The sequence below is a fragment of the Malania oleifera genome, chromosome 7, assembly GCF_029873635.1.
Source record: "Malania oleifera isolate guangnan ecotype guangnan chromosome 7, ASM2987363v1, whole genome shotgun sequence".
Classification (NCBI taxonomy): Eukaryota; Viridiplantae; Streptophyta; class Magnoliopsida; order Santalales; family Ximeniaceae; genus Malania; species Malania oleifera.
In genome coordinates this window covers 46,915,582-46,987,670 of record NC_080423.1, presented here as the reverse complement: position 1 = coordinate 46,987,670, position 72,089 = coordinate 46,915,582, and the positions used below count along the sequence as shown (strand labels likewise).

At 36.0% G+C, this 72,089-nt stretch overlaps 1 protein-coding gene across 1 annotated transcript; it reads right to left on the bottom strand.

Annotated features, from left to right (window-relative positions):
* Nucleotides 1-16,077: 16,077 nt before the first annotated feature.
* On the bottom strand, nt 16,078-16,578 carry LOC131160830 (uncharacterized). The gene is made up of 2 exons (XM_058116710.1): nt 16,390-16,578; nt 16,078-16,260 (listed from the first exon to the last, which is right to left on the bottom strand). The coding sequence occupies exons 1-2, from the start codon at nt 16,576-16,578 to the stop codon at nt 16,078-16,080; spliced, it is 372 nt and encodes a 123-aa protein (XP_057972693.1).
* Nucleotides 16,579-72,089: the final 55,511 nt, after the last annotated feature.

The following is a 72,089-nucleotide window of genomic DNA, read 5'->3' as shown; positions in this document are numbered from 1 at the left end:
AGCGTACGGTAATTCGTTGTCACTAGCTAATTTATAAATACCTGGAACAAATACATACAACTATACAGTCCACACTTATTTGGTTTACAGCAAATCATATCATTTTCCATTTCCAGTATACAGTTTATGCAAATATGGATAACAGTCATCTCAATAATACAATTTAAACAAAGTAGACATTTTTCCAAACAAAGTAGAGATGGTACCCGAAATCCTCAAATTTTCCCGAAAACTGTAACCAAAAAATCCTATATTTTACCCGATAGATTTCCCTAAATAAGTTACCAAAGCATACATACGATTGTAGCCTACAAGCTTACCAATCCTAATTTCAAAAATAAACTGATATAAACTGAATCTCTTTACCATAACCCGAATTTCAACTACGAACTCTACGGTCCACAAAACTATGAATCGAGACTCCAAAACCTACAAACCATAGTACAATACATGCTTACAATTAGAACAATACATGCTTACAATTCGTACTAGACATATTCTAAGTTAGAAACGAAAACTGAGCCTTACCTCGATTTTTGCCCGAAACCCTAAAAGGCTCAAAACAAGATTCTGATCAGCTAGAAATGTAGAGAATCCTTCCTCGATCTTCGCAGTAACGTTGGATTTATGATTCAAGTGACGAACGACGAAGAAATCAAGAAGAGAGAGTTCTTCAAGTTCTAGAGAGAGAGGGAGAGGATATTTTGAGATTACTTAACTTAGAAGCAATGGAAACAGATATTTATAGCCCTTGACTCAGCTGCCCTCATCGACGAATTGGCGTCCTCGCCAATGAGTTTGCCATTGCCTTCGTCGACAAATTGGTGGCCTCGTCGACAAGCCTGAGATCCCCGGTTTCCCGAAATCTCTCAGCTTCTCCTTATCAACGAGCCTCTGAACTTCGTCGACGAGTCTTACATGGTCTTCGTCGACGAACTCTCGCTTCGTCGAAAAAGCTTGCCCAAATTACCACTTTACCCTTCTTTTACATAATTGATCCATATATCACAGTTCGGGTTTTTACAACCTCCCCTCCTTACAAAAATTTCGTCCTCAAAATTTGCAATCTCTTATTATGAACACATTCATACTACTATATACATACACACTCTGAGGTGAAATGACAGCCATTTATACGCAGCCCCTCTATGATACATACATACTCTAAAGAAAACGGTGACCATTTATACACAACCCCATCATGATACATACATACATACTCAAGAGAAAACAGCGGCCATTTATACGCAGCTCCGTCATGATACATACATACATACTCTAGAGAAAATGACGACCATTTGTACGCAGCCCCGATACAATACATACATACCTACTACATTCCCTCACTTATGACAGAGGAATACTGTGGTCATATACATACATGGTCTCGGGAGCTCACAATACTACAAGACTCTCCCAGAGACTAACCACACAATACTAATACGATAACAAAGTATTGCATACATACATACCCATACCATCCCGCTATCCAACTACTACTCAGAAGAACTGCAGATTCTTCTGACGTATTTATGTTTCCAAATCCCAAGAAGCTTCCTCAACCGCGTGATTCCGCCACAATACCTTTACTAGCGGTATTTCCTTGGTACGCAACATCTGAACCTTCTAGTCTAGAATTTGAGTAGGCACTTCCTGATATGCTAAAGTATCCTCAATTCTAAAGACTTGTAACTGATAACATGTGAAGAATCCGACATGTACCTCCTCAACATGGATACGTGAAATACATCATGGATCCTCGAGAGTGCTGGGGGTAGTGCAACTCTATAGGCTACCAGACCCACTTACTCAATAACCTCGAATGGTTCGATGTTCCTCAAGCTCAACTTGCCCTTCCTTCCGAATCTTATCACTCCCTTCATTGGAGTGATTCTAAGGAATACCTTACCCCCCACCTCGAACTCGAACTCTAACTCATGGCGGCGAACATCTGCGTAACTCTTCTACCAACTCTGAGCCGATCTAATCCTCTCTTGGATCAAACCTACCTTCTTAGATGCCCGCTGTATGAGTTCAAGTCCTAAAACCTAACGTTCACCGACCTCATCCCAATACAAACGAGATCGACACCTCCGACCATACAAAGCCTGGAACGGTGCCATTTTTGATACTAGCTTGGAAGTTGTTGTTATAGGAAAACTCCACTAGTGGCAAAAACTGAATCTAACTACCATCGAAGTCCAATATACAAGCTCGTAACATATCCTCCAAGATCTGTATCATCCTCTCCGACTGTCCATCAGTCTGGGGGTGGAACGCTATACTGAAAGTAAGCTTCGTCCCTAGTGCTTCCTACAAGCTCCTCCAGAATCGAGAAGTAAACCTTGGATCTCAATCTAAAACAATGGACACCGGTACTCCGTGCATCCTTACTATCTTATGCACATATAGGTCTGCAGCCTACTTAAAGGGTAGCTAACCTTCGTTGGTACAAAGTGAGCAAATTTCTTCAACCTGTCCATGATTACCCAAATAACATTCTGCCCGTGAAGCATTGGCGGCAATCCGGTAACAAAGTCCATGGAAATATGCTCCCATTTCCACACCGGAATAGGCAAAGGCTACAATGGCCCTGCCGGCCTCTGATGTTTAGCTTTCACCTGCTGACATGTCAGACACTGCTCCACGAATCGGGCAATATCCCTCTTTATACCACTCCACCAGAAGGACTCGCGCAAATCCCAATACATCTTCATACTGCCCAGATGTACCGTATACAAGGAACAATGCACTTCCTCCAGAATCTTCCTTCTGATCTCATCGTCGTTTGGAACACACAGCTTGGTCCCAAATCTCAACACACCTCTATCAGAAATGTTAAAATCCACAGTTAAACCCTGCTGTACCTTCTCCACAACCTTAGCTAACTCTGCATCACTAGCCTGCGCGGCTTTAATACGCTCAAACAAAGTTGGCTGGATTACCAAGCTAGCAACGAAATCATAATGATCACCAGAAACCAACTCCACGCCAAGGCTTTCCAGATCCCTTTTGACATGATGTTGAGCTACAACTGTAGATACTACTACATGTTCTGACTTCCAACTTAATGCATCCGCTACCACATTGGCCTTCCCCGGGTAATAACTAATCGTGCAATCGTAGTCCTTGATCAACTCTAGCCACCTCCTCTGCCTCATATTCAGCTCTTTCTGTGTGAAAAAGTACCTGCGACTTTTGTGGTCAGTGAAATCTCACACTGAACACCATACAGGCAGTGTCGCCAGATCTTTAGGGCATAAAGTACAGCATCCAATTCTAGATCATAGGTAGGGTAATTCTTTTCATACTCCTTAAGTTGCCGAGAAGCATATGCTACTACCTTACCCTGTTACATAAGCACACGTCCTAAACCCTTTAGGGACGCGTCGCTATAAATCACAAATCTGCCATCCCTCAAAGGAATGGTCAACACTGGAGCAGTAACCAGCCGGTGCTTCAACTCGAGAAAGCACTGCTGCAATCACTAGTCCAGTCAAACTTCACCCCCTTCTTAGTCAATCATGTCAGAGGTCCAGACAAATTAGAGAAACCCTCTATGAACTGACAATAGTAACCTTCCAGTCCCAGAAAACTCCAAACCTCCTGCACACTCTTCGATCTTGCCTAGTCGACTACAACTTCAATCTTGCTAGGATCAATTGAGATACTGCCCTTAGACACCACATGGCCTAAGAACGCGACCTGATTCAACCAGAACTCATACTTCTTCAGCTTAGCATACAACTTCCTCTCTCGCAGAATCTGTAGCACCCACCTCAGATGATTCTTTTGCTCTTTTGGACTCCTCAAGTATACTTGAATGTCATTGATGAACACCACTACAAAGTGATCCAAGTACTCATGAAACACCCAGTTTATTAGATCCATGAATACTGTCAGTGCATTGATCAACCCGAATGGCATAACCAAGAACTCACAGTGGTCGTGTCTGGTTCAGAAAGCAGTCTTTGCTACGTCCTCAGATTTAACCCTCACCTGAGGATACCCTGACCGTAGGTCCATCTTTGAAAATACCTGTGTTCCCTGCAATTGGTCAAAGAGATCATATACTAGGCAAAGGGTAACGATTCTTCACCGTCACCTTGTTAATCTCACGGTAATCAATGCACATACGCATCGTCCTATCCTTCTTTTTCACAAACAAAACTGGAGCTCCCCAGGGTGAAACACTCGGTCGAATAAAACCCTGGTTCGGTAGTTCCTGCAACCACTCCTTCAACTCTCGAAGTTCTGTTAGAGTCATCCAATATGGGGCTTTAGAGATCGGTGCCATACTAGGTAGCAACTTTATCGAAAAGTCCACCTCACGATCCGGAGGTAAACTGGGTAAATCATCAGGAAACACATCTGGAAACTCGTTGACTACCCGAATATCCTTGAGTCTCACCTCATCTCGTGGTGGTTCCTTCACACAAGCTAGGTATCCCTGACACCCGTCCAAGAGTAGCCTCTTTTCCTGTAATGCCGATAGAACCTGTGGCCTCTAAGCACACACGATCCTATGAACTCGTACTCCTGCTCCCCAGGAGGTTTGAACACTACTACCTTCCTATGACAATCAATCACTACAAAACTAGAGAATAGCTAATCCATGCCCAGTATAACGTCAAAACCATACATGTCGTATACTACAAGGTTCGCTCGTAGCAGCCTCCCCTAGATTTCCACTGGGCTATTCCCTAACAACTTACTCCAGATCGTTACACTCCTAGTCGGCATAGTCACAGACAACATCTCATTCATCACACATGTTTCAGCCATACACAACTTCACAAAACTAGTAGATATAAACGAATGGGTTGCCCCCGAATCAAATAAAACAACAATTCTATTCGAAAGCAATAGCATGGTACCTGTCACCACATTTCTAGCGTGTTCTGCATCTGCTGGAGTCAGTGAATATACCTTCACTGAAGTCGTGGTTGCCTAGTAGTTCCTCCGATGCATCTGATTACTCCCACGGTTCTGGCTGTGTGCAGGCATATCTCTCCTTGGTGCCTGACAGCTCCGTGACATGTGGCCTTGCTTGCCATAGTTGTAGCAGCTTCACTAGAATGGCTGACATTCATCATTATGCCTTTTACGGCACCTGGCACATGGTGTGGGGGACGGATCCCCCTGATAACTCTACCGCTCGGTGTTCTACTGACAACCGAAACTCTAGCTCTTCTTCTCCTTTCATTGCCCCTGCCAAGGGCCACCCTGAGGACTGGAAGATACTGGCCTCTTCCCTAGATTCTGCACTACCTCATCTCCCCGAAGGTGGGTCTCAACTATGGTGGCTTTATCCACCAGGACAGAGAACTCACGTATCTGTAGCATCCCCACAAGACGGCGGATGTCTTTCCTCATACCCCTCTCAAACCTCTGAGCCCTCTCGTGCTCATTAGGAACCAAGTACACCACAAATCGAGACAACTCGATAAACTTGGCAGCATACCTCTGTACCGTCAAAGTTCCCCGCGTTAGGCCCGAGAACTCATTAGCCTTCACATCTCGAGTGGAGACCGGAAAGTATCTCTCAAAAAATACCTCTTTAAAGTGGCCCCATGCCATACCAGATGGACCAGCTCTCTGCCTCTTAAGCAGACTCACCGCAGTCCACCAACGTCCTGCCTCCCCAATCAGTCAGAAGGTAGCGTACAAGACCTTACGCTTCTCAGTGCAGTGGAGGACTTCCAAAATCCTCTCAGTCTTCTTGACGCAGTCCTCAGCCACTATCGGATCAGGTCCTCCTGTAAATGTTGGAGGGTGCATGTGTGTGAACCTCTTGATGGTACACCCCACATCGGTAGGAGAGCTCTCGCGTCTCCTAACACTCCACCCAATCTCTCAGATCACCTGTCTCGCCAAACCATACGACACAAAAGGAGACTTATCGTTTGCCATCTCCTCAGAGCCACTCTCTAAATTATTATCCTTGGGCTCCATTCTGAAAATAGAAGAGGAATTAGTTAGAATTCCTATATCGTACATAGTTAACACAATCATGGACCTAATAATGTCAACTATTGCTCTCACAGGTCTAAACCTGCCCTGCCACACTGACACGAATCCATCAATGGTTTGCCCTGCCTTTACGGGAATCATCATCCCAGGAAAAACACGGAATACCACCAACAAATTCCGGTCTAGAAACAATACAACCCTCAACCAACACTACCAATTTCCTACATCTTATACTTTGGTATGTACACATCAATACTCCCAACCAAGTCTACAAGACCTAACAACTAGGTTAGCTTTGATACCAAGCTGTCACGCCTCAAACCCGCTGATGGGTCCTAGGTGTGAATATAGTAACCTAACCTGTCTTTGTATCAATTCAAACATACATGATACAATACAATAAACGGGTCCGACTCCGTAAGGTACACAGATACCCTATACACATACATACTCATCAGTTATGCAACAGAAAATGCTTCATCTAGCTATATAACATACCATACTAGAGTCTGTACAAAACTAGGATACACAAACCCATACAATACTAAGGTATACAATCCCACAAATATCGTACATACTCCGGGTGTCTACAAAAACCATCAAGACAACCCAGTTACAAAATCTCGTACCTAATCAGGCACTAACAGAAGCTAACGACACCCCCGCTTCCGATTGCTAGGATGCTAATTACAGCTACTTGATGGACCTGAAAACATTGTACATATATTCGGGGTGAGACACCTCTTAGTAAGGAAGAAAGTAGGTTATATCAATGTGTGGCATACCAGTGTTATTATACGCAAAATATAACATTATACAATACGATACAGTTTGAAAACATTTCCATATAGTTCCATACAGTTCCAGTATTTTCACAAATGCATTCCAATACATACGATACCTAAAACATACGGTCAGTGTCATCACACTAATACGCAACTATGCTATGAAACCCAAAGGTCCAAACGATTACATTACTAGTATGATGTAGCTCACACTAATATGCAACTACTCCATGAGCCTAAAGTTCCACAGTGATTACATTGACAACACACAACTACTCCATGAAACCCAAAACTTCACAGTGATTACATTGCCATACGTAGCTCACACCCCACGGTGACCAGCTGGGATACGTAGTGATATTTCACACCCTCAGATATAGAGCCAGACACTCTCGCCCATGATTTTCACACTGGTACATGGCGCAGCCTACGATAATTAGCCACCACATAGCTGTTTCGGCGTACGGTAATTAGCCGCCACTAGCTGTTTTACAAATACTTGGAACAAATACATACAACCATACATTCCACACTTATTTGGTTTATGGAAAATCATATCATTTTCCATTTCAAGTATACAATTTATGAAAATATGGATAACAGTCATCTCAACAATACAGTTTAAAAAAAACAGATAGTTTTCCAAACAAAGTAGAGATGGTACCCGAAATCCCCAAATTTTTTTGAAAACTGTAACCCAAAAATCCTGTATTTTACCCTATAGATTTCCCCAAATAAGTTACCAAAACATACTTACGATTGTAGCCTACAAGCTTACCGATCTTATTTTCAAAAATAAATTGATATAAACTGAATCCCCTTATCCTAACTTGAATTCCAACTATGAACTCTACGGTCCCCAAAACTATGAACTGAGACTCCAAAACCTACAAACCACAGTACAATACATGCTTACAATTCATACTACTGCACATATTCTGAGTTAGAAATGAAAACTGAGCCTTACCTCGATTTTTTCCCGAAACTCAAAAACGTTCAAAACGAGATTCCGATCTGCTAGAAACGTAAAGAATCCTTCCTCGATCCTCGTAGTAACATTGGATTTATGATTCAGGTGACGAACGTCGAATAAATTAAGGGAGAGAGAGTTCTTCAAGTTCTAAAGAGAGAGGAAGAGGATCTTTTGAGATTACATAGCTTAGAAGCAATGGAAACTGATATTTATAGCCCTTGACTCAGCCTCCCTCATCGACGAATTGGCGTCCTCATTGACGACTCTGCCATTGCCTTCGTTGATGAATCGATGGCCTTGTCGACAAGCCTATGATGCCCGGTTTCCCGAAATCTCTTGGCTTCTCCTCGTCGACGAGCCTCTGAACTTCATCGATGAGACTTACATGGGTTTCGTCGATGGACTTCGTCGACGAACTCTGGCTTCGTCGGCGAAGCTTGCCAAAATTACCACTTTACCCTTCTTTCACATAATTGATCCATATATCACAGTTCGGGTTCTTACAGTGAATGTGAGATAGGATTTTTAGAGATGTTGATTGCACTAGTATTATCACATTTGATCGGTACTGTATCGTAGTGCAACCCAAAATCCGTAAGTTGTTGTTTAATATAAAGAGTTTGGGCACAACAACTTCCACCCGCGATATATTTTGCTTCGGCTGTAGATAGGGCAACTGAGTTTTGCTTCTTGGGGAACCAATATACTAGAGATTGTCCTAAATAGTGACAAGTGCCGCTAGTACTCTTCCTATCAACCTTACTACCGACAAAGTCAGCATCAGTATAACTCACAATCTCAACGGTAGTATGCTTAGGGTACCATAAACCTAACTCTATAGTTCCAACTGGGTACCTAAGGATTCGTTTATCTACTAATAGATAAGATTCCTTAGGAGTGGCCTAAAACCTAGCACACATGCATACACTAAACATAATATCAGGTCTACTAGCAATGAGATATAGAAGACTCCCAATCATTCCACGATACAATTTCACATTAATAGGAATCCCTTGCTTATCTTTATCAAGTTTGATGGAAGAACTCATAGGAGTACCAAGAATTTTACACTCTTTTATATTAAATTTCTTTAGCAAGTCCCTGACATATTTAGATTGGCATACGAAAGTTCCATATTCAACTTGTTTAATTTGCAGTCCTAAAAAGAAACTAAGCTCACCCACCATGCTCATCTCAAATTCACTTTGCATGCATTTGACAAACTCATTACACAACTCATCATTAGTTGCTCCAAAAATGATATCATCAACATAAATTTAAACTAGGAGCATATCATCATTTTTGGATTTGATGAAGAGTATAGTGTCAATCTTGCCACGGGTAAACCCATTTTCTAGGAGAAAATCACTAAGTCTCTTATACCAAGCTTTAGGAGCTTGTTTCAATCCATACAAGGCCTTAGACAACCGATAAACATGGTCTTGATATTTACGATCTTCAAATCCGTGCGGTTGTTCTATATATACTTCCTCATTAATATAGCCATTTATAAAAGCACTTTTAACATCTATTTGAAAAAAATTTAAATTTTTTAAAAGCGGCATAAGCAAGTAGCATACGAATGACTTCCAACTTAGCAATAGGAGCATATGTTTCATCAAAGTCTATCCCCTCTTCCTAATCATAACCTTGGGCAACTAGTCTAGCCTTATTCCTAATTACTACCCCATTCTCATCTTTCTTATTTCTATATACCCATTTAGTTCCAATAATTGTATGATTATCAGGCCTAGGAACTAGGGTCCACACTTTGTTTCTTTCAAATTGATTAAGTTCTTCTTGCATGGACATCACCTAAGACTCATCCTCTATGACTTCTTTAATATTTTTAGGTTCTTCTTGGGACAAGAAAGCAGAATGACTCACTAGGTTCTTCAAGGAAGATCATGTTACTACACCACGGGATGGTTCACCTATGATTTGGTCTATAAGATGGTTCCTAGTGAATTTCCAATCTCTAAGTAACTCATGAACTTCATTTTCATTGTCATTATCTTCATATGATTTATCATTTACTTCTGAATTTTCACTTGTATATTTTTCAATAGATAACTTGTCTAAGCATTTTCTAATGTCAATGTCATCTTCATCATCTTTCTTAAAAAATGGATTAGATTCATCAAATACGACATGGATAGATTCAATGATAGTCAATGTTCTTTTATTGAAAACTCTATATGCTTTACTATTAAGAGTATAGTCTAGGAAAATGCCTTCATCAGATCTAGAATCAAATTTTTCTAGATGTTCATTATCCCCAAGCATTTACAACCAAAAATATGAAAATATGAAATATTAGGTTTATGATTGTTCCAAAATTCATAAGGGGTTTTATTAAGTGACGATTTAATCAATGCCCTATTCATGACATAACAAGTAGTATTTATGGCCTCGGCCCAAAAATATTTAGGTAACTTATGTTCATTCAACATAGTTCTACCCATTTCTTGTAATGAATTCTTTCTTTCTACCACGCCATTTTGTTGAGGGGTCCTAGGTGCAGAAAAGTTATCTGATATGGCCTCTAGATCACAAAAAATTTCTATGCCTTCATTTTTAAATTCCGTGCCTCTATCACTTCTTATCTGAGTTATCTTATGGCCTTTTTCATTTTTGAATTATCCTGCAAAGCTTAGTAAACTGTTCACATGATTCATTTTTATGTGAGAGAAATAACACCCATGTGAACCTAGAAAATTCATCAACAATAACAAAAGCATAAGGTTTACCACCAAGAATTTGTACAAAATTAGGACCAAACAAATCTAAGTGAAGCATTTCAAGTGGTCTAGTGGTAGATATAAATTTATTTTTCTTAAAACTTGATTTTGTTTGCTTACCCATTTGAAATGCACCACAGATTTTATCTTTCACAAATGATGTTTTAGGCAAACTTTTTACTAAATCTTTTTTTACTAGTTTTGACAATAAGTCCATGCTAGTGTATCCTAAGCGCCTATGCTATAACCAACTAGTTTCATTTATTGTAGAAAAATAAGTTACTTGTTGTGAAGCTAAGTTATCAAAAGTAGTAGTGTATACATTTTAATGGCGATCTACAATAAAAAGAACTTTGTTATCTATTTTACTTTCAACTATGCATTTATCATTTTCAAATGATACCTTATATCCTTTATCACACAACTGACTTATGCTCAATAAGTTATGCTTCAACCCATCAACTAATAGAACATTATCAATAACCAGGGAAGGATCCTTACCAATGTTCCCTACGTTGATGATGCGTCCCTTTGCATTGTCGCCGAATGTCACATACCCTCCATGCTTGGGAATGATTGACACAAATTTTGCCTTGTTGTCGGTCATGTGCCATGAGCACACGCTGTCTAGGTACCACCTGTCCTTGGAGGACGAAGGTCTCAAACACACCCATAAAATAGACAAAGTAACTGATACTGGTCCTCAAATTTTGTTGGGTCCATAGGGGTTAGTAACTGGATCACCCTTAACTACCCACACTTTGCTAATTTTCCCATGCTTATTCCTAAGTGGACAATCAAATTGAATATGGCCAATTTGTTTGCATTTAAAACATTTCATTCTACACTTAGGATCTTTACGTGGGACTTGAGATTTTGATTCGCATGTGAAATGTCCGAAGTAAAGATTAGGTCGTATAATATTTTCAATGCCATTAAAACCTATACCCTCTAAACTTAGGAAATTTCTTTGGGCACCGAGCAATTTTTCAAAATTGTGTTCGCCCTCGGTGAATTTAAAAACAATTTTGGAGGTATCCTCCAATTTCCTCTCAAACTCAGCAATAGTCATATATTTTCTTTCAAAATCGAAGCATGAGAGGTTTTTGCAATTCCAAATAATTTTGAAAAATTTTCACATTTTATTTTCAAATCATCATTTTCTTTCGTCATTTTATTCAATAGTTTAAATACTCGAATATATTCAAATTGTAATTCTCTAAACGTAGGCATGCAATCAGAATCACAATCATTAAATGAATAATATAAAGATAGAGAGGAAGAAGACGATACCTCATCATCATGTGCCATCAAGCATAGATTAGCAACCTCTGAGTTGTTGCGATAAGAGTTTGAGTCATTGCTACTTAATTTATCCCCTGAAGTGCCTGCTTTCATGGCTTTCTTCTTTTTCCTAGCATCTTTTTTCAGTAGTGGGTAGTCCGACTTGATGTGCCCAACTTTGTTGCAATTGTAACACATGGGAGCATTGGATTTTTCTTTTATTTTACTAGACTCTCCCTTCTCAGATGCAGACTTCCTATATCTCTTGTATGACTTTCTATTCTTCCTGAAGAATCTACTGAATTTTCTAGTAAGCATGCCATATCATCCTCAAAGTCAGGTTCGCTACATTCACTAGATGTATTAGTGGAGGTTTTCAATGCAGTCACCTTTTTTCGTCCTATTATGTTCATTGAGTCTCTCATTTATAGCTAATTCATAGGTAATCAGGGAACCTATCAATTCATCTAGAGTCATGGCCTTAACGTCTCTACTCTCAGAAATGGCCTTAGCCTTACCTTCCTAAATAGGAGGCAAGCCTCTAAGGATCTTCCTAATCATCTCATATGTAGGATAGGTCTTACCTAATGCATGTAGTGAGTTTATAATGTGTGTGAATCTAGTGTACATGCTCTGAATGGACTCACTTACATTCATCCTAAAGGCCTTATATTCACTAGTTAGCATATCTATCCTACTATCTTTCACATCCCTAGTACCTTCATATGTGACTTCTAACTTATCCCAGATTTTTTTTGTAGTAGCACATGTCATTACTCTATTAAACTCATTCACATCAAGAACACAATACAAATTATTCATAGCAATAGCATTCAAACTAATAGCTTTCATATCATCATCAGTATATTCTTCCCTAGTTTTAGGAACTCTAGTTGTACCTTTTGTTTTCATAGGAACATAATTTCCCTTAAAGAAGATCCTCCACACCTTCCAATCTATATTTTGAAGGTAGATGTGCATCCTCTATTTCCAGAAGGTGTAATTAAGACCACTAAAAATCGGAGGTTGTGTGGAAGATGGTCCCTCAGCGAAAGGGATTACGGTGCTATGAGCCATCTAAGATCTTTTGCATAATAACAATGAGTTTATGCTACGTGGCTCTGATACCAATTGTTAGCTTTACCGTGATCCCAAGAGAGGGGTTGAATTGGTATTTTAATATTGATGCCCTAGGTAAATATCCTAACAGCAGTATTTTCACAACCCTAAAGTCAATCTAGTGCAAGTAAAATAAATCAACTGCAATATGTAGTAGAAATTAAATAGCACAATTTAATCAACCAAACATGCATTAGGAAGCAGTAAAAAGTAAGTGACACCCAGAAGTGTTATCAAGGTTCGGAAAATTTCCTATGTCCCCACCTTGGCTAACAAGCACAATGATTACCACTATAGTGCTCACTTAAGCGGGTGGAGCGGCACCTAAACATCCAGGTCAATTAGCACAGGGCTGACCTCGACCTTTACACACAATCCTTATCGGGTTGGATTACCGCCTCCTCAAGCGACACCTAGAATACAACGGTATTTTTCTCAATTAGTCTGGTACAGTGATTATGCTTTCATGTAAAGCAGATATATACCCAATATACGCAATCACATACACATGAACAGTATGGATATAGTGTAAGCTCAGTGATGTAAATTGTTGTGCAAACAACACTCAATAGGGTATGATCAATGGAATGCTCAAGAGTGTTCAATACAAGCAATGTCTTTGAAACTAGGTAAAACAAATTTTAATAGCTAATCAAGATTCCAAAGATATTAATCAAATATTCAAACTAGCTCAAGAAAATTTTCTTCGATGAGATAAGCACACTACTAGTTTGAAAAATGTTTTGGCTTGTTGAAAATAATTTTGCACAACAAAAATCAAAGCTATGAGAGTCTTGCAACAACTATGCAAAGACCCTTGAGCTTGCTAGTCTATCCCAACAAAAATTTATAATATGAAATCAGTGGGATAAAACTTAGCCAAACTCCCCAAAAATAATATCAATAATCAAACAAGCAAGTGGGAGTTTTAGCACTATCTAGCAATTACAATCACACTCACTAAGCTCTTACAATACCAAGATGTATCAAAGGAATGAGTATTTAAGGGTATTTGAGCAAAGTAGTATTTTTTAGTAGAGACGATTTTTGGCTAATGATTTTTGCTAATTAATTTCTAATCCTCACAAATGAGCCTATATTTATAGGCAAGGTAAAAAATATAACCGTTTGGGACCTTCAGGGTATTATTAGAAAAGTTCCAAAATGCTTAAGCACTATTAACCCACATTAACTCAATTTTACCTCAATTAAAATAACTTGAACCCAACAAGCTATGGGTGGTTTAATCGAGGTTCGGTCTCCCGAGCAGACACATTTTTAAAAGGTTTTTAAAATAGTTCAGCAGCCCGAGTGTAGGTTTGGTAGCCCAAAAAAAAGTCAGAAACATTTCTTTGTAGGTTTGGGTGACCGATCCTAGGTTCGGTAGCCCCAACGCACGTGTTTGGTCGGCCGGGGCTTAATTTGAACTAAATTCCTTGGTAGCCTGAGTTGGTGAGGGGTCCATTTTAGAGGGTTCAGTCACCTGTGGAAGATATGCACAAAAATGGTTTGGTCGCTCGAGAGCTAGGTCAACTGTTGACTTCTCAATAGTTCGGGCGCCCGAGGAGTTTTGAACTCCCGGGGTTCAGTCGCCCGAGCTCTCTCAAATTTCCATGTATTATTCAATTTTATTCATTTTTAACACTCCTCAATCTTGTATGATATATGTGCATGAGTGTTGAAACCTAGAGTCATACTAGGGTTTTACTAAGCTTACCATATATCCTATATGCATGACATGCAGGTAATTATTACAGACCATATACCTAGTTACTATTACATATCCATATTGCATTAATTGAATTTACAATATGAAATAGAATCTTCAAGGTCTTTATATCTTGCTTCAAGTTCTATTCTTTGAAATGCTCATATAGACCTGCACATACACTTGAAAACCATCAAATACCTAACTATTTGTAATTGTCAAAACTGGGTGTGACTTATGAGGTCAACTTCATCGATTATGGGAAGAGGATATTTATTATTTATCATCCCTCTGTTTATTTTTATGTAATCAATGCACATCCTCATGGTCTCATCTCTCTTCTTTACGAATAAAACCGATGCTCCCCAAAGCGACACGCTGGGCCTGATAAAACCTTTTTCTAGCAGCTCCTGCAACTAATCTTTTAACTCTTTTAATTTTGTAGGAACCATTCTATAAGGCGCTTTAGATATTGGTTCCATCCTTTTAAGAAGATCAATTGCAAATTCTACATCTCGATCACTTGGTAAGCCAGGTAAATCCTCCAGAAAAATATCTAGAAATTCTCTAACCACTGAAATATCATTGAGCTTTAATTCTCCCTTTGGCTTCTCCTTTACATAAGCTATGAATCCCTAACGACCGTATTAAAGCAGACTCCTCACCTGTAAAGTCCATATTAACTGTGGTGGGGAACGCACACGCGATCCAATGAATCTGAATTCCTGCTCACCAGGTGGTCTTAAGATCATTTCTTTCGATGGCAGTCAACACTTGCATGATTAGCTGTCAACCAATCCATACCCAATATCATGTCAAACCTCTGTAGGTCTAATATCATGAGATTATTTGGAAGTACTTTCCCCTAAATGGCCACTGGAAAATTCCTAAGTACCTTCCTACATCTCACTGTAGATCTAGTCGGTGTGGCAACAGACAACTCTACATCAAATAGTTGTGCCTCAATCCCAGATAATTTAACATAACTCAATGATATAAATGAATGGGTGGCATCTTTGTCAAAAAAAAAAAAACAACAAATTTGTATGATAAAACAGTAAAAGTACCCGTCACGATGTCTGTGGCAGTCTCCGCGTCTCCCAGCATCAGCATATAAACCCTTGCCGGGACTACATTCCTTTACTGACCACCACCCTTGGGTGCCTGATTATGTCTCTGGATCTCTCTAGGGGCTGGTGCTCTGTTTAGTGACCACTAACACTCCCGTGCTATGTGTCCAAGTCTTCCATAATTGTAGCAAAAAATACTTCCCAACTAGCATCTGCCTGTATATCTCCTACAACAAATAGAGCAAATAGGGTACGCCTACTCATCTTGATACCCGTGATCTCCTCCCTCGTGTGTCTGAACTCTTCTAGATCTATCTCCCCTCCAATGGCCTCGTCTAGAAATTGTTTGAAATCCTAAAGATGTAGGCCTCTTTCTTTGACTCGAGGTTCCCATATCCCTCTTGCCTAGTGCTATTGCATCTTTCTACTCGCTCTCCTCTGCCATAGTAGCCCTATCAACCATCTCAGAGACATACTGCAGCTTTGAAACCACCACTTGTTTATAAGTATCCCATCTCAAACCCCTCTCAAATATCCTAGCCTTTTCCACCTCATCTGGAACACTATAAGGGGTGAAGCGTGATAGCTCAATAAACTTTTTTGCATACTACTGAAATGTAATATTTCCTTGAGTCAGTCCCATAAATTATGCTACCTTCGCCTCCCTGACAGTGGTAGGAAAATAACAATCAAAAAATATTTCCTTAAATTGGTACTAGGTCATAGCTACTGGTACCTGTCTCTGCTCCTCCAGTAATCTCATAACAGTCCACCACCTTTCGGCCTCACCGGTAAGTTTATAGGAAGCATAAAGAACCCTGTGCTCATTGGTACAATTGAGGACCATCAGTATTTTCTCAATCTCCTGCATCCAATTCTTGGCCACTACAGGGTCAGCTCCTCCTAAAAATGCTGGAAGATTCATTTTCGTGAAATTTTCAATAGTACAACCTCGCTCTGTCGATGGTCCTCCCTACTTTTGGAGCTACGTGCAATTTCAGTCATAACCTGCTAAGTCATGTTACGTAAGACTGCGTCTGAATCCCCACCACATGCACCAGAGGGGCCTGCCCCATTATCCCCACTAGCATGAGCGCCACTCCCTCCAAGGTCAATCCTGAAAAGAAAAATAAACATAATCTGAGGACCCTGTCTGTATAACATAAGTAACATATTCATTTACTTGAAATATCATATCACCAATTAATTCATCGTTCTTACTCTCAATTTAAGGTTCAGTCCAACAATTAAGAAACACAACCCAACAATAGTTTACTATGACTTTCCTGAAATCATCACTCTAGGAAAAACATAGAAACTACTACGAAAATCCAACTTCCCTATCATGGAACAAAACCCTAAGTACTCATATTAATTTCCCCAATATGGACTCATTAAATTCATGATCCATTCCTATACTCTAGTATTGTTCCTACTGCACTCTATAGTCTACAAAACCTATCAACCTAAGCTCTGATACCAAATTATAACGACTTGAAATTTCCATCCATTTTTTTTTCTATATTAATATATGGTTTTTGATACCTTGCATGAGCATAGTTGACATCATCACAGCCTGAAGTGGGACCGTGGTATTCTATCTATTTCATATAACACCTAAGCAGTAGAAGTACATACATATCCAACATATACCAAAATACAATACTAGAGTACTATATACCTAGCTATACACATACACACATATACAGAACACTTCCTAAAAATACCAAAATACCATGGGCTCCACTAACCAACCCAAACTCACCCCAAAACTACGCCGACTCTACACCACCTCTACCTCTGAGCTGGCCCAACTTGTCTTTCTGAATTACCTGAAATGTTTATTAATGGTGGGGTGAGACACCTCTCAGTAACGAGAAACATGTTATCACCAGTGTGTGGCATATGAGTTAATTTATGACATATCATTCACTTAATACTGTACATGATAAACATCAAGAAAAACATCTGTGTAATAACACATGCTTATATCATATAGAATATGAAAATTTCTGAGTTATCTATTCAAATGTACTTCTATCTATAATATGCAATCTTTGCTTTCTTTGTGTACTATGCATAACCATATATCTACAAACTTCCTCCTAGATGGCTATATATCATGACTTACCCCCTCATGACTGGGTTGTGCGGCCCATAGGTGAAGCTAAACATTGGTTGGCCCTTAAGTGCTAGCGTAACTGTATGCATATCTAGATGCCTGTAGCATGAATGATCCGCTCCACCTGGTCCGGACGCCAGGGAGGTAACAACTCTATTCGAGGGCACAATCGGATGTACCATACTCTATTTGAGACGTATGGTTGCATTGTCTATACTGTATCGCAACGATACCATGCTCTATAAACTGCTGTATTCCATTGTGGTCTGATACTGTATAATAATATTTCTATATTAGTCTAGTTGTTTTACCATGATTCTGTATTTCTGTATAACCATGATTCTATATCAACTATATAGCCATGACACTATAATAAATATATATCTGTATATTCTGTAGTTGTAATTCTGTATGTCATGACTCTATGCTTTGTATAAACTATATTTCTCTATATCATGGTTTTATATTCTGTATATCATGGTTCTACAAAATTTTGTATAATCATGGTTTTGTATATTTCTCTATAATTATGGTTCTATATATTTCTATATAATCATGGTTATAAAAACACTGTATAATCACTCTGTAAAATACTGTACAATCTTGTTCGGAAATATACTACGTAATCATAATTCTGTAAAAGACTGTATAAGCATGATTCTATAAAATACTAGATATCATATAAACTGTATTTCTGTATAATTGAGTATAGTCGTAGCTTTGTATATAAAACTGTATAAGCTATGTTTCATAACTATGTAGGCTATATAATCATGCTTTTGTAAAACTGTATAGCATATTTTATAATATTCTAGTATTTCTAATGCCACACAATTTAATAAAACTCTATAAATATGTTATGTAAAACTGTATAATTTTCATGCTCTATTCAAATACAATATTATAATGATAAAATGTCTAATAAGGTTGCCATAACATGTATTCCCCTTACCTGACTATCTATCTCTAGATACTATCTAACAATTTTATGTATACGACGTTCATAATTTTCAACATGCCGAAATAACACCCATATAATTCCCAGTCAAACAACTCAATTTACTATAATAATTATCACATTAATATTTTCCCCAAACCACCTATCTAGCATTTCTAAACTATAATTTACCTGAGCTCCTAGAAATATACCCGATGGGGTCCTCAACCCATATCTATAAGGTTCCAAAAACACCTTAATTTTGAAAATATGATCCCCCAGTTTTACTCCACAAAACACCAGTATATTCCCATACAAAACGGAATCTAAACTCAGATAAGCCCAGTAATACTGAAAGTACCCAAATAATCAACTTACTCTGATTTTGGGATGGTGCCCAAGTTGACCTATCCAACAATCTACTCCAGCATACTTTAAGAGAATCTTCCCAGGAGTAGTGTGGTGGCTTCCGATCTTCGAATCGGTGAAGAACGAAGCTAGAATCGTAGAGAGAAGGAGGTGGGATGAATTCTAGAGAGAGAGAGAGAGAGAGAGAGAGAGGAATTTCTGCATGAAAAATTTTGCTGAAATCCAAGTTAAGCATATTTATAAAATGCGGATTCATCGACGAGAAACGTCACCTCATCAACGAGTTCATAAAGGGAGTTCATCAACAAAATCATAATCATCATCGATGAACTTCAAGTTCGGTTAAAACCCCTCTCGGTAAGTTCTCGTCGATGAGACACATGTCCACGTCGATAAGCCCAAGAAGGATGCTTGTCGAAGAGCGCCCTATGTTCGTCGACAAGACCATGTGAGTCCCTTTTTGAAAATTTCCTTTTTCTCTCTTTTCTTTTATTATTTAATTACTATAATTCTTCGGGCTACTATAAGATGGTTCCAATGTTTGAACCTAAAGACCTACAAAAATAGTTAGAAATGGGGTTCAAGGTGCCCAAAACATGAAATATGAATGTTTTTTGTCATAATATGACTACTGCAAAAATACTCATAAGTAAAATGACTCGTGAGAAGTAAACTTGCATGAAATGAGCCAATGGTTCCCATGTTAGTACTATTTTACTTACAAAAAAGAGTCAAAATAAGGGTTCAAGGTGCCTAAAGCATGGAATATGCATGTTTTCATCACAATCCAATCATCGTCACCGTGCTTGTAAGTAAAATAACCTGTTGGAACTAGTTCTGCATCAAACAAGCCAATGATTCCCATGTTTGAAGCAAATAACCATCAAAACAAGTCAAAACTAGGGTTCCAGCTGCCCAAAACATAAAATATGAATTTTTTTTTTTTGAAACCAACTACCGCCACTATAATCATAAGTAAAATAACCCATGCAAGTTGAACCTAGGTCAAACAAGCTAATAGTTCTCAAGTTTGAATCATATGGACTGCAAACCAAGTCAAAAACGGGGTTCAAGGTTCCCAAAACATGTATTATGATTATTCTTGTCATAAACCAACTACCACCACTGTATTCGTAAGTAAAATGATGCGTGGGGACTGAACTTGTGCCAAATGGTCTGAAGGTTCCCATGTTTGAACCATATTACCTGTAAAACAAGTAAAAATTAGGGTTCAAGGTGCCTAAAACATGGAATATAAAATTTTTTACCGCAACCCAACTACTGCCACCATGATCATAAGTAAAATGACCTATGGGAACTAGTCCTGCATGAAATCAGCTAATGGTTCCCAAGTTTAAACCACATGACCTGAAAACAACTCAAAAATGGAGTTCAAAGTGCCCAAAATGTGAAACATGCATACTTTTTTACACAAACTGACTGCCTCCACCATACTCATAAGAAAAAAGACTCGTGGGAATAAATATGCCTCAAACGATGCAACATGTTGTTTTTAGTGTAATCCCACAAAGGCGGAGGTGAATTGGATATTTTAAAAATTATAGGTCAAAATTCTAGCAAGCAGTACTTCACAAACCTAGAGTCAATCTAAAGCACGTATGAAATAAAAAAATAGATGATTCCTCAATTAATTTTCTCCAGATAATATTAATTAAGCAGGCACAGGATAGTAAAGTAGATAAGGTAAAAATGACACCAGATGTGTTATCGAGGTTCGGCAATTGTACCTACGTCCTCGCCTCAATCTCGCAAGCTTGAGGATTCCACTAAAGCTCACTTTTGAGAGTAGCGAGCGACATCAGTTACAACACCCTTTCCTTACTGGGCAAGGGAAACCCATGGTCAGATTAATAGGGCTGACTCCAACCTTTACAACCTCTTCGTAAAGGGGCAGAGAATACTGACCTCAAGCCATATCTGGAACACAGTCAATCAATATATATTTCTTGTACAATACAAATGCTTCTAAACTAAGCAGATACGTGAACCAATAAGAACAATACAACTAATGCACTCACAGATGATAAGAATTTATGCTCGAGTGAAATTTGGTTAAGTAGTACTTCAGCACTCAATAAATGTGTATATATTTGTATATACATGAGAGTGATTACCTTTGATTCAAGATAATGTAATTAGTATATAATCAAAGAAAATTTGAAACTATAAGTAAATTTTGTTCCCATATCACTTCAAATGTGAGTTATTTTGTACCCCTTTTCATTTTGGATTTTCCTGCAAAGTCTAGTAAATTTTTCACAGGTTTCATCTTTATGTGCAAGAAATAGTATCCATGTGAATATGGAATAATCATACACAATTCAAAATGCATATAGTTTCCCTCCTAGACTCTGAACTTGATTAGTACCAAATAAGTCTAAGTGTAGCATTTGAAGTGGCCAAGTAGTAGGAATGATTTTCTTTTTCTTGAAACTTTATCTCATTTGGTAACTCATTTGACATACATCATAGATTTTATCTTTCACAAATGGTGTTTTAGGTAAGCCTTTAACTAATTCCTTTTTGACAAGCTTTGATAGTAAATCCATGCTCACATGCCCTAATCTTCTATGGCAAAGCCAACTGGCCTCATTAATAGCAGAAAAACATGTCATATGCTGAGATGTTAAGTTATTAAGGCTAGTGGTGTAAACATTTTCATGACGATCAGTAATAAAAAAAATTTGTTTTCAAATTTATTTTCCATAGTGCATTTGTCATGTTCAAAAGACACCCTATAACCTTTATCGCACAATTGACTTATACTCAACAAGCTATGTTTTAGACTATCTACTAATAACACATTATCAATAACTAAGGAAGGTTGCTTACCAACCTTACCTACTCCGATGATCTTGCCCTTTGTGTTGTCCCCGAAGGTCACAAATCCTCCTTCTTTGGGTGCAATGGAAGCAAACTCAGCCTTATCACCAATCATGTGTCGTGAGCGCCCTTTATCCATGTACCACTTGTCCTTGGAGGAAGATGATCTTAGGCACACCTATAATAAATATTTAGGTAACTAATTCTAGTACCCAAATTCTCATGGGTCCATAAGGGTTAGTACTTGATTCACCTCTGACTCTCCATACTTTCTTAATTTTCTCATCTCCATCTTTAAATGGACAGTTAAACTGAATGTGGCATTTTCTTTTACTTTTTTAACATGTTATATGCAACAATGAGTTTTTAGAAGGGATGTGCAATTTTGATTCACGAAAAAAATGTCCCAAATAAAGATTTTTCTACCTCTTGTTTTTAATTCCATTAAAACTGAGACCTTCCTTATCAAGAGAACTTCTGTAAACCCCAAGGTGTCTATCAAGATTGTTTTGGCCCTTTGTGAATTTGCAAAGAGTTAGTTATCCTCCAATTTTCTTTCAAGCTCTTCATTTTTCAAATCTTTTTCTTTTAATGAAGCATAATGAGAGTGCTTTCCTATTTCATAAAGTTTTGACCAATTTTTACATTTATCTTCGAAGATATTATTCTTCTTAGTCATTTTATCAAGCAGTTTACAAACTCGAATATACTCAAGTTGCAATTCTTTATATGTAGGCATGATATCATCATCAGAATCAGAATAATAAGACACAAAAGAACAAGATGATTATACCTCATCACTGTGTGCCATCAAGCACATGTTTGCGACCTATGTGTCGTTGGAGTCAGTGTCTAAACCATTGCTGTTATGTTTATCCCAAGATGTGCCGACTTTTATTGCTTTCTTTTTCTTTTTTTCATCTTTTTTCAGTAATGGGCATTTTGATCGAATATGGCCAACTTTGTTGCAGTTGTAGCATATAAGAGGATCTAATTTTTCTTTTTTCCTCCTTGACTCACCTTTTTCAGATGTTGAGCTTCGAAACTTTCTACACAAGTTTCCGTTCTTCCTAAAGAAATTACTAAATTTTCGAGTTAGTATAGCCATATCCTCTCCTAACTCTGGTTCACTGTATTAACTAGAACTGTTTGTGGATGTTTTTAAAGTTGTTACTTTCTTTATTCTATTATGCTCACTCATTCTTTCATTAATTGCCATATCATATGTAATGAGTGACCCTAAAAGTTCTTCTAGCATCATTGCCATTAAATCTCTACCCTCGGCAAAGGCAGTAGCCTTTGTTTCCCAGACTAGTGGTAGTCCCCTAAGAACTTTTCAAATCATTCCATATATGGGATAGGTCTTGCCAAGTGCATGTAGTGAGTTAGTGATGTGCGTGAAACGAGTGTACATGCTCTGTATAGATTCACTAGAGTTCATCCTAAAGGCCTCACACTCACTGGTTAACATGTCAATCCTATTTCCCTTTACATCTCTAGTGCCCTCATAAGTGACCTCTAATCTATCCCATATTTCATTGGCAGTGGTTTAACGCCCCGAACCTTTAAACCCGGTACAGTGCGTTATACCTTATTAAATTATGATAATCCATATTTAAATCATACATATGCATTGGAAAACATAACTAAGATCCTCAATCATAATAATAAATAACAGAGTTTACTGATTCTATCCATCTTCCATAATAGCCATGCGTCACCTATATTCCTATATATCCACATATCTCCAAAATAATATAGCATTCTCAAACACCAGTATGTTCCACAAACATCCATACCTCAAAAAAATTTAAAACATAAAACATAACTTATTACATCCCAAATATCATCAAAAATATTTATACCCTTTTCTTTATCTAGAACCCCAAAAATGCTATCAACCTCGAGCTTCTCTAAGCTCGTTTACATGGTGGTCCTGAAAAGATAAATTTGTAATCAGGTGAGACACATCTCAGTAAGGCAAAGAAACAATATATATTAAAACAACGTGTGATCGACATGAGATTATAATCAACATTTTAATATCATTTGCAAAACTAATAACATAAATTTTTAAAAACATTTCCTAATCCTATTCAAATATATGTAGAATATTTACCCACGAGACTACCCAAGGATAGGGGTGATTACCCGCCCATACAAGTAGCACTGCTCTGCCCTGATACATTAGGTAACCCAAAGGTCACAACTGAAACATACCAGGGAACTCACCTTACTCAGTAAGCCCTCAAGTGATAAATTAATCTTGTACTCACACAATTCATACAAAGTTTACCAGCAAAGGCCCTCCAAGAATAGGGAAATCTACCCACCCATACAAAAAGTTTCCCTCTGCCATAGTGCATCATGCACCCTACTGCTGCATCTGATACTACTAGTGCAGTCGCCTTTCTCAGCTAGCCTTCAGGTGAAGAATTTGCCCCGTCCTAGCGTAACATGTTCTACTAGCATAAATACTTGATAATACCATAATACATTATTCTATCTGTTGTTAATTAAGCCATTCATAACTGTTCATGTTCATAACTTTAGCATTTCTTGGCATTTCATTTTACGTAACCTTTAACATTTTACATCGTTCACATTTCATATTTCATATCCACTTCATTCACATTTCCATTTCATTTCATTTATTCGTACTACAGCTCCTTTTAGCTGTACATCAGTTAGTCCACATAGATATGTGCTAGAATATGCTAACACAGCTCCTTTTAGTTATCATCAATTAGTCTACAACTCTTTTTAGCTATCATTGTATACATGGTTGCATTATCAAACACAAGCAACATGGTCCTTAACATTTCATTAGTAGTGCATTTCTTACATAGCCTACAACTCATACATATAACATATGTTCAAACAGCATTAGTATCTACTCAAGCCATATAGTTTTGTAGAAAAGTTCATACATTGCCTATACAATATGCCAACCAACATTTAACATTTATATACTGAAAATATACCTTCATTTCTTACATAATTATCCTAAAATACTTTCCACTTTCGTCAATTCATTTTCACATATACATAGCTAAATAGGCAATCCTAAGCTCAAAAAACATAATTTAAACGGTTGGCATTTATACCCACATGAAAACATATATACGTATATAACATAATCCATTTTCATTTAATTCATGAAAACCTGATTTAATGCATATAAAATCCCCTTTACCTGAATCCTCGAATTACACCAATAAGTATCCCAAACCAATGCCTATGATGCTTACCTGGACTTTAGTTCAAAAACCCTATTTTAATTAAATAAACCCCAAATAAACTACTATTTCTACATTTTCTCAAATTTTAAACCTTAAATAAACTTATAAAAACCAAAAACTGAGAATCCAGACCCTTACCTCAACTTAAGAGCATTTCCCAAAAGGCCCACATTAAGAAACAAATCCACTAGATGTATAGAGAATCTTCCCTAGAACATTGTAGCGACTTTCGTTTAGTGATTCGAGCTAAATCCAGGGCGAATTCTTAGAGAGAAGGGAGAGAAAAGGGTTTAAAGAGAGAAACGTGAAGAAAAAATGATTTCTTTCACGTTGAAGCAACCCTAGTTCAATTTATAGACCTTGCTGCCACGTGGACTCATTTACGAGAAAACTAGACTCGTCGATGAACCACTGAAGAACACTCATCAACAAGGCCATGAGCTCTTCGACGAGTTTCAGAATAGCCCAAACCCTCTCGGTTAATCCTCGTCAATGAGACATACTTATTTAGCAACGACGCTCACAACATCACTCGTCAACGAGAAAAGTTTTTTCATCGACGAGCACTTGCTTATTATCCCTTTTCAAATATCTTTTCCCTTTCTTCTTTTCCCCTCTTTTCTTTATTCCTTATTTATCTTTTTCATCTATTATTTTTCCTAATTATTTTATCATTAAAAATTTTCCGGATCATTACAAGTGGTGCATGCCATAACCCTGTTAAACCCATTGACATCAAAAGTACAGTATAAAATATTCCTGGCAGTTGCATTAACATTAACAACTTTCATGTCATCGTCAATGTATTCATCTTCCATTTTAGGTACAGTAGCACCTTCTATAGTTTTAACCGAGACATAATTTCCTCTGGATACAACCCTTCATACCTTCCAATCAATATTTTGAAGGTAAATTCACATCCTCTGTTTCCATAAGGTATAGTTCATACCACAGAAAATAGGAGGACGTGTGGACGAGTGTCCCTCTGCAAATGGGGTTACACTTATGTGAGCTAGAGTAATATTTTTACAAAAATTTTTACGTCCATGCAACTAGGCTTTGATACCAAATGTAATTTTTAGTGTAATCCCAGGAGGAGGGTGAATTGGATATTTACAAAATTCTTGGTCAAAATTCCAGCAAGCTATATTTCACAAACCTAGAGTCAATCTAAAGCACGTATGAAATAAAAAAATAGATTATTCAACAATTAATTTGTTCTAGATAATTTTAATCAAAGAAAGACACAAGATAGTAAAGCAGATAAAGTAAAAATGACACCAGATGTGATATCGAGGTTCAGAAACTATGCCTACATCCCCACCTATAGCTTGCAAGCTCGAGGATCCCACTAAAGCTGTTAGCCTTGGTGTATTCCCAAGAGGGGGGGGGGGGAATTTGGTATTTAAAATTTATTCCTAGGTTTAGCTAATCCAACAACAGTAATATTCAACCTAGGGTCAGTCTATATACTCATAGACGCAACTACGCTAATAAATAAAATGTACGAAAATTGAATCATGCACAACATTCATAAAATAACATACACGTGTAGAAAATAAATTATGGAAAAGTAAAGTATACACACGATATGTTATCAGGGTTTGGCCAACTATGCCTATACACACGATATGTTATCAGGGTTTGGCCAACTATGCCTACGTCCTCGCCTTTAGCGCGCAAGCTCGAGGATTCCACTAATGCTCACTTAATGGGTGGAGCGGCACCGTATACAACCAAGTCAATTAGAGGGGCTGACCTCAACTTACACCTTACCAGGATGGTGTACCTAGCTTTCCTAACTAGTTCTAAGCCAATCTGGGACTATTTAATAGAGCCAGTCTCCCTCTTCAGGCCCACGCCTGGAATACAACGAATATAAAATTTATGTACATGGAAATGCTTCTTACACATGCAATTTTGTACCACTAAGCACAATTACAAATCAATGCACACCAAACATGTAAGAACTATAAGCTCAATGCTCTATGTGTGCAAGCAACACTCAAAATAATTACTTTATCAAATCAAGCACAATAGTGTATCATAAAACTATCTTTGAAACTATGTATCAATATATCTCAATATCAAACTTAGGGTTTCAAAGATTTCTACCAAGGGTATTCTAAAATTCTCTAAACAACATTTTCTTAATATTCAAGCACAAGGAGATATTTAAAATTAAGCTTATAAAAATATTTTTGCACAACTAAAAATACTAGCCCAAACGAGTCTTGCAATGACAATGCAAAGAACCACTTAGCTATAAGATTTTTCCCGCACTTAGATTTATCAAATTAAACCAGAGGAAAAAACTTTGCTTAACTCTTAATATGAAAATCAAATATCAACGAATGTAATGAGAGTTTCTAGCAATGTAGAACAATATATAAACACTCACAAGGCTAAGAGAATGGAAGTATATGAGTGTATAGGGTTTCAATGAACAAATAGGGCTTGGGAAATTCGAGAGGATTTTTTGTTAATCCTATTTTCTAATCACCACAAATCCAAGCAAATAAGCCCCTATATAACAAGGGCTAAATTATGACTGTTGGGGGACATATAGGGTATTCTTAAATTTGTTAAAAAATGTTTAGGAAATTTAACCTTGTTTAACCCCTCTTAACCATGGTGAAAAATAAAACTGTTGGCCTAACTAGGCTTTTCAATCTTATTTTGATATAAAAAAATGAAGGATGTTTGAACATGCGTTGTTGAGTGGTTTTAATTTAGGTCTAAGTAAACGAACACTCACGATTAATCATGGAAGTAAGCTGCAGATCAAAATCAATCAAATGAAAGCTTCTCACAACATTGAAGAAATAAAATATACATGAAGAGCTTAAAGGCCAAGCAGACCTTGAAGTAAAGATTGAACCTCAAGAGACTGCAAGACTTAGTGACTAAGGAGATCATGCTTAGAAGGATATTTGTAAGTACTTCAAGTCATCACTATTTAGATATGTGAAGCTTCTTAGGATACAAAAACTTAGAGACCAGCACTTAAAAAAAAAAAAAAGACTCTTGAACATGTTTTTGAAAAGTCATAATTAAGTTTTTCAAGTAAACTAGATTTTAAAGAAATTATAAATAGAAATATTTAAAAAAAGAGAACTACCCGGCCGACTGACTAGTAACCCAGGCAAATGAGTCAATGACCCAGTCGAGTGAGTTAGCCGACTGACTCTACGAAGAATTTTTGAATATCAAACTTGCGAGAAATTTTTCAAAAATTAATTCTATAATTTAATATATTTTTAAAAAAGTTACCTAAATGGAAAATGTTCAAAATTAATTCTATAATTTAATATTTTTTGAAAAGTTATCTAAATGTTTCATGTTAAATGAGAAAACTTTTCCTTAAAAAGGTCTATAAATACCTTCCTTGCTAAATGAAGTATACATTCGAGCAATACATGATTTCTACGCTAAAGCTCTCCAAAACCTCATTCTTGATCACACTTTTCTTGGGGGAAAACTTTACGAAATTGCTGGATTGAAAAGGGGTTCTGAATCTGAGTTGCATCTAAAATTCTTATATTAATAAGAAAGAAACTTTGGTGACCTGTAAACCTTGAACTTCACATTTTTTTATTTAGTTTTGGTTTTGAAGTACGATTTGAGATTTAACTTGTACAACTTGCTCTGTGTTTTGAGAGTGTTTTTGTACAAAGATATCCATTCATTTCAACTAAATCTTTGACGGTTCAAGGTATTGTTGAATCGTTGGACCAAGCATAGGTCGTTGCTTGGAGAGGTTTCTCTTCCTAAAAATGGGGTCGATTTTTGTAAGGTTTTTTTTTCTACCCGGAAGGAACAAGGTATAGTGAAATCCTTACGTGGTTGACCTAAGGTGAGGACGTAGGCTGGGGTAAGCCGAACCTCGTAAAAGTTGCGGTGTCACTCTCTTTCCCTTACTCTCTTAAAATTTTAGCAAAGATATAAACTGTGCGAATGTTGTAATCCTTTCAATTATAAAAATAAAGAAAATTGGAAGTTAAATAAACCAAAGCCTAATTTTTTCTTGGGCTTCTGAAAATTGAAAGGGAGTACATTGGTTAATCGATATTTTGTGAAAAATGTAAGGGAGTACGTTGATTGGTTAACAACCCAAAATCTATTAGCTAAATGTTTATTTAAATTTTGATCTTGAAAAAGTGTTTGGATGTTATTTTAATCTTTAATTCAAATGCTAACTATAGGACTTGCACATTCATATACAGGACTGTTGAATATTGCAAATCATGTATGGTGTTTGTTTGGATTGAATAAGTTAATCAATTGATTGTGTTTGTTGTGGATTGAATAGAATAAGTTAGTGCTTGTATGGATTGCCTAATCAACAATAATATAAGAAGTATTTAAAGGATTATAAAAAGTCAAGAACTCTTAAAAAGACTCTAAAGAATTTTTAAAATAATCCAATTCACCCCCCTTTTTGGGACTACACATTAGGTTTCAATTGGTATCAGAGCGAGGTTATAGAAAAACCTAAAAAGCAGCTATATAAAGATCAAAATGGCACAAATAGGAGTAGCTCCCTTTGGCAAGAGTCAATCCACAACTAGGATACCAATTTTTTGTGGACAAAATTACACTTTTTGGAAGCAACGAATGAGAATCTACCTTCAAACAATGGACTAAAAGGCATGGAATGTTGTTACAAATTGAAATCTAATTCCTATTAAACTAGTAAATGGAAAAGAAGTCCCTAAAGAAGATAAAGAGCTAATTGTATCATATTACAAAATGCTACAAATTAAATCAAGTGTAATAAACACCTTATATTGTGCCCTTGATGCAAATGAATTCAATAGAGTAATGACATGTAACACAGCTAAAGAGATTTAGGATAAATTAGAAGCAACCTGTGAAGGCATGGTAGATGTTAGGGATAACAAAATTGATATGTTAACTAGTGAATACGAAGCTTTTAGAATGAATTCCGATGAAACTATAACAAGCATGTATACTAGGTTCACACATATCATAAACTCACTAAATGCCTTAGGAAAAACATATTCCACCCATGAGATGATCCACAAAATTCTAAGAGCTCTTCCACCTATTTGGGAAGCAAAAGCCACAGCCATAACTGAAGGGAGAAACCTTAAAACACCTTCCTTAGACGAACTCATAGGATCCCTTTTAACCGATGAAATGATATTGAAAGAAAGAAGCACTGAAGTGAGGAAGATAATGAATCTAGTGAATTAGAGGATGAAGACTTAGCTTTCATAACTAAAATACTTGGAAAATTCTTGAAAATAAATAAGAAATTCACTAGAAAATTCAACGGATCAAAAGCTGAACGAGGTGAGAGTAATAAAAAGGAATACAAAAGAAAAAATGATCCTCCCACTTGCTATCATTGTAAAAAGGTTGGGCACATCAAGCTGGAATGCTCACAACTCAAGAAGGAAAAGAAGAAAAAGAAGCCTACAATGAATGCAACTTGGGATGACACAAGTTCGAGTGAATCGAAGAGTGAGTCAAGTGATCAAGAAGTAGCAAACAAGTACTTCATGGCACATAACGAAGAGGTAAACTCTTATTACTCTCTCTCTCTGAAGATTCATGTGATGAATCATGTATTAATTCACGTGAAAGCATGCCCTCTTACAAAGAACTTCAATCAGAATTATTCTCTCTACAAAATAAGTTTATTAAAGTCTCAAAGAGAAACATAAGCTTAAAACAAAAAAACGAAACATTTAGAAATCAGCTTGAATCCTCGAAACTTGTTGAAGAAGAAAAAGACTTAAAGATTGAAGAACTTGAGAAGAAAGTCATTAATTTTTTTCAAAAATTAGCTAAGTCTCAACTGAATGAATATAGAAAGAGAGTGCAAGAAATAAATGATCTTAAAAACCAAATTCAAGAAAAGGAAATAACTTTGAAAAAATGGTAGGACTACAAAGGATGGCAAACAACAAAGAAGGAATTGGTTGCAATGGAACACCAAACAAAAGAAAGAAAAACTTGTTTATGGGATATTTTGTAAATCAATCCAAACATTATGCAAGTACTTCATCAACAAATATTTATGAGCATAGTACTTGCTACATGTGTGAAAAGGACACATAATGTTTAATTGTCCACTCAAGAAAAAGTACATTAAAGTAAAAAATGAATGGAAGATAAATGCAAAAAATAGAAAAGATTTAAAGAAAGTTAAGAATGTTTGGGTTCCAAAAGTAACAACATAAATCCTTTCTTGTAGGTTTGCTTTAGGACCACTCTGTCTAAGGATAAATGGTACTTGGATAGTAGATGTTCAAGGCATATGACGGGAGATAAATCTAAGTTCAGTTCTCTCACTCAAAAGGATGGAGGGTTTTGTAACTTTCGGTGACAATGCAAAAGGCAAGATCATCAGAATTGGTAAAATCGGTAAAGACTCTTCACTCACTATAGATGATGTCTTATTAGTAGATGGTCTAAAGCATAATTTATTAAGCATTAGTCAACTTAGTGACAAAGGATTTGAAATAATATTTAAGAAAGACAAATGCATAATTCAAAATTCTAAGGATCATAAGACATTATTCACTGCACATAGAATGAAATTGCATAAACCTTGATAGCTTGATCTCTCAAGATTTAACTTGCTTAGCTGCCATGAGTGAAAATAGTTGGCTTTGGCATAGAAGGCTAGGATATGCTAGCATGGATCTTTTATTCAAGATTTCTAAAAAGAATTTAGTTAAAGGCTTGCCTAACACCAAGTTTATCAAAGATAAAGTGTGTGATGTCAGTCAAATAGGAAAAAAAAATCAAGAAAAGTTTCAAAAAGAAGAAACATATATCAACTAGTAGACTCCTAGAACCTGTACACTTAGATTTGTTTGGCCGTAATAGAACTCAAAGCTTAGGAGGAAAATAATGCGCCTTCGTAATTGTTGATGATTACTCTAGATACACATGGGTGTTATTTTTAGCTAACAAAGAGGAAGCTTGTAATTCATTAATCACTCTGTGTAAGAAGCTTCAAAATGAGAAAGGGTATAATGTCTCAAATCTAAGAAGTGGCCAAGGAAGAGAAATTAAGAATCAAGATGTTGAAAAATTTTGCAATGAACATGGCATAAGTCAAAACTTTTCAGCACCTAGAATCCCACATCAAAATCGAGTTGTGGAATGAAAGAATGGAACCCTTGTGCTTAACGAAAATAGCTTACCCAAGTATTTTTGGGCCGAAACTGTATATACAACTTGCTATGTAATTAATAGGGTTTCAATTAGATCAAGCCTAAACAAGACACCTTATGAATTATGGAAAGGAAGAAGGCCCAACATAACTTACTTTTATGTCTTTGGGTGTAAGTGTTTTGTACTAAATAACAAAGATAACTTAGGAAAATTTGATGCTAAATCGAATGAAGGAATTTTCCTAGGATATTCCACAAATAGTAAGGCCTATAGAATCTACAACAAAAGAACACTCACCATAATTGAATCAATTCATGTAGACTTTGATGAATCTAATCCTTTTTCAAGAGAAGTAAAAAATGAAGATAATATGTTCAAAAAGGAGGATGAGATAGAAATAAAGGAAGAAAAAGAAAATGAAGAAAACCCAAAAGATGAACTTATAGAAAATCCGAAATTACCAAGAGAATGGAAGTATAAGAAAGATCACCCTCAAGAACAAATTATAGGTGAACCATCTAGAGGTGTGACTACTAGATCATCTCTAAAGAATATGTGCAATCACTATGCATTCTAATCTCAAAATGAACCTAAAGATATTGAAGAGGCCCTTAGGGGTAAATCTTGGATATTTGCTATGCAAGAAGAATTAAACCAATTTGAAAGAAGCAAAGTAAGACAACTAGTACCCAAACCTGAAAATCATTCGATCATATGAACTAAATGGGTATTTATAAACAAAAAGGATGAGAATGGTATAATCATTAGAAACAAAGCTAGACTTGTAGCAAAAGGGTATAACCAAGAAGAAGGAATAGACTATGATGAAACCTTTGCCCCTGTAGCTAGAATGGAAGCCATAAGAATGTTATTAGCCTATGCTTCCTACAAAGAATTTAAGTTATACCAAATGGATGTCAAAAGTGTATTTTTGAATGGGTATATTAGTGAAGAGGTATATGTTGAACAACCCCCTGGTTTTGAAAATCTTGAAAATTCTAACCATGTATTTAGACTAACTAAGGCTTTGTATGGATTAAAACAGGCCCCTAGGGCTTGGTATGAAAGATTTAGTGGATTTCTAATTAAGAAAGGTTTTTTAAGAGGAAAAGTTGATAGTACCTTGTTCATCAAAACTAAGGAAGATGACGTACTTTTAATTCAAATCTACATAGAGGATATAATATTTGGTGCTACTAATGAACATCTATATAAATAATTTGTAAAATAAATGTAAGAAGAATTTGAAATGAGCATGATGGGAGAACTAAACTATTTTCTTGGACTTCAAATTAAACAAGAAAAGAATAGGGCTTTTATAAATCAATCCAAATACATAAAAGAAATGATACAAAAATTCGGTTTGGAAAATAGTAAACCCATAGGAACACTTATGAGTACCTTTATCAGCCTAGACAAAGATGAAAAGGGAAAACTCGTAGAAGTATTATAGAGGTATGATTGGAAGTCTACTATATCTAATTGCCAGTAGACCCGACATAATGTTTAGTGTGTGTATGTGTGCATGCTTTCCATCAACACCTATGGAATCACACCTAATGGCTGTTAAGAGAATCCTAAGATACTTAATAGGCAATATGGACTTAGGACTATGGTATCCTAAGGACACTGATTTTGAAATGATTAGTTATTTAGATGCGAACTATGCAGGATGTAAAATAGATAGAAAAAGTACAAGTGACACATACCAATTCTTAGGAAGATCTTTAGTTTCTTGGTTCTCTAAGAAACAAAAGTCCGTGACTTTGTCAACTACTGAGGCTGAATATATAGCACCTGGGAGTTGTTGTGCACAAACACTATACATGAAACAGCAATTAAGAGATTTCAATTTGAAATACACAACTATACCAGTTAAGGGTTATAATATAAGAGCGATAAACACATCTAACAATCCAATCTCACACTCAAGAACCAAGCACATTGACATAAGACATTACTTCCTAAGAGATTATTTTCAAAAAGAAGACATCATTCTAGAATTCATCAATACAAATGATCAATGGGCTGATATCTTCACTAAACCACTCTCAGAAGATAGATTCATAACTATTGGAAGAGAGCTTGGTCTACTACATAGAAGAGAAACTAACTGAAAGGACAAAGCTTAAAGAAAAATCTACAAATCGTTAACTGACTTAGGGTTTATCTATTTATGTGCTTTAAATATTTTCTAGTTTGTACCTTGATATGGTATGACACAACACTTAGCATGGTTGCTTTCTTTTCCCTTGTTTCTTGAATGATAGACTTCATACTTATTTATCATATGCTACATGTGTATGTCTTGAAATTGGTATCTTGAAATCTTTAATGACGATCCAAAAATATTAATGATTTATGGCTCACTATATTTTTGAAAATCTAAGCATAAAGTTGATAGGCATGATTTAGAAACATGAAGTTTGACATGACTTGATTAATTTTGACCATATATGTTTATGATGGATCACATGGATAAATGGAAAATTGGCAACTATGAGAAGTGCATGATATAGCATCAAGTATATTGGTATCCATGAATAGATCAACTGGTTTTTGAGCAATACAACATAATTATGAGCATGTAACGATATTGGTAACATTGTCATGATCTTGGTATTTGAATGATGCATTATGCATGACAAATGTGCTTTTTGAAGTACTTTTGTCGCAAATATGAATGTTGGACACCATATGCATGATTGAAAATTTAAAGATGTCACAACACATATGCAATATGAATGACAAAAATGAAATATGCATGACTATTTGACTATCGAAGCACACTATATATACTATATTGCCATATATTGAGAAGTGTGTGTTCAGTTGAACTTAATCTTTTTTTCTATCTTACTCTTTTTGATTGATGTAAAAAAGGGGAGTAGTATTGAGCAAAAATTGAGCATGAGATTGGAAATTTGAACATGAGATATGTATCAAAAGAAAGAGGGAGAAGAATTTGATATTGAATGAACTTGAACTTGATTGATGTAATGAGCATGATATTGTATGATGAGCACGATATTGTATGATATTGAAATTGGTCTTGAAACTACAAATATTGTTAAAATGATGTTTATTGTAAGGGGGAGTAAAATGATGCTTGTTGTAAGGGGGAGTCTTTTTAAGGCCTACTCATATTTTTTTTGCTTCTCATTTGTCATCATCAAAATGGGGGAGATTGTTAGCTTAACTGGGATTTTCAATATTGTTTTTATGATAACAAAATGAAGGATGTTTTAACATGCATTGTTGAGTGGTTTTAATTCAGGTCTAAGTAAAAGAACACTCACGATTAATCATGGAAGTTGGAGATCAAAGTTAATAAAATAAAAGCTTCTCATAACAATGAATAACTAAAAGATACATGAAGAGCTTAAAGGCCAAGTCGACCTCGAAGTAAAAACCGAACCCCAAGAGACTGCAAAACTTAGTGATTAAGGAGATCTTACTTAGAAGGATATTCGTAAGCACTTCAAGTCATCACTATTTAGATATGTGAAGCTCCTTAAGATACAAAATCTTAGAGGCCAACACTTTAAAAAAAACTCTTGAACATGTTTTTGAAAAGTCATAATTAAGTTTTTCAAGTCAACTAGATTTTAAATAAATCAGAAATAGAAAATATTTGAAAAGAGAGGACTACCCAGCCAACTGACTAGTGAACCAGTCGAGTGAGTCAGTTACCTAGTCGAGTGAGTCAGCTGACTGACTCTGTGGAGAATTTTTGAATTTCAAACTTGCGGGAAATTTTTCAAAAATTAATTCTATAATTTAATATTTGTTTTTGAAAATTTACCTAAATGGAAGATTTTAAAAATTAATTCTATAATTTAATATTTTTTGAAAAGTTACCTAAATGGAAGATTTTCAAAAATTAATTCTATAATTTAATATTTTTTGAAAAGCTATCTAAATGCTTCATGTTAAATGAGGAAACTTTTCCTTAAAAAGGTCCATAAATACCTTCCTTACTAAACGAAGAATACATTCAACAATACATGATTTCTGTGCTAAAACTCTCCTAAAGCTCCTTCTTGATCACACCTTTGCTAGGAGAAAACTCTACGAAATTGTTGGATTAAAAAGGGGTTCTAATTCTGAGTTGCATCTAAAATTCTTATATCAATAAGAAAGAAACTTTTGTGACTTCTAAACCTTAAGCTTCACATTTGCTATTTTGTTTTTCTTTTGAAGTACGATTTGAGATTTAATTTGTACAACTTGCTCTGTGTTTTGAGAGTGTTTTTGTAGGTAGATATCCATTCCTTTCGACTAAATCTTTGACGGTTCATGGTATTGTTAAATCGTTGGACCAAGCATAGGTTATTGCTTGGAGAGGTTTCTCTTCCAGAAAAAAAGGTTGATTGTTGTAAGTTTTTTGTTCCACCCGGAATAAACAAGGTATAGTGAAATGCTTGGGTGGTTGACCTAAGGCGAGGATGTAGGCTGGGATAAGCCGAATCTCGTAAAAGCTACGGTGTCACTCTTTTTCCATTACTCTATTTAAATTTCAGCAAAGATATAAACTGGGTGAATGTTGTAATTCTTTCAATTATAAAAATAACGCAAATTGGAAGTTAAATAAACCAAAGCCTAATTTGTTCTTGGGCTTGCGGAAACCTAAAGGAAGTACGTTGGTTAATCAATATTTTACGGAAACCGTAAAGGATTATGTTGATTGGTTAACAACCCAAAACCTATTACCTAAAGGTTTATTTAAATTCTAATATTGAAAAAGCATTTGGATGTTATTTTAATCTTTAATTCAAAAGCCAACTATAGGACTTGCACATTCATATATAGGGCTACTGAATATTGCAAAGCTATTATTAATTTCATGTAGGGTGTTTGTTTGGATTGAATAAGTTAATCAATTGATTGTGTTTGTTGTGGATTGAATAGAAGAAGTTACTGCTTGTGTGGATTGCCTAATCAACAAAAATATAAGAAGTCTTTAAAGGATTGTAAAAAGTCAAAAACTCTTAAAAGGACTCTAAGGAATTTTTAAAATAACCCAATTCACCCCCTCTATTGGGACTACACCTTAGGTTTCAAAAACAACCCGAGAGTTTTGGGCGTCTAATCCACGGTTCGATCGCCCGAACAGACATAGTGAAAAAAGTTTATTTTGAAGTTCGGGTGCCCGAATTAAGGTTTAGTTGCAGAACCGAGGTGATTTCCAAAAGGTCCTCGATTCGATCACTGAGTGTTAAGTTCAGTTTGCCGAACTTGAATGTTCGGGAGCCCGAGGCATATTTGAATGTGAAGTTTGGGCTGCCGAGTTGGTGGGAAAAGTTAAAGTTAAGGTTTGGTCGCCCATGGATGTTGCATTCAAAATGGTTCGGTCGCCCAATCTCTCACAACTTTTGCCCTTTAATTCATATTATTCTTTAGTTAAATCCCCTAACAATGTAAGTGATTATGGGGAGTATTTTGTGCATTTGTGTAGGGACCTAAGGGCCTTTTAAGGTCTTTGAGGACACCAAAAAAATCTAGTGTTAGTGGATTGAAGGGTGATCCCTATGGTCTTTTTAAGGTCTTGAGCTTATAGTCCTACATGCACGATATGCAAATTGTTACAAACCCTTTTGAAGTGAAATTATTACAAACCCAATAACATTACAAAAAAAATAAATGTGCCAGGGTCTTCCTTTTCTTCAAGTTACCGCATGCCATCAATATGATCCAGCTTAGTATGATCCTGCACACAAATTTGAAAGTCATCAAATACTAAAAGTATTTGTCATTATCAAAATCGAGTATGACCTATAAGGTCAACAAAAGCTCACTTGCGGGCGGAGCGGCACCAGTTACAACACCCTTTCCTTACTGGGCAAGGGAAACCCCGAGTGAGATTAATAGGGCTGACCCCAACCTTTACAACCTCTTCTTAAAGGGGCAGAGAATACCCACCTCAGTCCACGCCTAGAATACAATCAATTAATATAAATTTTGTGTACGACACAGATGCTTCAAAACTAAGTAGATACGTACACCAATAAGCAGAATACAACCAATGCACTCACAGACGAAAATAATTTATACTCAAGTGAGATTTGGTTAAGCAGCATTTCAGCTCTCAATAAATGTGTATATATTTGTATATACATGAGAGTGATTACCTTTGATTCAAGATAATGTAATCAGTACATAATCAAAGGAACTTTGAAACTCTAAGTAAATATCTCAACAAAATGTTTTTCAAGTATTAAGCAGAACCAAGATTAGGGTTTGAGCTTGCAAAAACATATTTTATCAAAGAACAAAAGCAAGCTTTTGAATCTGGCAATAAGGATGCCAAGACTTAGAAGCTAATATGAGTTCTTCCCAAATGATATTTATATATCAAATATAATGAGAAGAACTTTAGCTTACCAACAAAAAAATATCATACAATATAAGAATGTGAGAGTAATAAGCTTTAAATTAAAAAATATATGCACACAACAATGAGAATCAAACTTTGATCAACTTGCAATTAATTTGCGAATAAGGAGTATAAGAAAATAATACTCTTAGTTTTAAAATGATTTTGGCAAGCAAGAATATGAGAGAGTATCAAACATAAGCTTGAAAATGTGGAGTATAAGCAATGGAAGTTCAAGAAAATTCAGAGAGAATTTTTTTTAATGTTCATGCTAATTCTATGCTAATCTAGACAAATGAAGGGTATATATAGAATTCCCTAATTTTTAGACCATTAGGGACATGGAGGGAATTTTTGAAAAAGTTTAATTAAAATGAACCATTGTTTAACGCGGTAAAAATACACGAGCTTGAGAGGTTCGGTTGCTCGGAGCAATGGGCCGATCACCCGAATAGACACAATAAATTTGAAAGATTTTGAGGGTTCAGTTGACTGATCCCTGTGTTGGTTGGCCGAGGCAAGGTGATTTTCCAAACCTTTGTAGGTTTGGTTGCCTAGCCTAATGTTCGGTTACCCGAATGGTCAAGCTCGATCAGCAGGTCAATTTTAAACCTTAAGGGCCAGTCTGCCGAGGCAGATGAGTTATAATGAGACCTTTGTTCGGGCGGCCAAGGAAGATGTGTGATAAATAGGATAATCGCCTAAGACCTTTTTAAAAAATATTTAATGAACAATGTCAGTAGGATGAGGTGATTTGAACTCAAAAAGTTTGTTCAACTAGGGCTCTTTGAAGTTGCATATTTTGCCCTGTTTTTGTCTTTGAACTTATTCAACCATGTGTGAATAAGCTATGGAATTTTAACTTCAGGGGTTTTGGTTCCTATGGTCATTCTATGGTCTTTTGAGCATAAGATCCTATCATTCATGCAGGGCATTATTACAAACCATAAATATTACAAACCTAGAATTGAATTGCAATTACAATAAATAAAATTGGTCTTCATTCCCTTTTGCTCTTCAAGTGCCAATCATGTGATATGATCTTTTTGGTCCTTATGGCTTCCTTGCATCCTTACCATCTGTGCATGCTAGGAATTAACCATGTTCATAAGCTCAGTGCACAAGTGAGAAAACGTGATTTGTTATTATAAAAAGGGGATCGAACTCTTAGATTCAGCACAACGATTCCCAAATTTGAACCATATGACCTACAAAACAAGTCAAAAATGGGGTTCAAGGTGCCAAAAGTGTAAAATACACTTGTTTTTGCCACAAACCAACTATTGCCACCATAATTTAAAGTAAAATTACCTGTAGGAACTAAACCAACATCAAATGAGCATTTGGTTCCTAAGTTTGAATGGTATGACCTACAAAACAAGTCCAAAATCAGCATACGAGGTCCAACATGAGTCTGGTTAGTCTCCACACATCAGTCACTTCGATTTAGATGTGTCAGATTTGACAGTGCCCAAAAACTCTTCCCCAAGAGCTTTTTCCCCACTTAAAAGCAAAGTTAGAATACAAACAAACTTAGTAAACTTAGTTTATTTTAAGCACTCAGGTGTCCAAGTTGGGCATAGGAGGTCCAAACCTAGTGTAGTTAGTCCCAAAATATCTGTGACATTGAGCTCAACATGCCGAAATTGACGATGCCCAAAAATTCCATGCAAATTGAAAATTATGAGCTTAGAGGTAAACTTAGTACATTTAATTGAATTGGACAAGCCCAAGTGTCCAATTTGGGCATACAAGGTCCAAACTAAATTCGGTAAGTCTCAACACATCCGTCACATCGAACTGGGCTTGGTAGATCTGATGGTGCCTAAAAACTCGTCCCCGATAACTTTTTCCCTACTTAGAAGTAATGTTAGAATACAAACAAACTTAGTAAACTTAGTTCATTTTTAGCACTCAGGTGTCCAAGTCGGGCATACGAGGTCCAAACCGAGTGTGGTCAAACCTAACATGTCCATCACATTGACTTAGATGTACTGGATCTGATAATGCCAAAAAATTCCATGCCAATTGAAAATCATGCGCTTAGAGGTGAACTTAGTACACTTAGTTAAATTTAACCATTCAAGTGTCCAGTTCGGGCATATAAGGTCCAAATTGAGTTGAGTTGGTCCCAACACATGTATCACATCGAACTGGACATGTCGGATCTGACGATGCGTAAAAACTCATCCCCAAGAGCTATTTCCCTACTTAGAAGCAAAGTTATAATACAAACAAACTTAGTAAACTGAGTTCATTTTAAGCACTCAAGTGTCTAATTCGGGCATACGTTGTCTAAACCGAGTGTGGTTAGTCCTAACATGTCCATCACATTGACCTAGACATTTCGGATCTAAAGGTGCCTAAAAATTCATCCTCAAAAGCTTTTTCCCTACATAGAAGCAATGTTAGAATAAAAACATTGTAGCCTTAGTTCATGGTTTTGGCCCCTCGGGTGTCCAATTGGGGCATACGAGGTCCAAACTAAATACAGTCGGTCTCGACAAGTCCATCACATTGACATGCCGGAGCTAACGGTGCCTAAAAACTGCTCGAGAGCTTTTTCCCCACTTAGAAGCAAAGCACTACAAAAAAACTGGTTTTTAATGACAAAACTGTTAGTAATAGATTAAATTTTGTCGCTAAAAGTGGGTATTAGTGACGATTTTATCAACTGTCACTAATACGACACTATTAGTGGCATATTTGAAACTGTCACTAATAGTTTCTTCACTAAAAATCAAAAAATATCGCAGGAAAACATTTTACACACATAAATTATCCTAGGAAAAATAATAGCGATGATTTTTACAGTATTAGTGACGAATTAATTCCGTCACTAAAAAGACTCTTGTTAGTGACGATTAAATAACTGTCGCTACTTTTATTTCAAAAAAATAACAAAAATTATTTTACAATATTAGTGACGAATTTGAAGATCCGTCACTATTAGCCCATTATTAGTGATGAATTTAGGAACCGTCACTAGTACTTTTTTATTTTAAAATAATGAAAAAAATTTATTTTACAATATTAGTGACGAATCTTCAATTTCGTCACTAGTAGCCCTTTATTAGTGACGGATTTGGGAACCATTACTAATACTTCTTTTATTTAAAAAAATGGAAAAAAAATATTTTACAATATTAGTGACGAATTTCAAAATTCATCACTATTAGCCCATTATTAGTGATGGATTTGGGAACCGTCACTAATACTTCTTTTATTTAAAAAAATAAAAAAACTTTATTTCATAATATTAATGACGAATCTTTAATTTCGTCACTATTAGTCCCTTATTAGTGACGGATTTAGGAACCGTCACTAATACTTCTTTTATTTAAAAAAAATAGAAAAAAAATTATTTCAAAATATTAGCGATAAATCTTAAAATTCGTCGCTATTAGCCCACTATTAGTGACAAATTTGGGAACTGTCACTAATACTTCTTTTACTTAAAAAAATGAAAAAAATTTATTTCACAATATTAGTGATGAATCTTCAAATTTGTCACTACTAGTCGGTTATTAGTGATAGATTTAGGAAACGTCACAACTAGTTCTTTATTTTAAAAATATGGAAATAATTTATTAAACACTATTAGTGACAATTTTAAAATTCGTCACTAATAGTCTCGCATTGAAAAACTCACGCGGGTCACGGGTTTCCCCAATCTCCTTCCATTCCCTTCAATCCTCCTCCTTTCCCTCTATCTCTCAATCTCTCTGGTCTCTCTCTCTCTCTCTCTCTCTCTCAGTCTCTCCATCTCTCTTCGTCACTGCCGCTGACGCTCTGGATCTATCCCCATCGCCTTCTCCGAGGAGATCAACCGCCAGAAGCCTTCAAGGTATGTTTACTTCTCTCAATATCTTTAGTCTCTCTATCTCAGTCTCTCCATCTCTCTTCGTCACTTCCACCGCTAATGCTCCGGATCCATCCTCGTCGCCTTCGCCGAGGAGATCAACCACCGAAAGCCTTCAAGGTATGTTTCTTTAAACTAGGATTTGAAGAATGTGTTTTTGTGTGTGTGTGTGTGTGTGTGTTTTTTTTTTTTTTTTAAGCTTTTGATGTTTATTATGTATTTGTGTTTGTTTCTCTGTTTGTATACCACCAAAACTTATAATGTGGTTCCATGATTTTGAGCACTTTGAAGCTGTCAAAATACAAAGAACATGAGAACCATCCCCCATTAGAGGCCAGGGGAGGATTTTTGTCATCAATTTTGCTTTTATAAATGAGGAAACTAAGCCCTAAAAAAAGGAAAAAGAAGAAGAAAAAGCAGTCCCAACATACAACCCAACACTCACAATCACAAAAGCTTGATGTAAAATCTTGATGCACGTCTTTCCCCTTCCAAAGACATAACAATGTCCATTGTCCTCTTAGAGGCCTGGTTACTAGCATCAAGTGGTGCTTGAGGCCAAAAAAAGGTACTGTCCCAATTGGAGATATCACCTGAATGGAGCTAGAACAAGAAGAATATAATACATTTCATATTTTACATGTGTAAGAAGACAATTTTCTCATAGGAAAAGCTAGAAAGAAGCACATTTTTTGTAGATGGTGCTGGTGGCTAGTTGCCTCGTGAAAGAAACCCTGGGGGCTGTAGGCTGATCAATACCCAACAACTACCTATCAAAGTGAAGAATTAGTAAAAGTTTGAGGATTCACAAGAAACAGTAACAAGAATTGAGATCATGACAAATATAGATCATTTCTAGGCATTATAATCAGAAATGGCTATAAACAGTTTGACTTTGGTGCTTATCTTGCCAAAAAAAAAAAACACATATATAAATGACCCAAGTGCAAATTGGAATCCAGTGGATAATAAGATATTAAATTATTATTTTTGTGTTCATATTCAGTTATACGTTAAATTATATGAGTTTGATTTTTTCTTTTAAAAGAACATTACCAAATTATAATTTCAATAGCATTTAGCATATTCTAATATACACATTCATATGATTTAAATATGACATTCAAAACTTATTTGACATGAGAAGTTCGATCCATTTAGAATTCAAACAGATCCCTAAATCAGTACAATTATCAGAATATAACTTGGAGTACTCAGATCATGATTTATGATTCAATAAACTAATACTCTTTCCATACAAAAGATCTACAAGGTATGAAATTTGCCATTGACTTTTGGTTTCGAACCCCAAACAGCAAGGGAGAACCACCATTGAAAATCATAAGAATGAACCCTGAAGGTATATTCTTCCAATTTTTTTCAAGGAATAATAGGTATGCAAAAACATTTGGGGCACACAGTACTCACAACTGAAGATGGCTAAGCTATTAGAGAAAGAAAAAGTGATGGAGTCGATTGAAGAAGACGAAGAGAGTGAGTTCAACATGCATGTGTGTTTAAGGAGGGTTTTGGAAATTTTGAATTTCATCGACGAGTAGTGAAAGTTCGTCAACAAAACTCTTCAATGACTCGTCGACTAGGTGACGTGTCTCTTCGACGAATCCGGCTTTATAATAGCCTAAAACTCGGATTTAAATGTATAAAATTTGAAAATTTCTTACTCTTTCTCTCCTCTACAATTTCTCTCTCCTCTCTCTTCGATTTCGGCTTCGTTGTTCGCCAAATCGACGATCTAAGGCCACCACGACGCTTCTGGGGAAGTTTTCTCCAAATCTGCCGGAGCAGATTGTTGGTGGAAGCAAGTTTAAATTCATCTCTGAGTTGAGGTAAGACTTTTTATGCCAAATTTGGTCTTTTCATAGTTATAGGAAATGATATTCATGTGAAAATACTGAAGTTTAGTTCTAAGAGTTGTTGAATTCTGGGTGTTGAATGGGGAACCTTGCGGGTGTAGGACGAGTAGAATTTTTAGGGGGTTTCTTTCCAGTGTTAGGTAAGGGAATAAACTAAAGAAGTTATTTTCCACGCGTACTATTATTATTTAACAGGAATGAATTTTCAGGAAAGCATGTATTATATTTGAATATTATTGAGAAAATGCATATTTGGGAAAATATTGTTGTTATACAGAAAATGTGATTTAGAATGAAATATACGAATTTACTCAATTTTGTGTGGCATGAATATTATTTTCTATGAAAAGTGCTATGATATGGCAATTTTACAAGTAAAGCATGTTTTTAGGAATTATGAAATAATATAGTAGATTATGATTTTGAAAATACATGATAATTGATTTATTTGTTCAGAATGATATGTATGAGATATTTGGTGCAAGGCCGTGATTCATAGCTGGCGCAAGGTCGTGTATGTTGTATGTTTCCGATGCAAGGTCGTGTTTATGAAATGTTCGGCACAAGGCCGTATTTACAAAATTTTTGCGCAAGGTCGTATTTATGAAAGTATACAAATGCTATCAATCCATTTATATTAAATATTATATTATCATGTACTATATGTTATCAGAACCTAGAAGTTAGTTTAGTTCAGTTTCAGGAGCACGGTACCGTAGCTATATAGATCAAATATCTATGTTTAGACTTGTGCTAACCACCCTACAAGGGGGTGGGAGATGGATAGTTGATGTGGCTTTCAGTGTAGAGTTGTAAACGTCCACTTGGCAGTCCAGACCAGAGTGTGGAGGGCCCATCGTGCTTACAAACATTTTTTACTCAGCAGTGGTCGGCCAGCCATTGTCGGGTCTCGCCTTCGGGCTACACAACTCATCATGGGGGGTAATACATGGCACTAGCTAGCTATTCTTCCTCAGTATGTTTTCAATATTATCAGCTATAATAAACATTTCATGAATGGTATGATTTATTAGAAAATACAAAAGTATATGATTATTCAGTATGTTATGATGGATGTTTACAGATATATGAAATGTACAGTATATGTATATGTATAATTGCATTAAATGTTCATGTTGCCACACAACTATATTTAATTTTTTTTCCCTTACTAAGAGGTGTATCACCCCCGAACTTAAATAATTTTTCGGAAACCAAGAAGAACTAGCAGGTCGAGGCCACCGTTGAGTTAATAGTACTACCCTGCTAGGAGGGTAAGTTTTGATCTAGGGACAGTAGACGTATGTTGTGGGTTCCTAGATATGTTTATATGTATGTTGTATTTTTGGAGATTGTACATAAACACAGATATTTGGAAATATAGTTGACTCTGGTATTTATATTTTACGGTTATGAAAATGTGATTTATATTTACTGCTGCTTAGGTTTCCTCTGTAAATGTCAGTGGTGTCCCCGTTACGCATAGATTCAGGTTGGCTTTGTTATTAAGTATGTTTTATTATATGAATATTTAAGCAGGTTGTTACATAATGTCTATCTATATAGACATATTTCAACTTCAATTTCTTTTCTATTCCCCCGTAGGATTTTATTTTAGATTTATATAAATAGGTATCTTGATGTTAATTTATATTATTGAATCTATTAAACATAAAGAATCAAGCTATACTTTTTTAAAATATATATATATATATATATATATATATATATATTATTCTTAACCAAAGTCATATAAATTATTTATATATATAAATGCACGTGTATTATGTAAGTATATACTAATTTCATCTCATGTTAATTTCTTATCCAAACGTATCCTTCTTCAAATTTAATCATCTCGTGTTTGTTTTTAAGGAAAATTACTTAGGTTTCTTTTTAATCTATTAGGCACATTAGTTCTTGATCATATATTTAATCTAATTTATTGGTTTGGGTTTCAAAAATGAAATGCTGATCTCAGTCATCCCTAATGATTTTCTTTGGTTTAGTTGCTCAAAGATTTTTTCTTTTGTTGTATTTCCTTACCTAGAAATGGAATTGTCGTCTTAGATTGAACTGCTTTTCTTTGGTTTAGAGGTCCATGTGCAAGTTTTTTTGTTTGTAATAACTATTAGAGTCGCTGGTTGGTGCCTGGAAAAACTAAGCACACTTGGGTAAGAATAAACTGGTTATAAACATAAATTTTAGTTGGATGTATCCAAATCCAATATTTTCCCGTAATGTTATTGTTAAGCATGCCCCTCTGAAAAAATTTTTGTTTTCAACATAAATCTTAGGGTTTCATCTTTCCTGGCCAATGCTTCCACGAACGAAGCCTCTGGTTGCCTCAAAGCATGGCCACTCACCACAATGCGTTGCCAAGCGGCATAGGGTCTGGGACCCGACAAGGGGAGAGTCTTCTTCCAAGGGTCGAGTGGCCCTAAGTGAGCATGAACAAATTTCGAACGAGATGAGAGCACAAAGGGTGACCCTTGAGGATGTGTAGTTGCCCCCGACACATTTTTCTATGCCACCCATTAGAGAGCAGTCCCCAAATGTTACCCCAGGGCTAACAAAGGACATGCCCGCTCATCCAGTGCTATTCCATATGATTAGGCCGACCATGCCATATGATTTTGCCGCAGGACCTCCGACGAAAATTCATGATGAACTAGTGCCACACTGTATGTAATGACCCGACCCTTTACATGGACCTAGGTGGCTACCAAACATACGGAATACCTGTATCTGATAAAAATGCACGAACAACTCACCCTAACTAGGGACATATGTGTACAAATCATACATAATTTCAATGTAAATGTCACAAAAAAACATAAACATCCATTGAGATTTCTATTAGTCTTATACTAGAGTTCACTAATACATCCACAATTACATAAAACCAGACAAAGAATAAATCCTGTTATTACAACCCTCCAAAAAGGACTTTCATCTAGGTTTAATACAAGATTCAAATGCTTACGTAAGCTAACCAAAAATAGTCTCCCCAGTCCTTTAGCTACTAGGACCGACATACTGATGGACTTGAAAACAAAGGTTATATAATAGGGTGAGACCCCTCTCAGTAAGGAAGAAAGTGTTACAACAGTGTGTGACTGCATATATACACATTTTCATACAAACTCATATGTTTGAAACATTTTTTTATAATATTGTATTGTATAACATTTATCAGCACATCAAATATTTAAATCATGCATATGAATATTAGAACAACTATCAGCTTGTCATACATGTATTGCCTATTTACCCCGTGGCACGGGTTCTGCACTGATATCTCCAACAATGCCCTATTCGTGCAGGCATATGTCAAGTATCTATATATAGTCCGACTGCCCCCATCTGGTTTATTATTTCACCAATGGTTTCATTACGCCTGCTAGCCGACCATCTATGTACCCACACCGATTTTAAACATGAGTGGTTGCACTGTACCCTTCCAGCTGAGGAATATTCCCTGCCATTCAGGGTTATCTTTCAACCCCATAACTGAAGCTTTTTCAACTTCTAACTAGAGTATCTTTCAACCCCTACTACTGGAGTATCTTTCAACTCCTTTAGTAGCAAGTTATGGTTCCATTTATCATATATAGAATTTATAACAAAATATAGTAACCTGACAATTCTAGTATTTTCACAAATTCAAATAATCACATCGGGTTCAAACCGGCGCCTATCCACTCGGTTTACTCGTTTTCACAAATACAGCTCGGTGTATCACCGACCTTTGTTTTCCACATACTCAATATAAAAAATTGGAACTTCATTCCCATAATCTATATTAATAGCATAGAAAATTCATACGTATCCATTTCAACATATATCACACGAGTTTAATCCAAAAATTTGCTAAATGATATAAATCCAGTAAACAACTTTTGAAAGGAAAAGTAAAGGATTCAAGCATCTCTTATTACAATATAAATGCAAATAAGTGATTTTCATAAGGTTTGGAGATCATACTCCAAAATCCTCGTTTTTACCAAAAATCGTAAAATTATAGAACCGGCATTTCTACTAGGTAGAATTTAGCAAATAAGTAGTTAAATCATACATATAAATATAAACTAACTTTTTAGCAGTTTAGTTTTTCCAAAAATGTTGTTGTAATCAAATTCCTTTTACCTTAAACCCGGAAATGAAGACACGAATGGTTTGGTCCAAAACAATGACCTTGGATCCTCGAAACCTAAAAACCACAAAATATTACCTCACTGCAATCTCGACAACTATACAAATGCCTAATTGAAATCGGAATTAGATCCTTACCTTGATTTTTGGGGAAAACTCAAAAATCTTCAAAACAATGATCTGATCCGCTATAGTTGTTGAGTTTCTTCTTCTAATCCAAGCAGGAACCTTTGATCGTCGAAACGGACGACGAACGGCGAAGGATCTTAGAGAGAGAGAGAGAGAGAGAGAGAGAGAGAGAGAGACTGAGAGAATTTATAGAATAAAACTTAACTGAACCTTTAAGTAATCTAAATAAATATCTCCTCCAAGATATTTATGTACAAATATCTCAAAATATCTCCTTTCAAAATATCTTCTCCAAAATATCTCCTCCAAAATTTCTCTTTATTTATTTGTTATTCATTATTTATTTATTTATTATTAATTAATAATTATTATTTTTATTTTTATTTTTATTTTTATTTTTATTTTATTCTTTTCTCGGGGTCAGGTTACTACAATCTCCCCTCCTTGTAAGAATTTGGTCCCCGAAATTCATTAACAGATACCAAGCATACTCTACCTTATGTCAGAGACCTACAAAAGAGTCGGTAGCCACCCTCAAAGTAGCTCTGGCCCAAATTTATTATCTACCCTCGCTTATGGCAGAGGAACACCATGGTTACAATGTGATGCTTTGGAAGATTACACACACACAAAACTCTCCCGAACACCATACCACCTATGCTACTATACATAACTACGTACCATCCGAAAATAACTGCGGGTACTTATGGCGTATCTTTGACTCTAACTCCCATGAAGCTTCCTTCACTGCATGATTACTCTATAATACATTCACTAGCAGTATTTCCCTATTCCGTAATTGTTGAACCTTCCGATCTAATATTAGTATTGGTACCTCCTCATATGATAAAGTCTCACTGATCTTTAGAGGTTCGTAACTCAGCACGTGCGAAGGATCCGACACGTACTTCCTCAGCACCAAGACATGAAACACGTCATGAACTCTAGATAGTGCTGGAGGTAAAGCCACTCAATAAGCAACCGAACCTATCCTTTTCAAGACTTCAAAAAGCCCAATATACCGAGGACTTAACTTCCCCTTCTTTCCGAACCTCATCACCCCTTTCATCGGAGCGATCTTAAGAAAAACCATATCCCCTACCTCGAATTCTAGCTTTTGACGATGAGTATCAGCATAACTCTTTTGCCGACTCTGAGCTGCCTTGATTCTTTCCCTAATCAACTCAACCTTTGTAGAGGCCTGCTGAACTAGTTCCGGACCCAGTACCTTTCGCTCACCTACCTAATCCCAAAACAGCAGAGATTGATACCGATGACCATACAGTGCCTCATAAGGTGCCATCTCTGTGCTAGCCTGGTAACTGTTGTTATACGCAAATTCGACAAGGGATAGATACCGTATCCAACTATCACCAAAATCCAGTATACAAGCCCAAAACATATCCTCCAACGTCTGAATAGTCCTCTCAGACTATCCATCCGTGTACAATTGGAAAGATGTACTGAACGTTAGTTGTGATACCAAGGCATCTTGTAGACTCTTCCAGAAACGATACGTAAAACGAGGATCTCGGTCTGAAACAATAGAAATAGGAACACCGTGTAGTCGTACAATCTCCTGCACGTATAGTTCTACTAGCCTATTTAGAGAATAGCTGACTTTCATTGGTATGAAATGTGTAGTTTTCATCAGCCGATCTACTACAACCCATATAGCATTCTGCCTATGCACCACCACAGGTAATCCCGTCACAAAATCCATAGAAACGTGCTCCCACTTCCACTCGGGGATGACAAGTGGCTGAAGTGGTCCTGCTGGCCTCTGGTGCTCTGCTTTGACCCACTGACAAGTTAGAAACTGCTCTACAAAACAGGCGATCTCTCTTTTTATGCAAGACCACTAGAAAGATTCCCTCAAATCCTGGTACATCTTCATACTACCAGGATGCACAGTGTAGAGCAAACGGTGTGCCTCTTCTAGAATGACCCGTTTAATCACAGCATCATTCGGTACAACCACTCTATTGCAAAATCTCAATATCCTATGGCCCGAGATACTAAAATCTGGCTTCAACCCATTTTGAACTCCTTCCATAACCTCAACTAACTCCGGATCCTTTTTCTGCGCCATACAAATCCTCTCCTGTAAAGTCGGCTGCGCCACCAAGCTGGCAAGAACAGCCTGATGATTCCTTTCTACCACTTCCAAGCCCAACCTTTTTAGGTCCATACAAATCTGATGATGAACTCCTACTGCTGATACCAATGCATCAATAGACTTTTGATTCAGAGCATCAGCCACCACATTAGCCTTTCCTGGGTGATAGCTAATAACACAGTCGTAGTCTTTTATCAACTCAAGCCACCTGCGTTGTCTCATGTTCAGCCCTTTTCTGGGTGAAAAAGCACTTAAGAATTTTATGATCGGTAAAAATTTTGCACCCCTCACCATACAAATAATGCCTTTATATTTTCAATGCAAACACTACCGCTGCTAATTCAATATTATACGTCAGGTAGTTCTTCTCATATTCTTTAAGTTGACAAGAAGCATAAGCAATTACTTTGCCCTGTTGCATTAGAACACAGCGAAGACCTTTCTTAGAGGCATCACTATATATAACGAATCCATCATCCCCAGAAGGAATGGTCAGGAATGGAGCAGTAACCAGCCGCCTTTTCAGCTCCTAAAAACTCCGCTCGCAATCTTCAGTCCAATCGTACTTCACATTTATTTTTGTGAGTCGTGTCAAAGGACCTACTTAACTGGAGAACCCTTCTACAAAACGACGGTAGTAGCTTGCAAGACCCAGGAAACTTCTGACTTCCTAAACATTCTTCGGCCTCACCTAGTCCACTACTGCCTCTATCTTACTTGGGTCCACCGATACACCTTCCTTGGACACTACGTGACCAAGAAATGCAATATTCTCTAACTAGAACTCACACTTCTTCAGTTTGGCATATAATCTCTTATCCCTTAGCATTTGAAAAACCAACCTCAAATGAACTTCATGCTTTGCAGCGCTCCTAGAATACACTACGATGTCGTCAATATATACCACGACGAACCGGTCTATATATTCATGAAAGACCCTGTTCATTAGATCCATAAATGCTGCAAGTGCATTAGTCAAACCAAAAGGCATAACCATAAATTAAAAATTGGCATACCGTGCTTGAAATGTAGTTTTCGATACGTCCTACGCTTTCACCTTCAACTGGTGATACCCAGATCATTGGTCAATCTTGGAGAAAACCTGCATGCCTTGAAGTTGGTCAAACAAATCATTGATCCTGGGTAGCGGATATTTATTCTTTATTGTTACTTTATTCAGTTCTCGGTAGTCGATGCACATCCTCATCAACCCATTATTTTTCTTCCCAAATAACACTAGTGCTCCCCAAGGAGAAACACTAGGTCTAATGTACCCCTTGTCAAGAAACTCTTGAAGTTGTTCCTTCAATTCTCTCAATTCAGGTGGAGCCATTTGATACAGAGCTTTTGATATCAGCGTCATACCTAGAGCTAATTCTATGGAAAATTCCACCTCACGGTCCGGAGGTAATCCTGGTAAGTCCTCTGGAATAGGGAACTCACGCACTACATCAATCATCTCCAATTCCCGTTCTTCTGCTGGCGTGTCTTTCACAATTGCCAGATATCCTTGGCACCCTTTAAGGAGTAGTATTCTAGCTTGCATAGCAGAAAGGATACATGGTGTAGAACACACACATGATCGAAGGAACTAAAATTCTTGCTTTCTTGGTAGTCTAAACAACACCTCTCTCCTGTGGCAATCAATACTAGAATAACTGGCAAACAACCAATCCATCCCTACGATAATATCAAAGCCATACATGTTATATACCACAAAATTAACTGGTAGTATCCTCCCCTGTATTTCAATTGGGAAGTCTTGAACTACCTTGCTACACCCAACTATAGATCCAGACGGTGTAGCTAGCACTAGTTCATAATCTAACAATTGCACTTCTAATCCACACAATTTAACAAAATCTCGGGAAATAAAAGAATGTGTTGCCTCAGAATCAAATAATACTACAACTTTATGAGAAAGCATGTAAATTATACCTGTGACTACATCACTAGCATTCTCTGTGTTGCCAGGTGTCAAGGAATACACCCTAGCCTGGGTGGTACCCCCTTGCTGACCACCACAATGCGCCTGAGTATTTCCCCTGTATGCCTATTGTGGGGCTCCACTATTTCCCTACATACTACAGTCTCTCACCTGGTGTCCTTGTTTACCACATCGAATACAAGCACCCATAGCCAACCAACACTGCCCCGGGTGTGTCCTACAACACAACGAGCAACGTTGGAAACGTACGGTGTTCTAAGACGTACCGCCATTGTTCTTCTTCCAGTTACCTTGCCTCATCCCAGATGATGAATTGGGAGGCGCTGACCTCTTCTTCAGGACTTGAACCTCTACGTCCTCTAGTAGACTCTCCTCTGCCACAGTGGCTTTATCAACCATTGTAGCAAAGTCTTGCAACTGTAAAATCGATGTCTGCTTACGGATCTTGCTCCTCAGACCCCTCTGAGAATTCCAGGCCTTCTTTGCTTCAACAAGAATCATGAATGGAGCACATCGAGACAACTCTTGGAATTTAATAGTTTACTGCTGCACTGTCAGCGATCTCTGCATCAGATTCATGAATTCCTCCATCTTCATGTTTCTAATTGTGGCCTTAAAATAATGTTCAAAGAAGAGCTCTTTGAATCGGGCCCATGTAAATGTTATTGGTATCAGTCGGTGCTCTTCCATCTGCTTTACAAACACCCACCATCTTTCAGTGTCCCCTTCCAACTTGAATGTGGCGAAAGTGACTTTCTGCCTTTTAGTGTAGTTCAACACATCTAGGATCTTCTCGATCTCCTGGATCTAATTCTCAACACGAACTGGATCTGTACTACCTATAAAAGCTGAGGGCTTCAATCTGGTGAACTGCTCGATAGAGCAACCCATCTCAGTCGTAGGACGATTTTGCCCCCTATTCATCTGCACTACCTCAGCCATAAGCAGCTGTGTGAAGTCACGCAACACACTAGTAGAGTCATTACCAGCTTCAGGCCGGCACCCTCACTACTACTGCCACCCATGTTGGCCGTGATATCCTTGGATTTCATCCTGAAAATAATTACGAGAACCCATTAGAAAGGAAATAACCTACCCATCAACTACTACTATCATAATGTAAGGTCAATTCTCCAAGTTCACATTCTTAACATTGACATACTCCATAAATTTGACATCCTCATTCTAACTCGAATTTCACCCTTCTACTGGGAAAAAGAATCGTCAATGGATTGCCGTGATTTTCTGAACCTTTCGATTGATCTAGAAAAACATAGAAGTCTATCAAAAAATTTTCGTCTCCAGATATACAAAGCAAAATCTAAGGTCTTATCCTTGTCCTCTACTCTAGTATATTCTAGACTATCACAACTAGCAACTTGTTAGTTTAGCACATATCTCTAACTAGGCAGCATGAATCAAATCATACTTCCGACTGGCTATGGGCTCTGATACCAACTGCAACGACACGACCTTTTACACGGACCCAGGTGGCTACGGAACATACGAAATACCTATATCTAATAAACATGCACAAACAACCCACCCTAACCAAGGACATACGGGTACAAATTATACATAATTTCGAAGTAAATGTCGCAAAAAAACATAAACATCCATTGAGATTTCTATTAGTCTTATACCAGAGTTTACTAATACATCCACAAATACATAAAACTAGACATATAATAAATCCTGTTATTACAACCCTCCAAAAAGGACTTTCATCTAAGTTTAATACAAGATTCAAATGCTTACGTAAGCTAACCAAAAATAATCTCCCCAACCCCTTTAGCTACTAGGACCAACATACTGATGGACCTGAAAACAAAGGTTGTATAATAGGGTGAGACACCTCTTAGTCAGGAAGAAAGTGTTACAATAGTGTGTGACGGCATATATGCACATTTTCATACAAACTCATATGTTTGAAACATTTGTTTATAATACTGCATCGTATAACATTTATCAGCACATCAAATATTAAATCATGCATATGAATATTAGAACAACTACCAGCTTGTCATACATGTATTGCCTATTTACCCCGTGGCACGGGTTGTGCACTGATATCTTCAACAATGCCCTATTCATGCAAGCATATGTCAAGTATCTATATATAGTCTGACTACCCCCATCTGGTTTATTATTTCACCAGTGGTTTCATTACACCTGCTAGTCGACCATCTATGTACACACACTAATTTTAAACATGAGTGGTTGCACTGTGCCCTTCCAGCTGAGGAATATTCCCTGCCATTCAGGGTTATCTTTCAACCCCATAACTAAAGCTTTTTCAACTTCTAACTGGAGCATCTTTCAACTTCTATTACTAGAGTATCTTTCAACTCTTTTAGTAGCAAGCTGTGGTTCCATTTATCATGTATACAATTTATAAAAAAATATAGTAACCTATGCAATTCCAGTATTTTCACAAATTCAAATAATCACATCGGTGTATCGCCGGCCTCAGTTTTCCACATACTCAATATAACAAATTGGAACTTCGCTCCCATAATCTATATCAATAGTATAAAAAATTCATACGTATCCATTTCAACATATATCGCATGAGTTTAATCCAAAAATCTGCTAAATGATATAAATCCAGTAAACATCATTTGAAAGGAAAAGTAAAGGATTCAAGCATCTATTATTACAATATAAATGCAAATAAGTGATTTTCATAAGGTTTGGAGATCATACTCCAAAATCCTCGTTTTTACCAAAAATCATAAAATCATAAAACGGGCATTTCTAATCTGTAGAATTTAGCAAATAAGTAGTTAAATCATACATATAAATATAAACTAGCTTTTTAGCAGTTTATTTTTTCCAAAAATGTTGTTGTAATAAAATTCCCCTTATCTTAAACCCGAAAATGAAGACACGAATGGTTTGGTCCAAAACAACGAATTTGGATCCTCGAAACCTAAATACCACAAAATATTACCTCACTGCAATCCCGACTACTATACAAATACCTAATCAAAATCGGGATCTGATCCTTACTTTGATTTTTGGGAAAAACCCAAAAATCTTCAAAACGACGATCTGATCCGCTATAGTTGTAAAGTTTCTCCTTCTGATCCATGCATGAACCTTCTATTGTTGAAACGGATGATGAACGGAGAAGGATCTTAGAGAGAGAGAGAGAGAAAGAGAGAGAGAGAGAGAGAGAGAGAGAGAGAGAGAGAGAGAGAGAGAGAGAGAGAGAAAGAGAATGGGAGAATTTATAGAATAAAACTTAACTTAGCCTTTAAGTAATCTAAATAAATATTTCCTCCAAGATATTTATATACAAATATCTCAAAATATCTCCTTTCAAAATATCTTCTCCAAAATATCTCATCCAAAATATCTCTTTATTTATTTATTATTATTTATTATTTATTATTTCTTATTATTATTATTATTTTTTTTTCTTGGGGTCGAGTTACTACACCGTATCTTCAGGCCACGCAAACCACCACCCTCCCCTCTTACCCCTAAATTGCGTCATCTTCTAGAGGAAATGGCACAGGACCGAGATGCTGCTAGAGCAGTAGCCGGGAAAACTTTCACGGCCAATTATGATTATGATTTTGACTTTGATTAGGATATATTAGATGCTTAGGATCTTTTTATGTTCTTTCTCTTTTGCTTATATAATGTGCTCATGCACCCGTTGCTTTTATTTTATTCTATTTGTTTTTTCCTGTATTATGTTTTATCATGCTTTTGAATGGTTGTACGCATGCTTCAATGTTTCTATCTACATTGTATTGCCTCTGAAATTAATGAAAATACATGGTGCTTTTGGTTTCTACCTGTATTTTGTGCTTCACCATATCATTACGTTTTTCTTGCTATAGTATGTTTTCTTAGACTGGTGGGAAATGCAAACATTTGAGATTGTGCATGATTAAAAAATATTCAGAACAACAATGTATAAAATACCAATGAAAAGACAATAATTAAATGTCATGTGAAGTAAAATTTCAAATTAATTACTGTCATTTCATGTGTTCATTGAAGCCTAGACCCATTCAAAAATGGTTATTTTACATTCATGCCTAATTGTATATGTAAGACATATCAATTGTTAAAATTCAATTGATTACTAGTCATACTATGTAGACTAATAATCAATTGAACATGTTAATTATTTGTTTCATTTACGATTAGTGATGTTTGTATTTCATCCATTCTTGAATTGTCAAATCTGAAAAGTTTAGGAAGTTGTATTTACATTGTTGTCATTGTTCACCCTTTGTTCATTGTCATTATATGTTTCGAGTCCATCTCTACTTGTGTTCTCTAGGTGCATAGTAGGGTGTCGTGACAATTTTTTAGCGATGGAAAACTAGCAATATTTTCATTTCCCCCATCTCGTGCACTTCGGAGCCATGTAGCGATGCTACCGAAATTATTAATGACTATGACGAAGGAATTTGAGCGATTGATTGCAATGTAAATACAACATTCTTGAATGGGATAGGATCCATACCCTTTAGATGGAAGGTTGTTGATTTTAGGATTCAAGATGCATGTGTCATAAACATTATGAGAATGTAATCAACACCATTTACTTGAACGTGTTATAGGATAATTAATGAACATGGATAAGAGTTGGATGAATGCTCGGGGTAGGTTTTTGCCACAATACGTGAAAGGGGTATATGATTTCATAGAGTTCGTGCATCCTTGTGCAGACAAAGTAAGTAGAATAAGGTGTCCTTGCAAGAAATGTCAAAACACAACATTCAAACACATTGATTTGGTCCATTCACATTTATTAGATTTTGGAATGGAGAAAAGGTACACAACATGGGTGTTCCATGGTGAAGTTTACCTAGTTCAGAGCGATGATGATGACGATGAAGATGAGGGGGCAAGTATAATAAGTTGTGATATACGTTCAGAAGGGTTAATCAAAATGTTAGGTGACTTGCAAAGGGGGATTACAATGGACACGGGCAATGTCGGTTTAGAGCGTACTGGTGATGGATCTACTTCAGAAGGCACCACACCTTGTGATCCTAGTACGTTAAATCGACTCGGTAAGCCATTTTCTAATCTCGTGAGGGATGCATGAGTGCCCTTATATCCAAACTCTACAAAGTTCTCAAAATTAGAGTTCCCGATAAAGTTGCTTTATGCAAGGACAATGCATGGGTTATCTTAGAGTGCATTCAACATGCATTTAAGCATCATTAATGCAGCACTGCCTGATGGTGAAACACTTACGAAGTCCTTTTATGAGGTGAAGACATATATGCGTGAATTGGGTCTCGGTTACACTCCAATACATGTGTGTAGATATGATTGTGCACTCTTTTATGGTGAACATGAAAATGTGAATGAGTGCCCAGGATGTGGTGAACCGAGGTATAAAACTAATCAAAAAAAGGGCAAAAAGACCCCACAAAAAGTTTTGTGATATTGTCCGTTAATCCCATGAATGCAACGATTGTATATGTGCAAAAATACTGCTACAGATATGAGATAGCATCAAGAGAAACGTCTTCAAGATGGGAACACCCTTAGCCATCTAGCAAACTTTGAAGCTTGGGCCGATTTTGATAAAATGCATCCGTTGTTTGCTAGTGATCCTTGCAACATCAAACTTGGCATTTGAAATTAGGAATAGCTTCCCAAGAGGGGGGGTGAATTGGATCTTAAAAAAAATAGTCCCTTTAGGATTAGTTCTTTTAAGTTGTAATTCTTAGAAACAATCACAATCAACATAGCAAGATCAAACACTCAATTTATGTAACAATATATGTGAAAATTTGTTGCACTCAGTATAAGCCCTATACCACAATTATTCTTCTTCCCAATGTTCAGTTTCTAAATAAACTTTCAGATTAATAGGTCAAGGATAATCAACCAATGTAGTCCCTTTCGGTTTCTGCAATCAATGCTGATTTATCCAAAATGAATTACCTTCTGGCCTATTTAATAACCAAACATTTAGAATTTAAATTTAAAACAACCACGTAGATTATATCTTTAAAAAAAATTAAAGAGTAGAGTAGAGAAAGAAGAACCTAGGGATTTTTACGAGGTTTGGCCTCAACAGAGCCTACGTCCTCGCCCTTGGCAAAACTGCCAAATGATTCACTATTATCGTTCCTTTATCAGCTGGAACAAAACTAGTTACAAGCACTCCTTAGGTGAGGCTAGAGCCCACCTTCTCCAAAAAATCTCCCCTCATTTTGTCTAATGATTCAATACTCAAATTGTCAATAAATCCTGTTACAAAGATAGAAAACAAGATGTACAAGAAGTTGCTCCTCAAAGAGCTAATTAGTACAAATTTGAAACACTTATGCACTTCAGTAAATTCAGAATGAAGCTCTTAGAATCTTATCACTGTAGGTATTTTTCAATGAAAGAATCAACAAATCAATGATCAAACACAGTGAGAGATTCAGCAAAACTTCACTTAATTTCGAGCAAGGATGAGAGAAATTTGAAGCACTATCAAAAATTCAGAATGAGAGAGTATGACAGTAGAATATGATTTCTTAATGATCTTGATGTTGAAATCAATGTGTCTTAGGGGTATTTATAGATGTAGAAAACCTTCTTGCTTATTCCCCAAGAATACTCAGAGTTGTTTCCTTATATTAAACTTATTTGAGTTTCCAAATATTTGAATTTCAAAAATTATATCCGTTGGAAAAATAGAAAAATTCCGCGAGATAGACGACTGTGAAGTCCAGGCAGTCGTCTGTCCATTTAATATAACTATAACAACATAGGCAAAAAGGTGGCAGTCGTCTGTCACCAAAATATGAGGTGGCAGTCGTTTGTCCATATGGTGACAGTCATCTGTCCATGTGTAATTTTAAGCCTTTCAATAACATATAAGGTGGATAGTGGTCTGGTGAAACCTTCACAGTCTTCTCACTTTTCACTGGCAGTCATCTGTCAGAGCCTTGACAGTCGTCTGTCAGGCTTTTGTGTAATCATCTGTCGATTTACAAACAGTCGTCTGTCCACTGAATGTTTTTCTTTTCTAGTCAATTTTTGATTTCTCTCTCATTGTTGATTGGAATATAAATTTTTTTTAACTTTAAAAACATATTCCAAGTTTTATCTTAAGGTCCCTAAGTCTCTTTGTTTAATGAGCTACAAAATGAAAACTTCATATTTGAATAAACTTAAAGTACTTACAAAAACGTTTCCTAAGTACATAAAAATTCTTCTTTGCTCTGAACTTTCTTTGTTGCTAGTCTCTGATCTCTCAGAATTATCTGAGCTTTCATATCTTTAAACCCTCTTGATATTTCTTCATTGATTCAGTCTTTGAGCTCTCATGTTGATCTTCTTTAATCATCAGGCTCTTATGGTCTTCAGACTTTGATCCATGCTACATAAGTACTTTCAACATTGATTCCTAAGAAAATACAGAGTTCAACCGAAGCATGTTAAGTCCTACTTGTTTGTTAGTATCAAAATAGAGTATTAAACCTTGTAAGGCCAACAATCTCCCCCTTTTTGATGATGACAAACAAGAAGCAAAAATTTAAGTGACCCTTAAAAAGACTCCCCCTTTCTATAAGCTTCATTATAATAGAATCAAAAATAATTTCATTAGAATCAATAGTAATTTCATCAATCATTTCTTTATTTTAAAATCATTCATCATTCAAGTTCAAGTATATCAATTAACAACAAATAAACCTTGTAAATATATCTTATGTTCAAGCTCAATTTTTGTTCAACTCAATTTTTGCAAAACACTTCCCCCCCTTTGACATTGATCAAAAAATAAGATGATCAAGTGCAAATTTCATTTTGAGTATATGTGATACTAGTGTTAAAATATAATGTAGTAAAACATCAGTTGATTAATGATTATGCACAAGTGATAAATCATAATACTCCCCCTGTCAATTAGCATACTTAATAATTTTTTTAAGTGATAAGGTCAGAAGTTTCAAAGTTTTCAGAGTTATCATTAACATTAGAACTTATAATACATCAAACTAAAAACAAAGCATTTCAAAGGTTCAGGATTTCAGAGCTAGAAACAAATACATATAAAAACTCATAGTCTTTGCTCACACACACTCCCCCTTTTTACAACAAAAAAAAAAAAATTCATAATTTGAGCATGTGTAGCATATAAAATAGCAAAAACACTATCAAAAGCCTATGTTTCAGTGTTAGTGTCACTATCTACCGCAATTCCTTTTCCTTTGGATTGCTACTCTTCTGCATCTTCTTCAGTTGCTTCTTCATCATCTCCTGCATCTTCTTCTTCTTCTTCTTCTTCTTCATCTTCTTCTTCTTCTCCTTCACCTTCTTCATTTTTAGCTTCTTCCTCATTAGTGTTTTCATTACCCTCATTATCTGAATCAATGTCATGTGTAATGACATGATGCTCTATCTTAGCAATACGATTGTCTAACGAAGTATACTTGTCATCAATGGTTGAGAGTTTATCTTGAAGAGAAGCAAAGTTTTCTCACATTTTAGAACTAAAGCTAGTATAATTCTGATAAAATGGAACAAACCAAGGTGGCATATTAGGTTCTTTAGGAACTGGACTCCTTTCTTCATGTGCAGGTCTTGCCGGTCTATTGTCCCGGAACATCAAACCCTCGGTATACTTTTTGTAACCTATTCGTATCAATGTAGTAGATGAGAAAACATGTTAATGGGTTCTTTTTACTATTTTTGAAGCTGGAGAGAGGACTTGAAAATGGGCAAAGATTAAGGAAAGAATACAACCGTATGGAAGCCCAATTTAGGAGCTTCAAGCTTCATCACCATCCACTTCAGTATAATACTGGATAAGTCTAATTTCTTCCCTTTTAGTAAGCACCACATAATAAAAAAATCAAAAAATGATACATGATCAAAGGATCCAGACCTCGAAATTATATTGTGTGCAATGATCTTACGCAAGATTTGTGCCTAAAGATTGAGCTGCTTATATGGTGGAGGATTTCAAAAATAAACAGGTGCATCATTCATCATGAGAGGCAGAAATTCTTGTAGTGAAAATCCTTGTTCCATGGTCCATTACTTCTCAGCTGGAGTACACTCAAAATTTCCATGCTTGATATGAATAATTTTTTGTAATGAGTGTGGGGTAAGTGTAATCTTTTAACCATAAATCTCAGTAGTAATTCCCACTTCCTTCTTTACCAAGTTGGAATAAAAAATATTAATTTGAGCTGGGTAATACCCTTTCACTTGATGAAGAATTAAATTGTCCTATCCTATAGCTTTGAACATTGCAATAATTTCAGGAAAATTTTCTTCGAAGAAAGTGACATCTAAAATCATACAGAACATTGGTTCAATTGCAAATAGTGATTATGATACAATGATTTCACATGTGAAGAGACCAGCCATTTTTCTATGTCATCGTTGCTTGTAAGCTTTGAAGAAGACGAGGTGGCTTTGTCCTTCTTTCCAACAGTTTTGGTATGAACCATCTTGATGAACCAATTGAAATATAGAAACCTTAGATATGTATAGAGTAGATGTGTGATGGATGATCGTTGTGTATAGCTAGGGAGTGAAAGAACTGTGAAGAAAGAGAAGAGAGGATGTTTTAGAGAAGGGAAGAAGAATGGATAGACGTCTGCAGGGTTTAAAAAGTGTGTTTTTAAGTGAAAGGAACACCACCCGCTATGAGACAGTCGTCTGATACTAATTGGACAGTCGTCTGTCCACAGATAGTAGCCTGCCAGTCGTCTGCTAGCTCACTAGCAGTCATCTGCCCTAACCAACTGAACTTCTTCCTTTTTAGTTACCTCTCTTATATGTAACATACCTAATTCTCGTTGAATAAATACAAATTGATCCTCAGCTAATGGTTCGGTAAATATATCAGCTAATTGAGCATGAGTATTGACAAATTCAAGAACTATTTCTTTCTTGTTTACATTATCTTTTAAAAAGTGATGACGTATATCAATATATTTAATTCTTGAATGTGATACTAGATTCTTTTAAATATTTATAGCGCTTGTATTATCGCATTTTATGGGGATTGTTTGGTATTGAATTTTGAAGTCCCTTAATTGTTGTTTCATGTATAAAATTTGAGCACAACAACTCCCAATTGCTATGTATTCTGCTTTAGCTGTAGATAATGCTATGAAATTTTATTTCTTTGAAAACCATGAAACTAATCAGTGTCCAAAAAGTGGCAAGTCCCACTAGTGTTTTTTCTATCTATTTTGGATCCTGCATAATCTTCATCTGAATAACTCATCATTTCAAAATAAGTTCCTTTTGGATACCATAACCCTAAATCTAGTGTGCCTGGAAAATATCTAAGGATCCATTTTACTAATGTTTGATGTGATTCCTTAGGAGCTAATTGGAACCTAGAACACATACGCACACTCAACATTATATCTGGTCTACTTGCTGTTAAGTAAAGTAAGCTTCCTATCATACCTTGATAATGCTTGGTATCAACTTGTTTCCTTTCTTCGTCCTTATCTAGACTAGTTGAAGTGCTCATGATAGGTTTACTTTCTTCCATATCAAACTTCTTTAACATGTCTTTAATATACTTCGTTTGATTTATGAAAGTTCCATTTTTAGCTTGTTTGATTTGCAAACCTAGAAAGTAATTTAATTCCCCCATCATGCTCATTTCAAACTCTCTCTTCATAGTTATAGCAAATTCATTACACAAGTCTTCCTGAGTAGCTCCAAATATAATATTATCAACATAAATTTGTACTACAAGCATATTATTATCTTTGGTTTTTATAAATAAAGTGTTGTTTATCTTTCCTCTTGAAAAAATATTTTGGAGTAGAAATTTTCTTAGCCTATCATACCAAGCTCTAGGAGCTTGTTTCAATCCATATGGGGCCTTAGTTAGCTTAAATACATGATTTGGACTTTTAGAGTCTTCAAAACCTAGAGGTTGTTTAACATAAACTTCGTCATTAATATAGCCGTTTAGAAATGCACTTTTTACATCCATTTGGTATAATTTGAAGTCTTTATAGGCTGCATAGGCAAGAAGCATCCTTATTGCTTCCATTCTTGCTATTGGAGCAATGGTTTCTTATAATAAATGCCTTCTTCTTGATTGTAACCTTGTGCTACAAGCCTAGCTTTATTTCTTACAACTACCCTAGTTTCATCCTTTTTATTTCTAAACATCCATTTAGTTCCTATGATTGACTTATCTTTGGGTTTAGGTATAAGTTTCCATACTTGGCTTCTTTCAAATTGATTTAGTTCCTCCTACATAGCTATGATCCAATAGTCATCTTTTAAGGCTTCTTCTATATTCTTGGGTTCATCTTGAGACAAGAAAGCATAATGATTACAAATGTTTTTTAATGAGGCTTTATTGGTTATTCCTTTTGATGGTTCTCCAAGAATTTGGTCTTTTGGGTGACTTTTAACATATCTCCATTGTTTAGGTAGTTCTAGATTTTCAATTGTGTTTTCTTTTGAAGTTTCATTATTATTTTCTTCTTTCATTTTAATATCTTATTCTTTATATGAAATATTTTCTCTTTCATCAATTTTAATTTTGTTAACATGATCATTTGATTCATCAAATGTTACATGTATTGATTCAATAATTATAAGAGTTTTTTTATTATAAACCCTATAAGCATTACTATTTGATGAGTAACCTAAGAAAGTTCCTTCATCAGATTTTGCATCAAATTTTCCTAGATCATCTTTAATATTAAGGATAAAACATTTGCAACCGAATACATGAAAGTAAGAGATATTGGGTTTTCTTCCTTTCCATAATTCACATGGTGTTTTGTCTATACTAGATCGTATGGATACTCTATTTATTATGTAACAGGCTGTATTTACTGCTTCTGCCCAAAAATACTTAGGTAAATCATTTTCGTTTAGCATGGTTCTTGCCATTTCTTGTAGGGTTCTATTTTTTCTTTCAACAACTCCATTTTGTTGTGGAGTCCTAGGTGCAGAAAAATTATGGTTTATTCCATATTCATTACAGAATTTTTCAACATTTTTTGTTTTAAATTCCTGCCTTAATCACTCCTAAAGTTTGTTATATTATAGCCTTTTTCATTTTGTAATTTCTTACATAATGTAATAAGCATGTCACAGGCTTCATCTTTGTTTGCTAATAGTACTCAAGTGAATCTTGAATAATCATCCACTATTACAAAAGCACATTGTTTACCTCCTAGGCTTAAGGTTCTAGTTGGACCAAATAAGTCTAGGTGCAGCAATTCTAGGGGTGTTTTTGTAGATATGTTTTTTTTTTTTTTTTTTTTGAAACTTGTTTTAACTTGCTTTCCCTTTTGGCATGCATCACATATCTTGTCTTTTATGAATTTTGTATTAGGTAGTCCTTTGACAAGATTTTTTTTTTGATAATATGGATAATAGGTTAATGCTCGCATGTCCTAATTTCCTATGTCATAACCAACTTATTTCATTCATTGCTGCCAAACAAGTTACATTCTGATTTACTAAGTTCTCAAAATTTATACAATAGATGTTGTTTATCCTATGAGCTATAAACAAGGTTTCATTTTTCTTAGGATTTTGAATAACGCATTTTTATTTCTTAAAGGTTATTTCAAACCCTTTGTCACTTAATTGGCTAATGCTTAAAAGGTTATGTTTCAATCCTTCTACTAAGAGCACATTGTTAATAGTGGGAGAAGGTTCTTTACCTATTTTTCCAATGCCAATAATTTTGCCCTTGGCATTGTCGCCGAAAGTAACATATCCTCCATCCTTTTGTCTAAGAGAGGTAAACTTGGTCTTATCGCTGGTCATGTGCCTTGAACATCTACTGTCCAAGTACCACTTATCCATTGATGGTGTTGTCCTAAAGCATACCTACAATGGAGGATTTTTTGTGTTAGTCTTTGGAACCCAAATTCTTTTAATTTTCTTTGTTTTGTTGTTAGTTCCATTATTGACTTTCCATTCCCTTTGCACTTTAACATACTTTCTCTTTAGTGGGCAGTCGAACATTACGTGACCTTTAGTCTTGCATATATAACAAGTGGTGTGTTCATGTTTTTTGTTTAAGGAAGTGCTAGCATAGTGCTTGGCCTCCTTGACAAAGTATCCCATTTATAATTTCTTATTATTTTTATTTGTCTTACCATTATAACCTATCCCTTCTTTATTTCCATGTAGCCTTTGTTGTCCAATCATCTTTTCAAAATTATCTTTACCTTTGGTAAAGTTATATATAATTTTCTCTTTATCCTCTACTAATATCTTAAGTTCATTTACTTCTAAATATTTTTTATTCTATCTTTATGAGTTTTGCTTAATTCTTGAGTTACTTTATTTACTTCCTCTTCTAACTTCTCAATACAAGTGTCTTTTTGTTTTTCAATGATTTTGAATGATTCAAGTTGCTTTAATAGTTCATTATTTTGATCTTTCAAAGTTATATTTCTCTTAGAAATTTTTATGAATCTCTTATGCAAGGAAAACAACTCAGCTTGCAATTCCTTATAGGAAGGCATGCTGTCACATGACTTATCACACGACTCATTGTAAGATTCTGTAGAGGAATAGTAGGAGTTTACCTCTTCTTCATTTGCCATGAAACATATGTTTGCCATCTCTTATCCACTTGATTCATTTTCTGTCTCGCTGGAGCTTGAATCATCCCATGTAGTTTTCATAGCTTCTTTCTTTTTCTTTTTGTCTTTCTTGAGCAATGGACAGTTTGGTTTGATATGCTCTGGTTTCTTGTAGTGATAAAATATTGGAGGTTCATTCTTACTTTTATTTTCCTTCCTACTTGTCTCTCCTTTTTCAGGTTTCTTTTTATTGAACTTCCTAGGAAATCTCTTATTTCTTCTATAGACTTACCTAGTCTCTTAATGATGAATGCTAATTCATCTTAATCTAAGTCACTTGCTCACTTTCCTCTTCACTAGAGTTGTGGTTAGACGCTTTTAGTGCAATGGATCTTTTATGCTTTGGTTCAGGATTCCTTTCTTTTAAGGCCATGTCATAGGTAAGAAGTGAACCTATGAGTTCATCTAAAGAGGTAGTCTTAAGGTTTCTACCTTCAGTTATAGTTGTAGCCTTTGGTTCCCATATTGAGGGAAGGCCTCTTAGGATTTTTTTGATCATTTCATAGGTAGTATAAGTTTTCCCTAAGGCACTTAACGAATTTATTATGTGGGTAAATCTAGTGTACATACTTGATATTGTTTCATCAGAATTCATCTTGAATGCTTCATATTCGCTTGTTAACATGTCTATCCTATTGTCTCTAACATCAATAGTTCCTTCATATGTCACTTCTAATTTTTCCCATATTTCTTTAGTTGTCTTGCATGCCATGACCCTATTAAATTCGTTAGCATCTAAGGCACAGCATAAAGCATTTATAGTGCTTGAATTGATTTGAAGCATTTTATAGTCTAAATCGGTTATATCCCTTTTTTCTTTTGGAATTTGTTTTTCATCAACATTTTTAGTGGGAATAAGGTCTCTATCCATAACTACTTCTCATGCTTTCCAATCCATGTGTTTGAGATAGATTTGCATTCTTTTTTTCCAAAGCGTATAATTATGTCCACGAAAAATTGGTGGATGGGTTGAGGATTAGCCTTCACCAAAGGATGCTACTCCTATATTTGCCATTTGATCTTGTTATAGTTTCTTGTCAAGAATTGCTATAACTAGGCTCTAATACCAATTGAAATTAGGAATAGGTTCCCAAAAGGGGGGGTGGGGTTGAATTGGATCTTAAAAAAAATAGTCCCTTTAGGATTAGTTCTTTTAAGTTGTAAATCTTAGAAACAATCACAATCAACACAGCAAGATCAAACACTCAATTTATGTAACAATATATGTGAAACTTTGTTGCACACTGTATAAGCCCTGTATCACAATTATTATTCTTCTCAATGTTCAGTTTTTACATAAAATTTCAGATTAATAGGACAAGGACAATCAACCAATGTAGTCCCTTTCGGTTTCTGCAATCAATGTTGATTTATCCAAAATGAATTACCTTCCGGTCTATTTAACAACCAAACATTCAAAATTGAAATTTAAAACAACCACACAGATTATATCTTTAAAAAAAAATTAAAGAGTAGAGTAGAGAAAGAAGAACACAGGGATTTTTACGAGTTTTAGTTTCAACACAGCCTACATCCCCGCCCTTGGAAAAATCGCCAAATGATTCACTATTATCGTTCCTTTATTTGCCGGAACAAAACCAGTTACAAACACTCCTTGGATAAGGCTAGAGCCCGCCTTTTCCAAACAATCTCCCCTTATTTGGTCCAACGATTCAATACTCAAATCGTCAACAAATATTGTTACATAGATAGAAAACAAGACGTACAAGAACTTGCTCCTCAAAGAGCTAATTAGTATAAATTTGAAACACTTATGCACTTCAGTAAATTCAGAATATGAAATTCAGAATGAAGCTCTTAAAAACTTATCACCATAGGTATTTTTCAATGAAATAATCAACAACTCAATGATCAAACACAGTGAGAGATTCAGCAAAACTTCTCTTAATTTCGAGTAAGGATGAGAGCAATTTGAAGCACTTTCAGAAATTCAGAATGAGAGAGTATGATAGCAGAATATGATTTCTTAATGATATTGACGTTGAAATCAATGTGTCATAGGGGTATTTATAGATGTAGAAAATCTTCTTGCTTATTCCCCAAGAATACTCAGAGTTGTTTCCTTATATTAAACTTATTTGAGTTTCCAAATATTTGAATTTCTAAAATTATATCCGTTGAAAAACAGAAAAATGTCGTGACGCAGACGACTGTGAAGTCCTGATAGTCGTTTGTCCATTTAATATAACTATAAAAACATAGGCAGAAAGGTGGTAGTCACCTGTCCCTTGAGTGGCAGTCGTCTGTCACCAGAATATGAGGTAGCAGTTGTCTGTCCATATGGTGACAGTCGTTTGTCCATGTGTAATTTTAAGCCTTTCAATAACATAGAAGGTGAAAAGTCGTCTGGTGAAACCTTCACAGTCTTCTCACTCTTCACTGGCAACCTTCTATTAGAGCCTTGATAGTCATCTATCAGGCTTCTGTGTTTGAGCTTTAAGCCTTATTAATTTGGCCAGTCGTCTGTCGATTTACAGACAGTCGTCTGTCCACTTAATGTTTTTCTTTTCTAGTCAATTTTTGATTTCTCTCTTATTGTTGCTTGGAATATAGATTTGTTTTAACTTTGAAAACATATTCCAAGTTTTATCTTAAGGTATCTAAGTCTCTTTGCTTAATAAGCTTCAAAAAGAAAACTTCATACTTGAATAAACTTAAAGTACTTACAAAAACGTTTCCTAAGTACATAAAAATTCTTCTTTGCCCTAAACTTTCTTTGTTGCTAGTCTCTAATCTCTCAGAATTATCTGAGCTTTCATCTATTTAAACCCTCTTCATATTTCTTCATTGATTCAGACTTTGAGCTCTCATGTTGATCTTCTTTAATCATCATGCTCTTATGGTCTTCAGACTTTGATCCATGCTACATAATTACTTTCAACATTGATTCTTGAGAAAATACAACACTCAACCAAAGCATGTTAAGTCCTACTTTTTGTTAGCATCAAAATAGAGTAGTAGACCTTGTAAGGCCAACAATGCTTCAGATGGGTTCAGTCCTTTCAATAACATGAACAACTCGTATAGCGTGTGGCTAGTTATGATGATCCAATACAACATGTCACCATGGCGATGTATGAAAGAACTCTTCATTTATATTTCTTTGCTTATTCCAAGATTGAGGGCACCTAGTAATGATATTGATGTTTACCTACGTCCGTTAATTGACAAGTTGAAAGAACTATGGGAAAAAAGAGCGGAGATATTCGATGTGGAAATCAAGACAACATTTCAGACGCATGCTGTAGTGGTGTGAACAATTAATGATTTCCCAACTTATGGCAACCTGTCAGTTTGGAGCACAAAAGGTTACTTAGCATGCCCAGTATGTATTAAGGATGATGAATCCTTATCCTTGAAGCATAGACACAAGTTATGCTTTATGTGTCATCATCGTTTTATACGACCTGGACATCCTTGGAGGACTCATGGCATTGAAGGATTAAATAGAAAACATGTACGAAGGTTACAGCTAAACCAACTAAGTGGGGAAGAGATATTAAACCAACTCAGGTTGATTGGTGATGTGAAATTTGGGAAACCACCGATCGGTAGAAAAAGAAAATGTGCTGAGTGGGAGATGAGTTGGACAAAGAGAAGCATATTCTTCAAGTTGCCATACTGGAAAGATCTTCCACTACGCCACAACTTGGATGTCATGCACATCAAAAAGAACATTTATAAAAATGTCATTTGTACATTGTTGGATATAAATAGGAAGACAAAGAACACCGCAAACGCTAGCCGGGATATAGAAAGTATGAGAATACAACCAAAGTTGCATCTAACTCGTGATGGGGACAAACTTCTCATACCATCAGCCTGTTATACATTTTCGAAGGATAAGAAGAATAATTTCTTTAAATGGTTGAAATTAGTGAGTTCGTTGATGGATATGCATCAAACATAGCTCGATGCATAAGCACAAAGGAAGGGAAGATTGTAGGAATGAAAATTCATGACTGTCACATCCTTCTGCAATGGGTTTTACTTGTTTTCCCTTGTGGACACTTGACTGATGATGTTCGCTCAGTGCTAATTGAGCTAGGGATCTTCTTCCGACAGTTGTTCACTAAGAAATTAAGCATAAAGGTACTTGAACGGTTAGAGGAGGACATCATGATCATACTATGCAAGCTAAAGAAAATATTTCCGCCAGCATTCTTCGATGTGATGGTCCACCCAGCCTTCCATTTACAAAGGGAGGCCATAATTGGAGGACTGCTGCAATATCGTTGGATGTATCCTATTTAAAGGTAAATTATCAAGTCCTTCTACAATGTTCACGTGATTTCCTCACTTTCTTTGTACAAAAAAGTCATTAATACTATGCAAAATGCACAGGTTCTTGTCCACTTTGAAGGGGTATGTGCGTAATAAGGCTAACAGTGGATGTATTGCATTTCAATGTATCTACATGACATTGAGACAAGGTTCACTTGTAATGAGCGAAATGCAGACGTTCATGCTATTAATGCTGAAGATGAAGAACCTAGCATCTCTATATTTCAAGAAAATGTTCGGTTGTTCAGTGCATGGATTTACGATTTCATTTATATGGATGACCTACGAAAGGTGCTTTTTTATGTCCTCAATAATTGTGATAAAATTATTCCATATATCGAGAACATAAAGCTGAACTTCTGGCCCTAAATGAAAGGAATATTAACGAAAGATATAAGAAGGAATTTGTCAATTGGTTTGGGAGCCGTGTAAGTAACTAATTTTATGTGATTTGTAAGCAATGTATATTTTCAATACTGATGGTTTACTCATCTAAACTTATTTCTAATTAATAGATGAAAGTCATGTATTATAATAAAGAACCAACGGTGAGTAAAGATTTGTACATGTTGGCATGTGGCCTCGCTGAACGAGTGAACCGCTACAGTTGTTGTATTGTCAACGACTTACAATTTCATACGAAATCCCTCGAACTGCATAGAGGAATCTAAAATTTTGGGGTTGCCGTGTGTTGGCCATACAAGACTTAACATCCTATTTTGATGCTAACAAACAAGTGAAACTTAACATATTTGTTGATTAATGATATTTCAAGATACACAATGATCAAGCATGAAAATGCAAGCTTATACTTCAAAGAAGGATGATCATATGAAGCATAAAGCATGGATTTCAAAGATGATATATCTTAAAACTTGAAGACAAGAAAATTCAAAGAAAAACAAAGAAAGAAAGCTCACAGGACAAGCAGAAAAAGACTCAAGCGCCAAGAATGTTCAAAGCCATAGAAGCCATTATGTAAGTGCTTCATATTTTAAATATCCTTTTGAAATATTTTTGAAAATATTTTAGGGTTGAATATGGACATAGAGACCAGATTTTTAAAACCCTAGAAAATGTATTTGACAAAGTTATATTTAAGTCTTTCAAATACCAAAGGGTTTAAAAATGAAAAATGAAAGATTTCAGAAAATGAACTGGTCAACCGACTTACCAGATTGCATTGGGTTTACTCAGCCGACTAACAAGAACACAATGGTTAAATAAACTACCCAACCGACTGACCAACAGAACTGAATTTACTCAGCTAACTGACAATGTCCAGCCGATTGACATTTTTGAACGTGGTTGAGCCAGCCAACAGACAAATTAATAGAATTTATGTCTGGAAGATAGAAAGGCCTCAACCACCTATTTAGCCGACTAACCCTGTGAAGTACACTACCCAGTCAC

Coding starts and splice junctions, on each gene's coding strand:
- LOC131160830 (XM_058116710.1), bottom strand. CDS start 16,578: ATGAATCTTCCAGCATTTTTAGGAGGAGCTGACCCTGTAGTGGCCAAG. Junction 16,261..16,389: donor TACTGGAGGAGCAGAGACAG/GTACCAGTAGCT, acceptor ACATTTCAGTAG/TATGCAAAAAAGTTTATTGA.